The following is a 72,089-nucleotide window of genomic DNA, read 5'->3' on the forward strand; positions in this document are numbered from 1 at the left end:
GGAAGACATAATGATGGTGGCAGGTCACATTCACACTGCTGTGCTGGCATACTGTTGGAAATACATTGCTATGACATATACGACATCTGCACAGTGATCTGTGAAGGGCATCGTGGCGGTGACACAGCCGATGTTGTGGCTTCACACCATTGAGCACTGGGTGTCACATCATATCTGTGTGCCACCCCATCACACTGTGCATGCACCATGTAGATGTTAGCCTGCCATGGACATGTGTACCTGGCTGCACCTATGTCCATATCAGTTGGCATAAGTCCCCATGTGGCGTCTGTGCTACTGTTCACCTGGGCGCTGTGTATATGTCAGTACACATCACGTCTGTGTCCATTGTGAACGTCAGCAGCGGCACTGTACACATACACATGGACACCTGCACATGCATGTGTTGTGCCATGTACTTCCACACAGCACTGTACCAGTGCTGGACAACCTGCCACAGCTCACCTGTGTTACGTATGTGATAGACATGGAGCAATGTGTAACCATGACACATTAGCAGGAAAGGCCATGCATAGCATGTACACACACACATTGTGCAGAGCGTCACACAGCACCTGTAACATGACAGGGTGCATCGCCGCCACATTACTACTGTGTATGGTTGATAGTGAGAGTGCCTTTTGTCCATTGCACCATGTGGGACTGTGATAGCTCATGCAGCCTTGCTGGTCAGCTCTGCATGATATGGCAGGGTATGCCACATACATGGCACTGGGTGTGACCCACCGGGGGCTGCCGGTATTGGCAGGGTGGCTGTCCATTGCATATGTCATAGCTGTGTGAATATGGACATTCAACATGTTTATCACCATGGTGTGGACACTGTCCTCCAGCGAGGTATGCTGTGCGCTGCTTGTTGAGGGTGTGTGTGGTGCATGCAGGTATCACACATCCATACATACACTGTAGCCCTGGCAGGTGCTATGTGCTGGGATGTTGATCAACACAGTGCTGTATGTGTACACACACCGCTATCCCATGCACATGGATGGCTGCCTGAACTGATGTGGGTAACACATATGTGTACATCCATTGCCGCTGCCACCCACATGTCTGCTGCTGCACTACACACCGCCATCCCTCCCTGTGTGAATGTGGTGTTGGCCTCAGCAGAGGTATCCATGTATGGGGACAGGGATGTTCACATAGCAGGCCCACTGATGGTATCGTCGATCTGACCATACACATATGATGCACCCTCACACATACAACCCATTCATATTGTTGTTCTAGCGGTGACACAGCTATATTGCTATGCGGAGCCATTCACAGACATACATACACAGAGGCATGCCGTCCATCTGTGTCATTGCCTGGACTATTGGTGTGGTTTGGCACCTAGCGTGTTTGACTGCAGGTGGCGCCAGACCTACTGTGCACATGTCTACATGGTAGGCCTGTTCTACGGTAGGCATCTGTGATGTGCTGTGCACATCTCATATCTGCACATTTGGTTGGTGTCCATCGGTCCACGGGCCAGTGGTGGGACATACAGGGATGTTGCTGAACATATATGCATGCGACCCTGTACAGCTGTGGCGCTAGTCTCTCAGATGCTCATGTGTCGTGGGCGTGAACACCGTACACACACATGTGGTTGTGGGCGCCGTCCGTACCCATCTCCACCTGTGGGTTGCTATCATCCCACACACTCCTTGTACTGTATGTTCAGGCTATGCACCTATGTGGGGCTTGTGTGCATGCAATACGATACTATGTGCCTTTGCACCCATCACAGACATTGTCACACAGGTACACGGCAGCCATACACATCGCAGATTGTTGTCAGCACGTCACATGTGGTACACACCTAACACATCTCCTGTGGGACATGGTAATTTGTATGGGCATGTCCAGTAGTGACATACCACAGCTACCCCTACATGGCGGCTATGCAGGACATGTCTGTGTACATCTACTGTGACATATACACAAGCAATGCCCCCCTACCTACATCACATGGTACTACCTGTGGAGTATGTGTGTCTGCATCCATGCTATGGCCATAGATGACAATTGTACATCAATATGTGCAACATACCTCAGTGGGGGTTGTCATGAGCACATGTTCCATGTGTCAATGCATTGTTTGTGTCTGTTGGGCGGTCATTGTTGTGCATGGTTTACATGGCTGACATAGTGTACTGTGTCTGATTCCAGGTACTTCATTGGGCTACCAGCATTGTACATTTCTACAGCACATTCCAGCCATCATGTAGCCAGCTTAGATGACAGTGGGAGGTGTTCCGCCATGTGCACATATGTCACACGGTACAAGGGTGACTGACACACATTGTCAGGACTGGGTTCTGACTGCTGTGGCTGTGTGTACCGGTGTTGACAACCATGACTGCACCAGATGGTGTCTTCTGGATGTGTGACATTCACAACAAACACCCACATTCACATAGCAGCACATCGTCCATGACAATTGACATTCCTGCATGAACACTGTATGCGGTATGTCTGTATGACCACTGCATATATCACTGGTGGCCACCAGCATGGCTGCCTACAACAGCAGTGTGTATCCTGTGCAAACATGGGTTACACCAGTCGCACCACACCTGTGTCAGATGGCCCTGTAGTGGGTGACAGTGCAGTTCCATTCATCATGTAACAGTATACATCGTGCACCAGTATGTTGCAGACATGTGAGCGGCTGTGCTAGTCGACATATGCACACATGACACATCACCTGGTACACCGTGTCTGCCTTGCCACCTGCTATTGTGACCACCCTGTGATGACATTATGCGGCCCACATGGACTTGGACATGTGATGGCTCAATGGTGAATTAACCGTCCAGGTGTGTGTCTAGCCAGGTGTCCAGTAGCCAGTGGTCTGCATGCAGGGATAGTCTACATTGGCCTACTCTGTCACTGGGACTGTTGACTATGGTCATACTGTTGTTATGCAGGCATGTGCTGTTTGTCCAGTCTGATAGTCGTGTTCAACCACACTACCGTGGCACACATGTCGTGTGGACATCTGCCTAAGGTGTGCAGCCCACATGTACATCTTCACATGCTATGCTGCCTGTGCAGCGGTGTCACATGTCTGTCTCCGGCAGGGCTGTCACAGGTAGGCACAGCATGCAGTGATGTGTGACAATGCTTACACCCTCCACTGTGCTGTACACTAGCACTGCACACACAGTACAGCACACATGTCATTTATCTGCAGTGCCTGGGACCTGCCTCCATGCCCTACGGCACACCTGCCAGTCCAGATTGTACACAGATCATACCTCCCAGGCACATACCTGGACTGCAACACACACGGGTGGGTGGTTCCCACACCACACCGTGATTTACACACATACTGTATTTTCCCATGACACATTGCATCATAGGTAGTCCATGTTCAGATACCCATGTTCGTGGCCGCTCGCACATTGTGACCGCGACAGTGAATACACTGTACACCACAGGTTACATGCCAGTCGGGTTGGCATACTGTACATTGCACCTAGGACAGTTGCTACTGCTATGTATTGCCAGCAACACGCCCTTCCCTAGTATGGACTCCCATGTACCCACACATGCTTGGCCATGCAGTGCGCATAGCTGGGTGACACATTACCGACACATACCATACCTACACTACCCACAGCATGCACCAAACGGCCATGTGTCAGTGTGCTGGGCCAACACACCTCCCCCCTCTGTTTGCTGAACATCCGTGCTTACCATCCCTGCTAGCCACACCCTAAACACACAACCATAGCAGCATGCATGGTACATACACACTACAGCGGTATTACTGACATCCACTGACAGAGGTAGTTGATGGCATGGCACACCGTACGATGGACAGTCTACGTGCCTATGCCAACAGTGATCACAGTGCACTTCTGCTACATTTACACACTGGTAGGGACCATGCTATTCCACACTGAGACATGGTGGTACTGGCCTTTTCACAGGCCACAGTGGTATTCCTGTTCCATGCACACGTGCTGTATGGGCACATGTGCAGGCTGTTGCACGGTAGTTATGTTCACCTGTGTGTTGTGTGTCACTTGACAGTCATGGTGTGTCCTGCTGGTGCATGACATACTCCACAGCTAGCTACCTACACATGACTGCCAGACATTGCAGTGTGGGCCCTCACGCGGTGTGGTGGTATGTCTCTGCTGTTTGACTACATCCACATTCAATGCAGCATACCACGGTCATGCAGGCATTGTCGACACAGATGTTGCTGGCATCGTGCCTGCCAATGGGGTACCTACCAACAATACACACTCTCACTCACTACAGGGTTCCAATCCTTGGCTGGACATTGTATTAACCCTGTGGACACATACATAGTACTGCCATGCACATGTTATGTCTGGGAACACAGTCCCAATGTCACCTCCAACCGCGGTAGTTGTTGTATACCACCAACCTGGCTGTTACATGTCTCTGCAGCAGCACCGTCAGTGACTGCTAGCCCATTCATGTCGTTGTGCACCCTGACCACCACACTACCACATCTATCACACTACACATGGATGGTACTGCATTGCACGTATGGGGCTGCATCTCTACACCCATGACTGGGCCATTCAGTATGGCACTGGGCCACATCTTGACATACATGCTTCACACACTCATTGACTACCTGCATGCCTTTCCTGGCACCCTTGTTGGGCTTCTGTGCGCCACAGCACACCACATCCCATGCTGGCCACCTGTCATATTATTGCATGGGTGGTTGGGGTGGTACAGAGGGTATCACATCAGACATGATCCGCTCTTTGCCCTTCAGCACCATTCCACTTTATGCTATTGCCAGTGTACACATCCAGCATCACATCGTACCCTATGTATCGGCATGTTACGCCATGTGCCTTCTGTACAGTTCACACAGTGGTGCAGGCATATCATGCTAACTACAACAAGTCAGGGGCGTGTGGCATTGCACGTTCCTCAGTCATGTGGTCCCTCGGGCTCAGTATGTGCATCGTACACTACCTGCTGTCACACAGTACTGTACATGCCTACATATACCACTTCTACATACCTGGCAGCATTCTAGCTCATCCTACTCATGTTGCTGACACCCATACAGGTGTCAGTGTGGCAGATATATCATGTAGATATGATTGCATCAGTTACATCACACATAGTGCATACACATCACCTTTGCATACTGACGGTCATGCGGTGTGTATCACATGGATACTGTCCTATACAGGCATATCACGTTGTACATGGTTGATGTACACACACATGGCCCACATGGTGCTGTGGTTGCCATATTACACCATGGCGTGGGTACACATGTGCAGGACCACGCATTTCTGGACCGTATGTCTAGCTGATACCTTGGGTGCCCTTGTACCTGTGCCATACACACATGTACCGCGGGCCGTGTTACAATAACACATGTGTGGTGTACCTTACACAATGGATACAACGTTACATGTCTCAGTATAGTCATGCTGTGCTCTCTACCGGCTCAGACAGTTTACATATGCAAATGACAGTCATGTAACACATCTGTGCTCACCTGCATGCCACTAACACAGGGGTGTAATCTACTCTGCCATGGGCCATGTTCTCCGCAGTACTGATGCATGTAGTACTCCTACATGGCGTTTGCAGTGGGCAGGGTGGGAGGAGCAGTCCTGCATGTGTGCACACATGCCACATTGCTCAGCACGGGCGTCTGTGTGACATCCACAGACTGGACACACACCATGCTGTGGGACATAGGTCCTGTGCACATCCCACAGGGGCACACTGTGTCACTAGTCATGTGATAGCTTCCTTGCTGGTAGGGTGACACAGACCCATGGTACCACCACAGCGGACGTACTGTATAGACATGACAGTTGACATCCAGTTCTGCCGTTCAGTGGACACTACCATGGGGGGGTCAGTACTGTGTACATTGCACATGTGTTTACACGGCCCTGCTGGACATCATTGTGGCACACATTGCACCTGCTATGGAGCGTTTGGACATGGTCACTTGCTGTTCCCTCCATTTGGTACCTATTCTGCTACTACATTGTCCCATATGTGCAGGCCATACATATCTTGTGTATGTACATAACATTAGGCCATCGCTCCATCATGCATGCTATGCCTGTGATACTGTCTATGATTTGTGAACATATCCATCATGACAGCTTTGCATTACACATAATTGACATAGTCGCCCCTACTGCGTGGGATACGTGCTCGTCGTGCGCACATTCCGTATGACATCGATGGTATATGCCCATGCACATGTGTGCTGTCACACTATACATACATGTCCTATCCGGTGCTGTGGCACTTCATTGTTGGATATCCACTGCCAGCATCAGCGTGGGTGGTGGCATTGTTCTGTGTTTGCAACCCCTATGGCAGACCTGGGGTAGGGTTACCACCTGTGCCACTTTGCAAGGGACAGTCCCTCCTTGGGCAGTTGTGTCCTGACAAAATATATTACAAATGGCAAATGTCCTGAGATTGTAGGACATCACTATATCCCATTCTTATGTAAGAGTTGCATAACATACTTATTTATGTATGTACATTCCTAAATGTTACAAGACACACAATAAGCAACTTAACTGCTACAAGACTACACTTTTCTTTATGCAAAGAGTAGAGTTCTAACCTTTGTACTGACCATGGGTATGTGTCCACCTGTAACATCTGATGTGTGTACGATAGATTTCCCACTTTCGCCATTTGAAAGGTGGCAAGCCGAACCTGGGGTTATCCCGGGTGTGTACATGTTGTCCCACTGCTGTGGGACCACAGTCGTTGGTATGCTGCGCGTTTTAGCATTACATATCCAACCTTCGCCTCTCTCTGCCTGATGGACAGGTATCTTTACCTACACACACCGTTCACATACTGTACAGATTCGTCATACGTATCGTGCGTTACACACCAGTACATGTCGTGGGTTCGACATACCTTTCCGGCCTTTTGTTCTGAGTTCGTCTCTATTCCCTTGTTTCTCCTTCTCTATTCGTGTTAGTTCGGTATGAACATACGGTTTGAATATCCAGGGAGTCTTCCTTATATTCGTCGTCACCTGAGGCATGTGTGTTAATCAGGCCAATAGCTGTTCCTCGGTGTGTACTTATGCGCATATCAGCGGTGATCCCCCTTCCTTTCGTTACGCGTCGGCACTAGCCCATGGTTCTTTCCTCGTGTGGCCGTTGGTTATTTGCAATACCTTCGTGAGGATGGTATGTATTGTATCATGTTTGTGTGACTGCATCCGCTATGTGTGGTGTCGGGCACATTTCGCTGTGGTGTTAGCCGTGGATTGTGTGTGTTGAGTATGGTATTGTGTTCGACATGTGGGTACCGTGTCCTGGCGGCGTCTGTCGATGGCGTTGTGCATTCAGATGTGTTACATAGCTGTTATTTTCCTGTACATAAGCGGATGCAAGGATGCATCAGCCGCTGCTAGTGTTTCCCAGGAGCTTGTTGTGGGTATGCGCTGTCATTCACTGCCTGTATGTGTTTGCTACGGTTTTAGCTGTTATCCCTTTGATATCTGCAATGGGGGATATCTGCGGATGTGGGTGGCCAGTGCGGGTGTGAGTCTTGCATTTATACATACCAGATATGCTTGTGTGTGTGCTCCATCCCTGCTTGGGGAGCTGCGGGTTACCTGTCTGTTGTTCGGGAATGTTTGTTTTGTTGATGTCGTCTGCTGTCGGTATCGCCTGCATGTGTGCTTCCTGCACGTATTCCTCCTTCACATCGGTTATATATCTGCGGATGTTCGTCCGTGCCTACTATCCATTGGCATTTTGTCGCTGATAGTTACGGTGAATGTGGTCCTATACTTGGGGCGGCCTGTATGCTACCGGTAGCCTCCTATTCGTGTGCCGCTTGCTTACACACTGCGGTATTTACGGACCGTAAGTGTTCACGATCGGTGCGGGATAGCACATTCGTATTTTCGCCGTACATGCCTGATGCTGTGTAACGTTGCCGGCGGACCGTGTGGAGTCTACCTTATGGCCGCCATACCTACGGTCATGGTTTGTAAATGCGTCCTTTGCATCTCCTGTTGGCTATGGCCCTGTGGTACACTTTGGGACATTTCCGCTTTGCATCGTTTTACGTCGCCACGTGCATAGCCACTGAGGAGATGTCAGTACTACTTTGTGGGTACTGCTGTACATCGCCTATGGTTCCTGTACTGTATGCCTCGCCTGTTATTACACTCCGCCTGTGACATGTCATCTACATACACAGTTTACACTGGCACACACATTACACACACACAGCGGAACACACGACAACCTCACCTCACACATACACATATTGCCGCCATGGCTGTCAACCTTCTATTTCCAGAGTGAGGAACACACACAGTAGTAATGTGAAACAAATGGGCATAATGTGGAACACATAGTAATGGCATAGTGACAACTTCAGCTAAGTAGGTCATAGGTTGATTATAATATGCTGATTTACTTACAGTGAAGAACCTTTACTGACTTACTATGAGTACATTCTATTTACCAGGATGTCATTTATATACATTCCTAACAATGGATGTTTGACAGACATTTTCAATGTGGAACTTGGAGGAACTGCGAGGAACATGAACTGTTTTACACCCCAAATGAGGTACGTTCCTCATAATGTCGTACACTTCACTGGTATGCTTTCCGCTTTCGCACCGACGGTTGAACACAATACCTCGGTTGGCCGCGTGTCCCGTCTGAGCGTGTATCTCCGCACACATATCCTATGGATATGACACGCACATATCTAGGGTTGCCACCTTTTCAAATGCCCAAAGTGGGACATTTTTTGTAGAAACGTCAGATTTTGCATGCAAACACATACCCACGGCCAGTACAAAGGACAGCAATTCACTTTTTTGACAGAATACAAACCTGTAGCATTACAGTTGCTTATTCTGTTTATTATCATATTTAGATGTTTCTTCTACAAAATAACTGTTTTATGCAACTAATAAAGAAATTATGGGAAATAGTTTTGTCCTACAATCTCAGGACATTTGCCATTTTGTCAATGTTGTTGCAGGACACAACTGCCCAAAGGGGGACTGTCCCTCACAGCGTGGGACAGGTGGTAACCCTACACATATCCCGTTACTGTACCGTGGACTGGTGACCATCCCGACACGCGGATATGTATTGATGCAGGTTAACATTTCCATGGCTGGCGTTACCTGCCCTGCCCACCCTCCAGGATGATCGGGTTGTCGGTCACTATGTTTACTATGTGGTGATTTCGCGTCTTACTTATCTGTGAACTTGCATCCCTGGGTTCCATATTACCCTGTTGTACTTTATATCTGTGTATGCGTACATATATTTCTACATGTGTACTGATATGTATTTCCGTATCTGTGTATGCACATGAGTACATATGTGGTCGACTTGCGGCGATAGTGGCAGCATATGGCTACGCCGTGTGCTGTAGAACCGGCGTGCGTTGAGGTGTTGGCGTTCCATGCTCTGCTGGCTATTGGGTGTGCAGTGTTTGGGCGGTGCCTTTGTTGGAGTCACACATACGTCCGCACATACGGTACACATTACAGGCGGACATGTTTGTGTGGCGTCCATTTTACTGTGTGTGCAGGTCAGGAGGTGTCAGTCCATGGGGCCTACACTGTCAAAGTATGTGCTATGCGTTCCCTCTTTGCCAGGGCGTAGGCATATTGGGTGCGCCTCTGTCTACCTACTGGGGCTGGCTCAGTGTGTCCATGGCGCTGAACGCCCTGTGCCTGTGCTTGCCCTGGCAGTTGTGGCGGGCTTGGTGGCCCTCCGGCATTATGTCCCTGCAGCAGCTGTTTCCGCAGAATCATATTGTGTAGCATACAACATACTATGAATATGTGGGCACTTGTGCCTGGAGAGTACTGCAAGGCTCCACGGATGTATCCAAGCACGGAACCGTGATTTCAACATCGAACACACGCTCTATGATTATTCTCGTTTGTGCGTGTGCCTCATTATGGCGTTCTTGCATGTGTGTGTGTGCATTTCTGATGGGTGTCATCAACCACGGCTCCAGTGCGTAGCCAGCATCCCCACAAGGTGACCTTGTGTGATGTCCCCTGGCGAATACCTGATACAGCTGTGAGGCATGCCAGATATGGGAGTCGTGGTAGCTTCCAGGGCTGCCAGCACACACATCCATAATAATGCCCTGCGCATTGCACACGACCTGGCAATTGATGGAGGGTATCCCTTGCGGTTTATGTAGCGTCTACCCTGCTCCCGGGTGGTGACTTAATTTCTATGTGCGTACAGTCTATCGCACCCAGGACCTCCGGTATTGTGCCACACGGTGGCAGCGGCGCATATTGCTAGCCAACTCCTCCTGAGATGTGGGGAAATGTATGTGCTCATGGGCATGTGGTAACATGGCATCCAGGAACTGGTGTAGTACCCTGGATGCTGATGCCTGTGAGATGCCCATTATGTCCGCGGTGGGCCTTTGAAAGGTACCTGTAGCCAGTATTCGCAAGCTCACACATACCTTTGTGTCCACTGGGATGGGCTCCCCTCTGTTGTCTCTTGTTCTCAGGCGGCCGGCACAGCTCCACTATTTGCTGTAACGTGTCCCTGTCCACCCTGTAGCGCTCTACTATCTCCAGGTCTCGCAGCCCCTGGTAGGTCACCCTTGGTCTGAACACTCTCCTTCTCCTGTGAGGCCTACGGTGGTTGTCGGCACCACCCTCCGCAACTCCGTCTGCCTCTGCCACATACCTATTCATCACGCCACGGCGGCACCCAGCATATACATATTAAAAGTTCCCGTCTGTTTACACCCTACGGTGCGGCGTTTGGGAAATCGCTGTGTGTTGTGTGCATTCACATTTAATACTGTTGTGCTGTATACCGGTGATGTCATTGGGTGTGTCTGTGCGGCCGTATCCACGGATTATTTCCGTGGTTTTACGCTTGCAACTGCAGCGGTACTGCCTGTAGTGTTACATTACAGTTGCCTGCATTGCCTTCGCCTGGCATCTTACATTACTGCATCCTGCAGGCACATGGCATATGATGCATTTTATCTGCAGCCGCGGTTATGCTACCTCTGTACTTGGCTGTGCTATTTCGGTTCTTTGCTCTTTGCATTTCTACTACATCCCCTACTATCTTTGCACTCATATGCCTCCCTTTCCCGTTATGCAGGAGTCTGCATGCAGAGTTATCAGCTGCGGCGTTTGCCCTTCCTGCATTGATTGGTGTTAATTGCTCATTACGGATCCATTTACACTGCTTCCGCATTTCCTCGTATTCTCCGCATTACCTTCCTATATCCGTGGTTGTTGGCGGTGAGGCCGGCACATGACTGGTTTAGGGTGCGTAGTCATCGTCGTGCACATGCATTTGTATGCGCATTCTGTACTCTCAGCGCATCTATTTCCTAACACGCCAGTCCTGATGCTGTGATGTGCATTGTACAGCCCAGATTTGCTGACCTCAATATCCTTCCTCCTACAGTGGCACACCCCTCTGTGGTTGACATGTATCTCGTGTAGGCCACTCCTCGGTGTAGTACCGCTACGCCGTTTGCTCCATCCTTACGCCGGCGCCGTTTTTGCGATTCACTATTATCTGCCTCATTTGCATGGAATTGACTACTAATACATGGTTACGGCGTCGGACACCGCCACCACTCCTTGACAACCATTGCGCTGGGGTTGCAGCTTTACATACATACTATGGTGTGTGGTGGCTGTGCAGCTGATTTGTGTTCTACTGCTCTTTTAGGACATTGTCATATTATTTCATTGCTTTGCAACTTCTGTGCACATATCCCGGGGGTCTGCTGTTCTTTCTACATACGTGCCATTTATGTCATTTTTTACATTTTGTGCATATTTTCTTTGGACATTCTCGGTGCCTTTCCACATTGGCATATTGCACCTATATGATACCTGACTTTGACAGCCTTCCGTTACTCCTCCGGTATGTTTGGGTAAATGTAAACCGTGTTTTTTGGTTTACATTGCCGTGCTCTACCTTCACGCCTCGCGCCGCCGTGGATCGCTATTTGTCCTCAATTGTATGGTGCAATACCGCACACAGTGTGTTTTGCCTACCTACGCCGTGGTCGGAGACGGTCCGGCGCACGCCGGTAGTGCACGTGGAATTCATTCATACCTGAATCGCTAAGCAGCCATATTTGGCGTTATAACACCGACGCTATGCTGGCGCCTGGCGCAAGGTTCATGAATCCCGGGGAGTGTCTATCCCAGAAGAAATGGAATGGATGACCCCTACTTTTAAAAGAATAAAAGAAACAAATCATTGGACTGATGCTAGAAAAAAGAAACAAAAAACTGATTCCAAGATAGCTGTCCCAAAAAAATAACTCTTACAACTACATCTCCCAAAATATCAGCTGATATGGTACATCACTTGTCATGTATTTTTATTTTTTTTAAAAAAGGAGGGTTTCTTAAACAACTGAGAAACAGTAATGATTTATTCAGAATGGTCAAAGAGACCAATAATTCTTCACATACAAAGGTAGGTCAAGATGGGTTACTATTTACATTATATATAAGCCAAACAAGGCAAAGTACAGTTGTGTACTCTTACCATAAATGTAGATGTTCGAGTGTGCTCACTGTTGCAGTCATCACTGTAGGTTCTTCCTGCCAGCAGCAGCCCCCGATTGGCCAGAATCCCAAAGTCTGGATCGGGCGCCAGCTGAGGTCGCATTTATCCTAACGTCAATGTGCCAGAAGGTATAAAGACCTCAGCTGACACCATTTCCCCAGTTTTTCTTGCCCCAGATGTCAGGTGCCCAGAAAGAAAAGGCTAAAAAAGAAACCATGCCCAAAACCTCAGCAGCCAAAATACCTCATAACAGATAATACTCAAGGAAAAAACAAAAGAGGGAATAGGAGGGAGGGTAACCTGGACTGCAACAGTGAACACACTCGAGCATCTACATTTATGGTGAGTACACAACTGTACTATGTTCTTTGTGGTTCACTGTTGCAGTCATCACTGTAGGGTTGAGTCTCAAAGCTAAGAAAGGGTGGCTGGAGGAGAAGCAGAGGGAGCAGTCACAAAACCTTGCAAAACCGCAGAAGCAAAACCTGCCCTGGATTTAGAATAGAGAGGGAGGTTGTAATGCTTAGAAAAAGTATGTACAGAACTCCAAGCAGCAGCTTCCAAAATATCCTTGGTAGGAACCCCACAAAGAAAAGCTGCTGAAGTAGCAGTAGCCTGGGTAGAATGAGTCCTAACATTAACAGGAACCGGATTGCCATGATAAGAGTAACAGAACTTGATACAGTGGGAAATCCACTTGGAAATAGTTTGCTTAGTGATTGCTTTCCCCTGAACAGTAGGAGCATAAGCGACAAACAACTGATCAGATTTACGGAATATTTTGGTCCTGTCCAGGTATAGATGAAGCTGTCTGTGCACGTCTAGAGAGTGCAAAAGACCTTCTTCCTCACTTTGAGGATTAGGATAAAAGGTAGGCAAATGAATAGACTGATTCAAGGCCACTGCCAAAACCACCTTGGGCATAAATGTGGGATTAGTCCATAGAGATACCCTGTCCTGATGAAAAATAAGGAAGGGTTCCACAGCCATGAGGCTTGCAATTCTGAAATTCTTCTAGTAGAGGTAATAGCCAAAAGAAAAGCAGTTTTCCAAGACAAAAATTTTAAATCCGTGGAAGCTGCAGGTTCAAAAGGAGACAAAATTAATTTCTCCAAAACATAGTTAAAATCCCAAGTGGGAACAGGAGCCCTTATAGGGGGCCGAATATTCTTAGCCCCTCTAAGGAATTGTTTAAGTAATGGATGAGAAAAAATCAGAGGATCCGTATAGTAATGTGCAGAAATAGTAGAAGCATGAAGCTTAATAGACGAAAAAGATAGGCCCGTATGTAACAACTCTGTCAGATACTGTAAAATCAGAGGAATGTTAGGGACAGAAGAATCACCACCCTGGACTTGACTCCAGGAGCAACATCTTTTCCATTTTAAAACAAAAGACAAACCCAAGAAAGGGTATAAAAACCAATAAAACAGTAACTCCAGATGCGTTTGAGGTAAAAACAATGATTCAGTCCCAGAACGAAAATATAATCCAATGTCACAAGAAATTTAATATCAGACTTAGCGCTTTCACCTTACAAGGCATCATCAGGGACTCTGATGATGCCTTGTAAGGTGAAAGCGCTAAGTCTGATATTAAATTTCTTGTGACATTGGATTATATTTTCGTTCTGGGACTGAATCATTGTTTTTACCTCGAACGCTATCTGGTCTGTCAGTGTTTTGGAGTGCAGTGGCCGTGGAGTTACTGTTTTATTGGTTTTTATATCTTTTCCATTTTCCCACATAAGATTTTCTAGTGCTGAGCCATCTAGCTTCAAGGATTACATCCAATACCTGTTTGGAAAGGGAAGAGATGTTTATAGACCCTGGATCTGCCAGGCAGCTAGATGCAGAGTCTTGACATGACTGTGCAGTATCCGGCCATCCCATTGAGACAGTAGATGAGGGATTTAAGGCAGAATCCAGGGAGGCTCCTGAACCAAGTTCATCAGAGTGGAATACCAGAATTGCCGAGGCCAATTGGGAGCCAGTAGAATCATGTGCGGTCTGTCCTGTTTTATCTTCAGAAGTACCCGAGGTAGAAGAGGAAAGGGAGGAAAAGCATATACTGAGAGGTGTTTCCAACTGGATGAGAGGCATCCACTTTCCATGCTAGTTTGTGGTAGGTCCTTGTGCAGAATGTTGTAAGTTGATGATTCTGAGGGGATGCAAAGAGATCTATGTCCGGACATCCCCAAGCCTTTATAATCATCCTGAATATCCGAACATCCAACATCCATTTGTGTGGATCTGAAATGCGTCTGCTCAATGCATCTGCCAGAGTGTTGTCTTTTCCTGGCAGGAATTGTGCCTGTAAGTCGACACAGCAGGTCAGAGCAGAGTACCAGAGATTCATGACTAATCTGCACAGGGGGTAAGAGTGAGAGCCCCTCTGCTTGTTGATGTACCACATCACTGTAGTGTTGTCTGTCCGTATCAACAATTGTCCTGGTAGAAGAAGGTCCCTGAAGGCTATCAGGGCATTCTGTACAGCTAGCATCTCCTTCAAATTTATGTGCAGGTGCGTTTGCTCCTTCGGTCAAACACCCTGAAGACATCTCCTGTGCATGTTGCCTCCCCATACATAATCTGAAGCATCCGTTGTCAGAACTTGGTTGGTCGGCAGAGGGCAAAAAGGCTTCCCCTTGTTCTGTAGACAGGCTTTGGCCCACCAAAGAAACTCTCACTGGAGACAAGGCAAAATCGTGACCACTTTTTCCAAACTGTGGTAATGCTGACACCAGACACTCTTGAGGTACCACTGCAGTTTCCTCATATGCAGCCTTGCATATGGTATTAGCAGAATGCAGGAGGCCATGTAACCCAAAGCCTACAGAATTTTTCTTGCAGTCAGCTGTTTCATTGAAGCCAGGTGTCAGAAAAAAGAAGCCAGTTGCACTTTTCTGTCTGGTGTCAAGGAAGCCATCTGGATTGAAGTACTCAGAAGAGCACCCAAGAAAGTAATCTGTTGTGTGGGTACCAGGTTTGATTTCTTTAGATTCACTGTGAAACCGAGGCACTGAAGAAGATGCTGCACAAAGGCTAGATGCTGAAGTAGAGTGTCTTTGTCATCCACTTGAAGAAGACAGTCATCCAGATAAGGGTAAATTTGAATCCCCTTCTGTCTGCAAAATGCCATTACTGGTGCCAGGCACTTCGTAAAGACCCTGGGCACAGTAGATAAGCCAAAGGGCAGCACAGAGAACTGGTAATGTTTCGAGCCCACTTTGAAATGCAGATACCTTCTGCACTCTTGCCTTATAGGAATATGCAGGTAAGCTTCTTTTAAGTCAAGTCACCATCCAAGCGTTCTTGTCCAACATAGGCAGCAGCTGCTGCAGAGTGAGCATCTTGAATTTTGGTATATCTAGGAAGGTGTTTAGTACAGAGAGGTCCAGGATTGGTCTCCATGAATTTGCCTTCCTGGGAACCAGGAAAAGTCGGGAATAAAAACCTTGCCCTATTTCTAAATTTGGCATCAATTCTATGGCCCTCATAGCCAGGAGTGACTGAACCGGCCGTTGTGCCTCTGCCCACTGATGATTTGGCAGGTCTGGCCAACCGTTTGGTTTTGGCAAAGTGTGGAAATGAAATCTGTAACCTCTTGAGACTATGTCCAGAACCCATTTGTCCCGGGTTATATGGTTCCAATTTTGATAAAAAAGAGAAATCCTTCCCCCCAAAGGAGCTTCTAGGAGAGGAGCCCCTGGAACCAGAAAGGGAGAGTCATAAAGACTGTTTTCAGTATGGTTGAGACTTATCTTCACCTCCCTTGGGAGAGGGGGCATTCCACTGCCTATTCCTAAAATGAGACTGTGACTGTCCTCTACCTCTAGAATGCCTGAATCTGACTCTCTGAGACCTGACCAAGCCTGGAAAGGGCTAAGGTTTAGTTGGCCAGTGTTTGCTAAATCTAGGAGGTTGCACCTGTAGAAAATCCTTAACCGTCTGCATAGATTTGTCTTTGTCTTCCATTTTCTTCAATACCTTTTCAGCTTTAGACCCAAACAGAACATCATGCTGCAAAGGGGCATCCAAAAGTTTGGCTTTAATCTGACCCAGCAAGCTTTGATCCCTTAATCAAGTATGTCTTCTAATAACAGCACCAGTTGTTGCAGCCTTACAAGAACCTTCCAAAGAATCAAAATCACAATGTAGGGTATGTTTACCCACTTGTTCAATAGCATGCAATAAATCCCGTAACTCTTGATTATCCACACCAATAGATACAGCTGACATCTTTTGTTGAAATACAGACAAAAGGTATTGCTGATACTTCAGCATATGAAATTGACAGTTCAAAGCCCTAATAGACAATGTAGCAGAAGTATAAACCTTTTTACCCCATCTCTCCAAAGCCCTGGACTCTCAGTCAAAGGGAATAGGATTTTTAGCAGAGGCCGCTTTAACACCCTTAGGACCCTGAGAAATAATTTCCGGATCAGGCGAAAGATTTTTAAAAATAAATTTATGAGAATCTGAAACCCTATAATACCTATCCGGTTTGGCCGGAGTAGGGGGAAAAGAATCAGGAGAGAGAGAAGCTTCCGAAAAAACATCATCAACAATGTCCAATATATGGGGAATAGCCAGAGGCTTATGCTGTGGGAGAAGAAGAAAATCCCTAAGCCTTTTCTTGGATTCAGAGAATTCTTGCCCTTCCCAGTGAAAATGCACCCTTGTATCATGCAAAGTTTCACCAAAAGAATAATCCTCAGGACGAGAGGTGGAAGGAAAGGAATCTTCAGCATCAGAATCCTCATAAAGAGGAAAAGAATAATCCTGCTCAAGGGAAGAAGCAGAAGAAACAGAAATTTGGTCTGAAGAATCATAATCAGACTGTAATCTAGGCTTCTTGCCAGGAGGAGGATGAGAACCCCTGATCATAGTTAAGAGATCTTCAGCCATCCTAAGCATCTGCCTCTGAGGCCTAGGACCCTGATCAAAAGGTGCCTGTGCTAGCCACTTCACTTTAGCTGGAGCCTTAGACTTTGACTTAGCATGTAAACCTGAATCCACATTTACAGGAAGCTGTGAAGGCCTGAGAACTCCCTCAGAAGCCGGTACCTGCCTACCGGCTCCAGACCCAACTGAGGGAGCAGTATCTGAAGGTCCAGTCCCTGGCAATTCTGAAGACTCCATCAGCTCCACATGGAGTTGATACAGGCAATTGGTTCAAAAGAGGCGGATGACTGGGGCTGCAAAGGCACCTCACTGATGACCGATGAACCAGCAACTGGCAATAACTGAGTAACATCCTTTACTGTGGCCCTCGGAGGCCTGTCTGCATCCCTGCACCTCTTATACACCCCAGAAGCCAGAAAAGAGTCTGAAGACATGTTATAGTTAAACCTTTTTCCAAAATAGTAAAAGGCAAAGTTATAACTATGCCTAATAGTACGCTGATTATTTCTAGCACAAAACACACAATTAGCAACATCGTGGTCAGGACCCAGGCAGGGAATACAGTAAGAGTGAAAATCCCTATGAGGTATTTGCTTCCCACAAGAAATACAATTATTAACTTTTTTTGACATCTGACTCGAGCAAGAAAAAGACCTCCCCAAAGGGGTACTTATCTGTAAAAAATGAAAATCCTGGGATTAGATCCAAAAACAAACAGGAACAGGCCGACCAGCAGCAGTGAACTGCAAAGGACACCGCGTGGCAAGAAAAGATGGGGAAATGGCGTCAGCTGAGGTCTTTATACCTTCCGGCGCATTGACGTCAGGATAAATGCGACCTCAGCTGGCGCCTGATCCAGACTTTGGGATTCTGGCCGATCGGGGGCTGCTGCTGGCAGGAAGAACCCTACAGTGATGACTGCAACAGTGAACCATGAAGGACATCATATAATACAAACATAGAAGTTTATATTCCCCTTCTTGAACTCCATGACTACTTATCTTGTTCATTTTTCATTAATTTTACTTATAAATTAAGTAATTAATTAACTAATTCAACAAGGTACCATTCATCAGAGTTCAGACTCAAATGTAACAAATTAACATCATATATAGTAACAGTAACAGTAGAGTATTTTGGAAAAAAATTGCTGTCATGCAGACTAATGCCTTCTTCAGTTAAAGTATGATTTAGAAATGTCATGTATATCCTGGTTAAATAATAGTAGCAAACTCTTAGTATAAATGTCATCATTATTCTGTCTAAATATAGTTAATATCAATTTTGGTAGTTATCACAGCTATGAGTGCTATTTGATCAATCCTGAAATGGTGTGTGTGGATACAGCCATGTCTATCAGCTAATACAAATGTCATTATTATTCTGTCTAAACATAATTAATATCAATTATGGCAGGTATCAGAACTTCAAGTGCTGTTTGATTAAGCCTGACATGGTGTATGTGGATGTAGCTGTGTCTGGCAGCTGTTATATGTTGCCATTTTTGTCTCCAGGAAGCTGTGGATTGCGGCTTGTGATCGAGGTTTACTGATGCTTGTGTATTAATTAGGAAGAGACATTTAGTGTTTGAGCCTGGATCCAGGGGAAGGGGTGGATAGAACTGTGATTTGGGATATTTTGACAGAAAATGGTTTGTTTGTACGTCTGCTGAGTGAGAGGTGAGGGCTGAAGGAGTGTGTTGTCTCTTGTTGTGGCAGCTTGTTGGGAGTTTTTTTTTTTTTTTTTAATCTGTTTGCTCTCTGTTCTTTTTCTGGCTGCTGCCTCACTGAAAGGGAGGGTATTTAGGCTTGAAGTTGCAGGGACGTGATGCTTTGCTTCAGCTGCATCGTGAGCCTCTGATATGCAGCACACAGACACACTAACAGAAACAGATGCTCCCAGGTTGCTATGGTAATGGAGACAGAGTGACGATAATGCTTAATGGCTCTGAGGAGCCTCTGAGATGATTCTCGGCAATGACGTTTTTGGTTTTAAAATTTATATATATATATATATATATATATATATATACAATAAAAGGGCTGTTGCAAACCACATGTACACATATTGATGGTCTCCCAACACTTCGTTTAGTTCATTAAGCTAATTCTTGATAAAAAAAATAAATAATAAGTGAAGTTTTATATTTAAAATGTATTTTGGTCCAAACACATTAAGGACTTACATAAGAGTGGAAGTCTGAGATATTGTGAAAGACTAAGACCACTTGGTCTTGTGCAGTACCCTTTGCAGTGGTCTGGGAGTTGAGCTTGCTCAGATGTGCTGGGTATATAGGGATAGCTGATTCTATGGGGTGTTTGGGGTTGCCGGGAAGTGCTAGAGAGTCATCAAATTTCCTTTGTGGAAATATCTGTGGGAATGGAAGGTGTGTTGAGTGGTTCACTGGCAGAGTAGCCATTGCATGGAACATGCTGGTAAAATGGAACAGGACAAATATTGGTTTACATATTTAAAAAAAAGCCTGGAAATACACCACATGAACTAGTGAATGGTATTCTGGCAAAACTGGATGGGCATTGTTGCCCGTGCTTGAAGTACTGATATGTGTGTATGTAAGGATGGAAATATGTGAAATATACTTATAACAAATAAGAAACTAGAAGGGTCTCATAATTTAAAGTCTATGAACTGTATAAACATGCTTGGAAGGAGCTAATAATAAGAATAAACATTGCAGCTTGTGGTCTCTCAAATAACTAAGCAACAGCCAAAAAAAAACACACACATACAATAGTTATGTAATGTATGATTTTAGTAAATCTAGACATAAAATATATAATCGTCATATAAGCTGAATTTAGATATTAAAGATAGGATTTAATAACATTGAACAACTAGTATGTTCCCCCACTAGAGGGGACAACATATTGGATTTAATCAGCACAAATATGGGCGCCCATTGTACCACACCCGTTATCGCCCCCTCCTTGACCAGATCCGACCACAAACTGATAACCCTGGACATCCTCACTCCTCCACCTCCCCCAATCAAAGAAACCATAGTCAAAAACCTTTCCAAAGCAAACTTCAAACTACTTGCATCTGACATGGAAAGCTTCACTATTCCCTTGCAGAAGGATAATGATATCCAGGATGCAGAATCCTACACCAAGGCACTCTATATGAATCTTCAGGATTGCATGGACCGTGCTATCCCAAATAAAACCAAGATTCCTTCCTCGAGCAAGAAGAAACAAGTCTGGTGAACCCCGGCCATAAGCAAACTTTACAATAAAAGGAGGAGACTTATACAAAAAAGGCCAAATCTCAAGTAGAAAAATCATCCTTGATCAGCATTATTAAGAAATTGTGGGCCCTCATCAAGTCAACTAAAGCTAATTTTGAAAAGAAAGTTGCCAAGGATGCCAATTATAACCATAAGGCCTTCTATGGCTACGTCAAAAACCTAAATGGCAACACTCAGGTCTGTTCTGAGCTAGTACAAAATAGAACAAAATACACTGACCCTTCTGACATTGCCAACATCTTGACTGACAGGTTCAGTGCAAATTCCCCCCCACCACCACCACCTACAGGGCCTATTACCATTCTAGGGGATTGTGTAAGTCCAATTATTACTTATACATTGGTTAACAAGGCTCTAACTAAAGCTAAAAGCACTGCCTCCATGGGACCAGATAGTGTCCCACACTGTGTCATACGCGAGCTCCAAAAGGAATTAACCCCGCATCTTAATACTCTGTTCAGTCTCAGCCTCTCCACAGGATATGTGCCCATAGAATGGCACATGGCAATAGTGGTCCCGCTACACAAGGGTGGGGCCACAACTGACCCTGGGAACTACCGACCAATAAGCCTGACCAGTCTGATCTGTAAGGCTATGGAGCAAATCATTATGGAACTCATAAATGGAGAGATTTGGGAACCTCCAGTCGCTGGACCCCACACAGTTCGGCTTCGTCAAGGGCAGATCATGCATCCTGAACCTGGTGGATTTCTTTGAGACAGCTACTCAGGCTATAGATAAGGGAAAGAGGGACACACGGCTTACCTTGACCTTGCTAAAGCATCTGACACCATTCCCCATTCAGGTATTATTGATAAGCTCACCAGCCTGGGCATAAACCCTTATGTCACAAGATGGATCACAAACTGGCTCTCAGACAGATCTCATAAAGTAAGAGTAGCGGGATCTATGTCCGAATCCAGACCAGTAATGAGTGGTGTGCCTCAGGGCTCTGTCATGGGGCCCCTCCTGTTTGGTATATACTTCTCAGAAGTACAGGCAAGCAGGGAAGGGCTGTGGCTGACTAAGTTTGCAGATGACTGCAAACCGGGTGCTATAATAGAGTCTCTGGCTGACATGGAGATCCTCCAGAAGGGCCTAAATAAGACTGATGCATGGTGTCAAAGCCATGGTCTCAAGCTAAATGCAAAAAAAATGCATAGTAATCCCCTTCGGACAAAACAGAGTAACCGCAAACTACAACATAGGAGGTAATCCCCCGAAATCTGAAGAAGAAATAAGGGATCTAGGGACCCAAGTAGATAGTCAGCTTTCCTTTGATAACCATGTTGCCAAAGTGGTTAGAAAATCCTTCTATGTGACCCATCTAATCACGAAAGGGTTCATATCAAGATCTAAGGATGTAATGGTGCCCCTCTACTCTTTCCTCATCAGACCCATTATTGAGTACAATGCACCAATTGGAATGTACCTGGCTAGACATCTCCAGCAGCTGGAGAGACCACAAAGGTACCTAACTAAGAGGATTACTGGCCTAAAACAGTTGCCCTATGCAGCACGATTGAAAAAGCTAAGACTGTTCTCTGATGCATATTGCTTTCTCAGAGGCGATCTCTGTCTAACATACAGAGCCATGTCCAACCCAGAATTGTGGAACATGCTCCATCTTAGCAAAACCAAATCTACTCGAGCTACATGCTCTAGGGATATAAACCTCAACACAACAATGAATAGAACATGCTTGAGGGATAGATTCCCTTTGCAGAGACTTCCCTTGCTATGGAACAGGGTCCCGATCTACATAAGACAGAGCCCCTCACTATCACTCTTCAAGAGGAACCTTGATGAGTGGATGGGTAACAGAAAGTTCACACTGGGGATCATACCAACAGCACTACTAGATAGGGGCCAAGGATACTAGCTGCTAGTACAAGGGTCTTGGGAACTACTAAAGGGGCGGTGAATACCGCACAACATGGCTGGGCTAATATATGCCTTCAGGCAGATAGCCCAGTACCAACCTATGAACCTATGGGCTTGTGTATAACACTACAGTCTTAACTTGTCATAAATGACATACACTACATTAAACATCAAGGGGAAGCGTGATGATTTTCTTATATAAGTAAATATGCATAACAAGTCATACAATTGCTTTAACTTGAATTGTAGTTTTTGTAACCCATATTGACCATATATAATACTTAAGTGGTAACCAATGTAACTAATGTTTTATACATGACATCAAACTGACAAAGTTGTTCAAGAGAAACAATAGAAGCCTGAACTTGAAATGTCACAAAATGTAACAATCATATTATGAACAAATAGTATTAAATTGACAATAGATACTCAGTTTAATAACATGGGTTTGAGTATAATAGCACTACTGTTTTAACTTGTCATAAATGACTTACACTATGTTGAACATCAAGTGGAAGCATGATGATTTTCTCATATAAGTAAATGTGCATAACAAGTCATATAATTGCTTTAACTTGAATTGTGGTTTTGTAACACATCTTGACGATACATAGTACTTAAGCTGTTACTAAGGTAACTAATGTTTTATACATGACATCAAACTGACAAAGTTGTTCAAGAGAAACAATAGAAGCCTGAACTAGGAATGTCACAGAATGTAACAATCATATCCTAAACAAATAGTATTAAATTGACAATAACCACTCAGTTTTACCTTTGCTGATTATACAAAATAGAATGTTTCTATTTAAATTTAAAAACTTTCAGTATATGCCATAAAATGGTAATTTATGAATATGGAAAGGGAACTTGTAATCATTAATCACAATAAGGGAATTTGTTGTTTTAACCTATAATTTCACTCATTTTACAATAAGAAATGACAGATATGAAAATCGTTATGTGTAGGAAATGGGGGGAAGAGGGGTGCACTGATAATTAAAATGCACTAACTTTCATAAATGTTTACATAAAACAAACTTGATGCTTTAAGTAAGTTAGCAACAAACAAAGTGATTACTTAAATGCTGGAAAAAAATGAAATATAACTTCTGATACATCCAGTAAAATGTATTCTATTATAAACATTAGGTATAAATATTATTACCATTTTTTTATATTAAGTAATAAGTTTTGAAAGACTTCATCAGTAAGGGTGAATATGTTAAATAACCGTGCGCTATAATCTTTTACTGAGGTTTTATATATGATACATCCTACTTTACTATGATTGAGTTGCTTGTCATCTATCTTTCATGTAAATATTAATCGCTTATACAATAAGTGGACATTTATATTATATTATAATTCTGTCTAATCTACAATAGTACTATAGTTTTTCAAAATAATATAAATATTGCTTATTCCTATTACAAATATTCTCCATATGATGATTCAATTTATGGGGCTAAGATGTTCTCGATTGTCAAGGTATGAGTGATAATCTGATGGACTTATGTTTATCCATCAGAAAAGGAAATATTTTCATTCCATGGCTAGTGTGGATCTTAGTTTTGCTAACATTAATTAATTTAAATTTATTGCACAAAAAACATTTTAATATGCCTGACCAAAACATTATTTAACTGGCAAACACTCAAAGTATAAAACTGATAATTTAATTTAAAATCTCATATTCTTTATAGTTATCAGAGGAAAATGTTTAATAGTCACAATAAAACATAAAATGCATAGTCTAACTAACCTAAGATTGATTTAAAGTTATTATCTTTAAATACCAATGGCTTAAACAATCCTAGAAAGAGATCAAATATACAGAAATATTTAAAACTGAACAAAGCACAAAGTGTCTTCCTTCAAGAAACTAATTTCAATACAAATGACAATTGCAAATGGAATCCTAAGGAATATATGATATTGGCACAATCCACGTATAAGACAAAGATAAAAGGGGTAACAATTTTATGTAAAACAAATGTAATTAACCCAGAAATCATTTATAAGTATGAAGATAAAGAAGGTCTTATGGCATTAGCAGTAATTAAACATAATAACAGAATATGGACCCTAGCCAATCTATACTGATTGCCAGGCATTGGATCAGGAAAAATACTTGGATTTCATTTGCAATAATTAATAAGCCAACTGAATATTAGGAGGAGATTTTAACTGCATATTTAATATTCCTGAAACTACAAATAAAATACCGCTGCATACATCTGCTGTATCAAGCTTTAAACAAGTGGGTAGAATCATTTCATCTTGTAGATACGTTCAAATTTAAAGAAGATAAATCTTTGTTGTTTTCCCATCAAGATCACAGATTTGGCACCCAAACTAGAACAGATAAAATATTTGCTGCCCGTGACTTAAACTCTAAAATCATTAATTTCTCAATCACTCCCTGCCCCTTTTCAGACAACAATTCATTGATACTAAAACTTCAAAATGGGTACAAACCATTAATCTTTAACTCCAGAATTCCAGGATATATAACTAAACTTAAAGAGTTCAAACCCTTGTTATTATCTGAATTACAATTCTTCTTAGATATTAATTACACCACAGAGATAAATAAAATAATGATATGAGACTCATTAAAAGTTTACATATATGGTCCCTAACTTGGTATAGAAAAATCAGAGAATGAGATTTTGAATTATTAGATCTATAATCCAAATTTTTGCCATTAAAATCTGAAAAAAATCAAAATCATTTGGAGAGGAAAAAGAAAGTAGAAGCATGAAACAACAAATACAATGAAATTCTAACACTAACACATAAAACTAATTTAGCTTTAAAAAATAATAATACATTGGACACTTCTCTCAAATATCTACATAATTTATCCATAAGAATCAAAATACAATTAAAACCTAATAACATTAAAAGTATCTTCCATGAAAAGAAATGGAAAAATGTCTCGGATATAGGTAACATTCTTGATCCCTATAGAAATCACTATATGGAACATTTCCAAAAAGAAAATATACATATTGATCAATTAAATCTAGATGAAAAATGTTTTAATATAAAAAAATACCAGAAAATTAAAACTAGATCTGCAAGCACCCATATCCTACAAAGAAATTAAAGATACAATAAAAGAGGGCAAAAATAATAAAGCTCCAGGTACAGATGGCATAATTATGGAAATATATACACATTTTCCTTCAAAGATACTCTCCCTCTTCCATAAAACTCTATTAGAAATACAGTCACAAGGTTTAATACCACCCCCTTGGATATATTCCTTAATCACACCAATCCTAAAGGAAAACAAATCCCCAAACCTCTGTACCTCATATAGACCTATATCATTATGAAATAATAACTATAAGATATTTATGACAATATTAACTAACAGAATGAAAATACCACTATCTGAAACAATAAACAATGATCAAACTGGATTTATATATCAGACACACACACATGATATTAAAAGGATAATTTATCTTATAGATTATGTTAATAAAGAAGAGAAACACTCATAATTGGCTTAGACATAAAGAAAGCCTTTGAGCTTTTAATGAGTCCCACAATGGTCCCTGAATTGGGACTATTTATTCAAAATTCTGGTGTTATTTGGATTTCCTCCTTCCTTTGTTCATCTACTAAAGAATATATATACAAATAATTTAGCATATGTTAAGCTAGGTCTTTCACCTCTGAATCTATACATATAACAGAGGTACTAAACAAGGATGTCCCATGTCACCAATTCTATTTGCTTTGGCTATTGAAATATTGGCAGATTCAATATGTAACAATACAAAAATCAAAAAGGAGTAGATGTTTATGAACAATACAGTTCTAAAGTAATGTCCTTTGCTGATGATATATTAGTAGCATTATCCAATGCAAAAGAGACATTAGAAGAATTAGATATTTTAATTGACACATTTTATAGGACTTCAGGACTCCATTTCAATAAATAAAAATCAAAATTTTTATTTTTAAATAAAAAAAAGAATTGCAGATGAAGTGGAATCACAATATACGAAAACAAGGATCTACCTTAAAATATCTAGAAATTGAGTTATGCCAGGATAATAATGAGTTAGTCTCAAAAAACTACTATAATATCATTAATACAATTAAAATCTCTGTGGAAAAGTGGAACAAAATAATATTAACATTTGAAGATATACTACAGTTAATAAAAATGGTTTTACTACCCAAGATTCTGTATATAGCTTTGGCAATACAACTATTACCAGAAAGGAATATATTCAAAGAAATAAACTCATGCCTAATAAAATTGTTATGGTTTCCCAAAAGAAACAGAATAGCTTTAATACATCATATCAGACCATGGAAACAGGGAAGATTAAACTTTCCTGATACAGAAACGTATATAAAAGCATCAATATCTAAAACAATCTCAGATTGGATAAGTCCAAATTATTCTGCAAATTTGAAATAATTACTAACTGTAATATCAATCAATTTGATTTACCAAAAAATTTTCAAATAGATAAAAACAATTTGCCATGGCACATTTTGGGCAGTATTCACGATGGCTTGCATGGAGTCTAAGAGTAGTGTAAGACTCCATGCAGCCATCGCAATCCAGGAACAGCCTGAATGTGCATGTAAGAGCACACCTAAAACGGCTCTTACACGGGCAGGGCGTGGATATGCTAATTACCTCACTGGCAACTGAAAGGCATGCAAATGAGGTAATTTTGTGATCCAGGAAGCAGAAACCTGTCCATGTAAGAGCCGTGTTATCTGTAGAAATGTACTCAGTTGATAACTGAGTACCATTCTGCAAATAACAGAATGGAGCTTTGTCAGCTCCAAATAAAGGTTGCAAATGTCGCAGGCAGCATGCCAATGGCCAAATATGTGGCCACTGGCAATGTACCCTGATGCAAACATGAAATAAAAATATTGGGCGATCGCCGATGTTTAAACGTAGTGCAGCACCGCGCAAACTGGCTGCGCTATAAAAAACTAAAAAATAAAAATATTAAACCCACAAATGTGGGTTTATGCAAAGCATGAGTATACAATGGAAGGGAATAGCAGGGTAAAACAACATGGCCACCGAGTAGGGGTTGCTAAGGGGGGGAAGCGGAGTGTAAGACATGTAACTAAGCATTAGTAGGCAATCCTATGTAAATGAGTGGTAGGATAGTGAATCGCACTGTTACATAGAAAATGAGCATAATCCATGCAGTGTAGGAGTAGGATAAGGGTGTGTAACAGAGTAGGAGATTGGTGACATCACAGGGGGGAATGTATGAAAGGAATGCAGCTCATTGGAGCACAGTGTCATGTGAAAGCTGTCAGTCACGCATCATGGAAAGAGGAGTGTCAACAAGTAGACATGGGAAAGCCAAGAAATGGAAGGTGTACATGATGGATAACACCAAAGTTTCTTGCAGGGCGTGCATGCGCACGTGTGCGCGCTGGTAGGCACGAGTAAGATAGAGTGCACCCGTGTAAATGTGAGTGCATGCGTTTAAGGCAGAATACGCATGTAGGAGCCTGTTTAAACACCTGTAAGCTTGTTTGCACTGGTGTGCATGCATTTTAACCTGAATATGCAGATTCTAGTCCGTCTAAGCATGTGTGCATGCGTGTTAGCCACTGTGAGCGTGTTTTTGCTGGTATGCGCGTTGCTCCCCCCTGAGGAAACAGAAGGGAAAAGGGAAGCATGGGAAATAGTAGGAAGCTAGCAGAAATTACTGGCAGAGCTAACAGGTGAAAACAATCAGAAGCAGGCAATTAGACAGGCAGAACAGTAGCCCAGCCCAGCACTTAAAACTCTGCAAACAACAGTGCAGAATGTTTCTCTCAAGAGACACTGCAACAGAGGAGTAAGCTACTAGAAGTGAAAACTGAAAAAGCTTCACTCAGACCAAAAATGCTAGGGGCTGCCATAGCTGTTATAAGGAGACATATGCAACTTGCTGAGGGTGGCAACTATGCAAATGCTGCCAGACAACCCACAGTAAGGAGACGAAGAAGAGCGTACAGGCCCAGGGTCACCTACCAGGGGTTACATGAGCTGGAGATAGTGGAGCGCTATAGAGTGGACAGAGACCACCTGCAGCAAATAGTTGAGCTGTGCAGGCCACACCTCACACACAGAACTAACAGAGGGGAACCCATCCCAGTGGAAACCAAGGTATGTGTTGGCCTAAGAATACTAGCAACAGGTACCCTCCAGAGACCAACTGATGATATGATGGGGATATCACAGGCATCAGCATCCAGGGTACTGCACCAGTTCCTGGATGCCATGTCAGCACATGTCGGTGATCATGTATATTTCCCCAATTCCCGTGAGGTATTGGCCAGCAATATGCGTCTCTTCCAGCAAATAGCAGAATACCCTGAGGTAGTGGGTGCAATAGACTGCACGCATATACGCATCAAAGCACCAGCCGGTGAGCAGGGTAGGGCCTACATTAATCACAAGGGCTTCCCCTCCATCAACTGCCAGGTCATGTGTGATGCCCAAGGCATAATAATGAATGTGTGTGCTGACTGCCCTGGAAGCTACCATGATTTCCATATCTGGCATATGATGCAGCTGTACCAGACATTTGCCAATGGGGACATCCCACATGGTCACTTAGTGGGGGATGCTGGCTATGCACTGGAGCCATGGCTGACACCCATCAGAAACGCACACACACCTGAACAAGAATGCCATAATGAGGCACACGCACAAACACGAAATGTAATTGAGCGTGTGTTTGGGCTGCTCAAGTCACGGTTTTGGTGCCTGGACACATCTGGTGGAGCCTTGCAGTACTCACCAACTACATGTACCCAAATCATCATGGTATGTGCTATGCTACATAATATGATTCTGTGGAAACAACTGCAGCAGGACCAGCACAGGGCTGGGCCAAACAGCCCCCCACCATTGCCAAGCCAATCACAGGCAGAGCGTGACTCGGAGGAGGAACAACCTGAGCCTGCCCCAGTAGGCAGAAGGAGGTGTGCCCAGTATGCCTTGGCCTTGGCAAAGCGGCAATGCATAGCACATACACTGGCTCAGTAGGAACCCAGGAAATGATACCTCTCTCTGACTCACACATATAGTAAAAGGGATGCCTAAGTTGACACAACCTGCTATCAAACATGTACAGGGAGTGTAGTATGTGCATCCAACATAGACAACCCTGCAGCACCACCTGAGGCATGATTGCCCTGTGTTAAGCAATGTAATACCATGTAGTATATGCAAACATGATGACCCTGACTAACATCCTACCCTCACCAAGCATGATGCCAGAATATGAAGATGAGATGATCAATTACAATAATTGGCTTAAGTATTGCCATTAGTCAAAGGGGATCCAATGCGTGCCAGCCTGGGATGACATGCTGAGCAAGACACGATGCTCCACCTGCTAGGGATGGCGTGCACCTATCAGTCCTGGCCTGTAGGATACTGGCAAAGGCTGTTGCCACACCCACTGTGCCTTGAATAGGTAAGGCTCAAAACACAAACCCACCTCCATAGGTATCACAAGGGATAAGAACCTAGATGTAATGCTACCCAACGCCAGATGTCCAAACTGAAAGATGCATGCAGTCTAAACTCCCCTCAGCATGGAGAATGTTGATATCTGTCCTGTAACAGAAAACTAGGTTAAGGCTCACAAGAGCACCCTAACACTACCAGTTTACACCTCATACTGTGCTTTACAGCCCCAAAACATGGAACAAACTACAAAAGGAGGGTGAGTAGCAATAATTGTCAATAATAACCACACCCCCATGTTGGTACCACAACAAGAAGCAGCATGGATTATCCATGCTCAAGTAACAGTGGCTAAGACTGCCTGCCAGTTTGTAGCCTGTTACAGACTACCCTCCTAATGCCAGGAACTGCACTTGGCCTACGTTGGAACACATGGAAATATCAAGCTCTCCAAACAACATTATACTGGGTGACTGAAAATACTCAAACATAGACTGGGAGCATTATCCCAGCACCAGCACCCTAGGCCAAAGGTTCCTAGAATCCATAAACCAAAATGCTCAGGAAGAATGTACCACTCCCACAAGAGGGGTAAGCATACTGGATGTGATATTCAGCAACATGGGTACTCTATGGCTAGATGAGAAGTGTATTCCTCACTGGTAAGATCAGACCATAGAGAAATCACACTGGATATTCACATCCGGACCACAGTCCCTGGCCAGAAATCCACAGTGAAAAACATGTGTAAAGGCAATGTTGCACTCCTCCAAACTGATGTGGAATCCATTAAAGGCCCTGTGCCTGTGGGAAATATGGGCCACACCTCAGAACCCTTTATAAATGCATTCTATGAACACAGTCAGGAATGCATGGATTATGCAATCCCAAATAAAACCAAGGCTCAATACCATACACACAGGCATCTGGCATGGTGGACCACAGCCATTACCAAACCATGCAAGAGAATGAGGAAGTCACCACATGATAGAGCAAACCCAAAAAGGGAAGTAATCTCTGATCAGTATTATGGCAATAAAATATGGCCAGTCATAAAATCCACTAAGGCCAGCTACAACAAGTTGAATCTGTGAATCTTGGGCAATGTTACACCTGCCCCATGTACACAGACAACCCCATCCACCCCCCAAGAAATACAAATATATGTGAGAGATGCAAGCACGTCTCCAAACTGGAGGCTGAGCTCTCTCAAATCAGTACTGTCTAAACTTGTCAGGAGGAGAAGGTAACCACACACACCACAAACCCACTCACATAGACCTATCACAACTGCAAACCAAATACATAAACACACAAAAACATTCCTGGAGGCTCTAATTAAAAACCACCAAATCAACAGAGGCCTCCAAAGCAGACACCCAAGCAACCACTACCCCCAAACATAGCACATGCAACACATAGTACACAAAGTCAGTGTGCCAAACAGTCACAGCCCGTAAGGACAAACAACATGCCTGATACACTTGTAATAGGTGACTCAGACACACTGATGTCCCGCTCACGTGACTGAACAAGGAAAAGGGTACAGTAAGCTGCCTGTAGGCTGCTACAATCCGCCACATAACACAATCATGCAGGTCACTCCAAAGCAAGTACAAATATGACTCAGTCATTGTCCATGCTGGTGTCAATGACCTGAGACGTACCTTCCTGGACTACATGTAAAGAGACATAGAGGAGCTCTCTGATTATGTAGGCCAGGCCGGTATGACTCTGACCCTGAGCAGCATCCTACCCCCACCAAGAATGATGCCACAGTACAAACACTGAATGATCAGCTTTAACAATTGGCTCAATTACTGGTGTCATTCCAAGGGGATACAATGTGTGTCTGCTTGGGATGTCATGTTTGACAAGCCACGCTGCTTTGCCAGGGATGGCTTGCACCTGTCACCCCTGGGCATCTGGATATTGGCTAAGGCTCTTGCCACCTCCATAGTGCCTTTTGTAGGCAAGGCTGAAAAGACAAACCCACCTCCCTAAAAACATAATTGGAAAAAACATAAGGGTAATGCTGCTCAATGCCAGAAGTCTAAACCTCAAGATGCATGCTCTTGAGGCCCTCCCCAGTATGGAGAACATTGATGTCTGTGCAGTGATGGAAACCTGCATCAAGGCTCCTGAGAGCACCCCAGCACTACCAGGTTATACCTCAAATCATGCTTTTTGGCCCCAAAACCTGGACCAAACCACAAAAGGCGGGGGAGTATCTATATTCAGCAAAGATACCCACATGTCCAGGTTACTGACAATGCACGAAGCATCAGAGACCATCCATGTGCAACTAACTGTAGGGAAAACCGCTGTACAGTTTGTAGCATGCTACAGACCACCCTCTCAGACCCAGGAACACCACTCAGCCTTCCTGAAGACACTGGAGAGTATGAATGTCTCCCCAAATACCAAACAAAGTACTCACAAATCACCACATAGGTGGTAATCCATTACGTATGGAAGAAGTAATCAGGGCCTAGGGACACAAGTGGACAGTAACCCCACATGTGACACTCACTTTGCCAACGTGGCTAGGAAGACCACCTATATTGGCCACCGTATCATGAAAGGATTCACATCTACATCAAGAGAGGTCATTGTGCCCCTATACTCTTCTCTTATCAGGCCCATAAGTGAGTACAATGCCCCATTTGGGATGTACCATACCCGACACCTGCAGCAGTTAGAAAGACCTCAAAAGTACCTCACCAAGAGGATAAAGGGTGTCAAACATTTGTCATATGCTGCCTGGATGACAACACCCCAGCTGTATGCAGTCACATACTGCATACTCAGAGGCGATGTATGCCCGATATACAAGGTCATGTCCAATACAGAATTGATGGACATGCTCCACCTCAGAAAATTCAAAGCCATCAGAGCCGCAAGAGTGACAGATGTCAACCTCAACACATAAATAAATCGGATGTGCTGGAGGGACAGATTCCTAACCCAGAGGCTCCCTACACTCTGGAACAGAATCCCACTCCATGTTAGGCAGAGCCCCTCACTGACTCTCTTCAACAGGAATCTTGCCAAGTGGATGGGAGATCGTAGATTTACACTGGGGGTCTTCAGTGTGTCACATCTAGACAGAGGCACAGTAAATTAAACCCTAAATGGGCATAATATTCACATAGCAAGGGGTGGCGAAAGCCACACACACTCTGGCTAGGCTGATAAATGCCCTAGGGCAGATAGCCCAGTATGAACCTATGAACCTATGGAGATACAAATTATACAGGACACTAAGGATAATCACAAGGCTGTCTTAACTGATGGTAGGAACCTTGTTGGGAATTCACAGATATGCTCTGAATTACCAAATATTACAAACAATACACCAAACCCACACACATTGCCAACATCCAACCTGACAGGTTCAGTGCAACCCCCACCCCAAAAAAATGACAAATATCTATCCAGCAGGGTGCTGGCCCTCTGACATTGCAGATGCTGAGGTAACAGGCAGCATCTTCAAAGCAAAACACACAGCATCAATGGTAAGAGATGGTGTCCTGGGCTGTGTCCAACATGAACTCCAAGAAGAATGGAATGCCAAATAACACTATTGCTCAATTTCAGCCTTACCACAGAATATGTACCCAAAGAGCAGTGTACAGCAACAGTAGTCCCTCTCCACAAAGGTGGTGCCTGAATGGATACTGCAAACTATCACCCCAGAATCCTGACAAGCTTGATCTGCAAAGCTATGGAAAGGATCATCATGGACCTCAGAAATAAAGATATTGGGGACCTACAGACACTGGACCCTACCCAGCATGGCTTTCTTAAGGGCAGATCCTGCCCCTTAAACATGTCTGACTTATTTGAAACAGTCATCAAGGCCATTGATGAGGGGAATGTGGTCCACACAGCCTATCTGGACCTTGCAAAAACCTTCCGTACAATACCCCACGTGTTCATTATAGATAAGCTCACCAGCTGAAATATAAACCCCTATGTCAGTAGATGGGTTGCAAACCAGCCCAAGGACAGAACTGACATGGTCAGACATGCTGCAGCCATGTCAGACTACAAACCAGCTACAACTGGCATCCTACAATGCTCAGTCCTGGGACCTCCCTTGTATGGTATATATTTCCCATAGGTACAGGCCAACATGGAAGGACTGTGTCTGAACAAGTTTGCAGAGGACTACAAACTGGGCACCTTATCTGACCTTCCAGCTGACACAAGCATCCTACAAAAGGGCCACATAGAAACAGACAACTGGTGCCAGAGCCATGTCATCAAGCTAATTGCAGAAAAGTGTATAGTCATCCCCTGTGGATAAACAGTAAGTGCCCACCAATTACCACATAGGTGTTAACCCATTAAGTACTTTAGAAGTAATAAGAGACCTGGGGATGCAATTTGATAGATATCTTGCATTTGACAACCATGTGGCTGTAGTGGTTACAGAAACATACCATATACCCACCTAATCATGAAGGTAGTCAGATCTAGATCAGGGGAGGTCATCGTGCCTCCTCAGTCATCCTTCATCAGCCTCACAATTGAGTACAATGGCCCTTGTGGGATGTACCTCAGCAGACACCTCCAGCAACTGGAAAGACCCCAAAAGTACCCCACCAGGAGGATCAAAGAGCTCAAACAGATGCCATGCGTTGCCTGATTAAACAAACCGCAGCTCCACACAGTGCCATACTGCCTGCCCAGAGGCAATCTGTGCCGGATGTATAAAGCCATGTCCAAGCTGGAATCAATGAACATGCTGCACCCTGTACAATCTGAATGCCAGTGAGCTATGCACATGAGATACCTGAACCCTGAACCCCAGCACTGACATACATAGGACATGCTATAGTGATTGATCCATAACCCAGAAGCTCACTCCACTCTTGAGTAAACTCCCAGTACAGGTTAGCCAGAGAGTCCCTCATTGACTCTCCTCAACAGGAATTATGATGAGTGGATGGGAGATGGTAGGTTTACCCTGGGTATCACTGTTATGTCACGGGTAGACAGAGGCACAGTATACTAACCTTGAAATATGTCATGTCAAATTCTAGTTACAATGTGTGTTGAAGGACAAACACACTCTCTGACTAGCAGTAGAAATGGCCTAGGGCACATCCCTAGTGTTTGTCAATGTCCACCCAAGTTGTGGAATACACTGCCAATGTTAGACAAGCCTGGTGTAAGTAGTCCATATCCGAACAAAATGCAGCATGGTCATATGTGCACAACTGGCCTTTAACCAGTCTGGTGTGCTCACTATGAATATTTAAAGCAGTGATAGGACTGAAACCCAGGATACTGTCCACCACAGTGAAAGTACTGAACCAGTACACTATACAATATTACAGTGTATGGTCAGTATGAAAGGATGTTGACAACTGTATGCAAACTATCCCATGGAAACCCTGCAGGCACAGTATAATCCCTGTTGGGTTCAGACACAAAGCAGTTTTGCAGTATGTACACAACATGACTCCCAACACACAACTATAAATGTGAAATATTGTTGAAGTTCACACACACCCACAAATGTGGTGGACTGAAGATCTCAACATATGGAAAGCACACACTGGGCATGCTTGCACACTTTGATAAATGAGACATATGTCAGGCAACAAGCCATGGAATATGCCTGAACTGGGCATGCTCACACACTTAGGCCATGTCTCAGTTTAGCAGTTGGCCACACATATCTGGTATTTGTATGTGTTAAACCAGGAACCAACCACAATACAGCAATCTGCCCAGTGTACACAGTTAAATGACTACAGAGACATAAGTTAAATAGTGGATCCCACACATATTCAAACATCTTCCACAGATACACAAGTTGTACATAGAAACGGGGAAAGCTATGGCAATAAAGACATGCAAACAGTTTATCAACAACAAATATTGTGCATCTGAAAATTAAACATATGGGTGTAGAGGTCAATACTAGGCTGTTTGCCCTAGGGAATACAAGCTTAGCCAGAGTGTGCTTGGCATCTGCCTCCCCAGTGCAGTAGGCTACTGTGCCTCTGTAAAGTAGGTCACAGAAGGCACCATGTAAGGCTAGTGTGCTGTGCCTCCATCAAGCAGGGACACAGTGGAGATCCCAGGGGTTGAATTTGCAATGTCACATCCATGTTTGAATCCTGCAAATGCTCAGTGTGTGTGTGTGTGTGTGTGTGTGTGTGTGTGTGTGTTTGGGTGAGGGGTTAGTGTGTGTGAAATAAATGTCCCTTTTGCCAACTACAAGAACACACTGCATGATGCACACTCCTCTTTCTAAACACTGATGATCTCAGCACCCTATAAGTACAGCAGGAGAAGGGAGCCCTCTCAGTAATTCGAATAGCGTGCTCTGCTAATGCATCTCTCACAAGTGTCACAACATAGTTAGGTAGGGGTTTGAATCCTGCAAATGTTCAGTGTGTGTGTGGATGAGGGGGGGTTAGTGTGTGTGAAAGAAGTGTGCCTTTTGCCAACTACAAGAACACACTGCATGATGCACATTCCTCATTTGAAACACTGATAATGTCAGCACCCTATAAGTACAGCAGGAGAAGGGTAACCTCCCAGTAATGCGAGTAGCATGCTCTGCTAATGCGTCTCTCTCAAGTGTCATAACATAGTTAGGTAGGGGGTTGAATCCTGTAAATGCTCAGTGTGTGTGTTTGGGTGAGGGAGGTTAGTGTGTGTGCAATTCCGTGTGAAAAAAATGTCCCCTTTGTCAACTACAAGAACACACTGCATGATGCACATTCCTCATTCTAAACACTGATGATGTCAGCACCCTATAAGTACAGCAGGAGAAGGGTAACCTTCCAGTAATGCGAATAGCGTCCTTTGCTAATGCATCTCTCTCAAGTGTCATAACATAGTTAGGTAGGGGTTTGAATCTTAAAAATGCCATGTGTGTTTTTGTCACACAGTTTGTCCATGTGTGTGGGGTGTTGCTCTTAATATTGTATGACAGATCATATCAGTAATGTCAATGCACACATGAGGTATGTGTGTGCCACATAGACATATGTACCTGTGACCTGAAATAGTTCCCATGTGTGAAGCCTGCCTCATGTGAATACATGTAATTTGCATTACACAACTTTATGACTGTGGATTTCTGTGCAGAGGCTGCATTTGGTATGTGAATATACAGTGAGAGTAGTCTATGGTGTCATCTTACCAGCGAGGGATACACTTCTGGTCTAGAGCATATAGTCCACATGTTGGTGATGAACAGGTGCAGCATGTATTCCCCACTTGTGGCAGTGGTAACAGGTCGTTCCATAGCAATTGAGTGTATGGATTCTAGGAACTTTACACCTAGGGTGTTGTAGCTACAGTAATGCTCACAGTCTATGTGTGGGTAAATGAAGCTGCCCAATATATTGTTGTTTGGAGACACCTGCAGATATACATGTATTCTTAAGTATGCCAAGTGGGTTACCTGGGTTTGGGAGTGTGGTGTGTGCCAGGCTATGAACTGGAAGGCAGTCTTACCCACTGTTAGTTGCACATGGATAGTCTCTGATGCTTCGTGCTGTGCCACCAACCTGGAGGTGTGTGTATCTTTGATGAATATTGATACTCTCCCTCCTGTTCTGTTTCGGTGCAAGTTATGTGGACGGCAAGCATGGTATGAGGTATAACCTGCCAGTGTTGGGGTGCTTTTGGGGGCCTTGAACCAGGATTCTGTTACTGCACAGATATTGATGTTCTCCATGCTAAGGACAGTTTCCAGTGCATGCATCTTGAGGTTTACACTGTTGGCGTTGAGTAGCATTACTATTAGTTTCCTATCCCTTGTGATACCTATGGAGGTGGTCTTGTCTGTTGAGCCTTGCCTAAAAAAGGCACTATGGGTGTATCAAGAGCCTTTGCCAATATCTGAAAGCCCATGGGTGACAAGTGCAAGCTGTCCCTAGCAAAGCAGTGTGGCTTGTTGAGCATGTCATCCCAGGCTGACAGGCATTGGATCCCCTTTGAATGACACTGAAACATAAGCCAGTTGTCTGAATTGATCATCTTGTCTAAATATTGTGGCATCATTCTTGGTGAGGGTAAGATGCTACTCAAGGTCAGGGTCATACCAGTCTGGGCCACATGCTGAGAGCTCCTCTATGTCTCTCATCATGTAGTCCAGGGAGGTATGTCTCAGGTCATTCACACTGGCATGGACACTGATTGACTCATATTTTTACATGCCTTGGAGTGACCTGTGTGCTTGTGTTATGTGGCAGATCATAGCGCCCGACAGGCATCTCACCGTGACCTTCTCCTTGTTCAGCCTGGTGAGTGGGACATCAGTGTTCCTGACGATAGAGGCACCCATCACAAGTGTAGCAGGTTTGTTGTTTAGCCTTACATGCTGTGACTGTTCGGCACACTGGCTTTGTGAGCTGTGTGTTGCACGTGTTCTGTTCTGGGGTAGTGGTTGCTTGTGTGGCTGCTTTGGAGGTGTCTGCTGCATAGGCAGACCTTTATTTAGAGACTCCAAGTATGGTTGTGTGTGTTTATTTGTTTGGATTGCTGTTGTGGTAGGTCTGTGTGAGACTGGAATTGTAGTGACCATGGTTTCCTTCTCCTCCTGACAGGTTTTGCCAGTACTGAGTTGAGAGAGCTTAGCCTGCAGTTTGGATATATGGTTGCATCTCTCACATGTGGTGGAATTTGTTGGGAGGAGGAGAGGGTTGACTGTGTAAATGAGGCAGTTGTAACATTGCCTCTAGATTCCCAGATTCACCAGCTGGACCTTGGAGGAGATTGACAACTGACCTTTGCACATGCTAGGATAGTATTGGGAATTTCTTTATAATTAACAACAAAATGGGCCAATGGGGAACAAGGTATGCAAGGTGTGTTTGTGAGGGTGTAGTGCTTTTAATTTGTTAGTGCTGGCATATATAAATGCTTTAGTGAGCAAGTGCCAGGTATCTGAAATGCAATGTGTTACAGGTAACTTAATTGCATAAATGACAAACACTAACTGTCTGTTAAGTGAAACAAGGACATACGTACAGTAAGCAATGCACATGTCACTAGGGATCCACAGAGGCGCTGTAAAGCTGCATTTCAGGTGGAATTAGTGTTTCAGGGAAATAACAAGCAAACAAGCATACAAACAAAGCTACAATCAGCAGGCATGGATCTAGTCTATGCTACAGCAAACAAGGTGTACCAATTTCAGTAAGAAAGAGTTTAAATATGCAGGCACTATAAGCCTTTAGCCAGAAATTCCCAGCTCAGACGGGCAGAGTCCAGCCTCTCCTCCCACAAGAGTGCAGACCAGGAACCTTTGTAATGTCAAATAACTGGCCTGAAGCCCAACTGCTTAAACCAGAACTAATACACGTTTATAATGACAGACACTGAGCCCTCAATCAGCATTCCCCAACTCAGTAGGCTGTATGCTACCTGTCCTGCTACCACAGTATCCCTGACATTTAATGAGACTCACCTCCTGTCATAGTTAGTTGTGTGTTTTGGGGCTGTCAAGCATGGTATGAGATGTAACCTGGTAGTGCTAGGGTGCTGTTGGGAGTCTTGAACCTGTTGTCTATTACTGCACAGATATCAACATTCTCCATGCAGAGTAGAGGTTGTACTGCATGCATCTTGCAGTTTACATGTCCACCATTGAGTATCATAACTTCCATTTACTTATCCCCTGTGCTACCTATGTAGGTGGCCTTCTGTTTACAGCCTTACCAGCAGAATGCAAATTTGTGCAGACATTACACTATGGTAATTAATAGGGGTGTACTAAACAATACAATGACAATCATACTGTTAATGCATCAGGCATGCTGGGATATACCCACAATGATATCATTACACTGTACAGTTGACAACATGATAATATTACTACACATCTATGTAGTCACCCTGTGCATCAGCATCATGTTAACCGGTAATGCATCGATGTTACAGATTGCAGGAGGTAGCACAGTTTCATCATATGCACAGAGTGTGTACTTGGTATGCCTGAGTCTGCCACTGATACAACCAATTGACATGTATGTGTGTGTGTGTTAGTGAGGGACAACCGTAGAAGATGGGGCAATGTTGATGCAGTGTGTGTGTGTATGTGCTAGCCCTAGGTGTTAGCATTATGCATGTGTGTATGCATGCACACAGTTCCACCTTATGGCTGCCATATACGGGTGTTTGTGGACAGCCACAGACTGTACCTGCCAGGTCGTACAGATCACTGTCTCTGGCCACGGACAGTACCTGTGCCTGTCAGGGGTGCTACGGACAGTATCAGGTACTAAGCCAGACTGCGTACTGTCATCAGAAGCAGGTGGTTGTTGACTGGAGACATGTCCCTGCTGGGACTTTCCAGAGCCACGTGCACATGGACTCCTAGGGCGGTCTGATGACAGCACAGACCCAGCATTGCTGGGGCTAGTACTGGCACTATGGGAGCGGCCGTGGGTTTGTTGTCATCTGCGACAACTGCCGGCTGCTGCTGTTGCTGGCATTCATCCACGTCGATGCCTCAACCGCCCTGCATTGCCCTGGCTCATGGACATGTAGTTGTGGAACAGATCTAATGTGTCCCCCCAATGTCTGTCAATGACCTCAGTGAAATTACGGATGGTAGCCGCAACGTCACGCATAGTGTCATTCATAGCAGTGCCATGTGCTCTCAGCTCCCTCAGACCCTGTCTGGTGTACCGTTCCATACGTGACTGTGCCTGCATTACAGCCCGGAACATAGCTGAGGTTGAAAGACCTCTGTGGGCACGTCTGACAGGGGCAGTATGACCAAGGATGCTCCCACTAGAACCCCTGGACATCTGCCTGTGTGGCACCATGTCAGGACTCTGGCCATGGCTGCTGTGAGGGGATGCATGTGCCACTGATACCACATTACCCTGGTCAATGCCCACTGTATGCTGTCCATCACCTAGGGATATTGGTGACAATGGATGTTTTGGCAGGATAACTGTGCACATTGATGGGGTTGACAGCTGTGTACTGTCGATTGGCTGACCAACAACGGACCCTGGCACACCTCCCTGTGCCATTACACAGGTATCATCATTATCACTATCTCCAGCAGCAGATTCAGGTTCCCTGCTGCACACCACCAGAGCAGCACCAGAACCTGTGAGAAGAAGACAGGAAACACAGTTTACAATGTGCACACAATGTTACCACACATGCACACATGCACACATGCACACATGGGCACATGCACACATGCACACATGTACACATGAGCACATGGGCACATGCACACGTGCACACATGCACACATGGGCACATGGGCACATGCACACATATACACATGCACACATGGGCACATGCACACATGCACACATGCGCACATGCGCACATGCACACATGCACACATGGGCATATGCACACATGCACACATGTACACATGAGCACATGGGCACATGCACACGTGCACACATGCACACATGCACACATGGGCACATGGGCACATGCACACATATACACATGCACACATGGGCACATGCACACATGCACACATGCGCACATGCACACATGCGCACAAAGGCACATGCACACATGGGCACATGGGCACATGCACACATGCACACATGCACACATGGGCACATGCACACATGCACACATGCACACTCCTCAGTACATGAGATACAAACACACAGACACACCTGCAATCACACACATAGCAATACCATTTTAGGGTATTATTACTATTACTATCATAAGTACGAAAGGAATGTTATTACACACTCACCAGCATGGATTGGCTGCCTTGCTGTTATACCAGAGGGACCTGCATAAATAAGACATTCATTGTCAGTGGGCACAACTGTGCCATTGATACTGTAAGTATGATACAGTTCAGTAGTACAACAGTTGGCTTTCACAGGTCTACTGCCGTTATTGAGAATATCACTCTTGCACAATAATTACCAGGATAATCACTACAAACACAGTATACACCTCACACATGCATAAACTACCAGTGTAGAGAACAGTTAACTATAGATATGGCATGTTACCAGCACACTCCAAGTCCTCCTGCTGGGTGGCTCCAGCCTCCATCATTACACATGTGTGTGGATGTTGTTGTTGGGCTGGAGCCACAACACTTAGGAGGAGCCCCTCCAGTCTGATGGGGGGGTGTATAGCTGCCCCACCACCTGTGGCAAGCTGTTGCCTGTGGATATCAGACGCACGCTGACGGACATTTCTAATTAAATCACTGCAGTGATGGCATACCTGCTTATATGTCTGGTTGTGCATGCCTATGTCATTTACCTAACAGACAAGGTCTTGCCACAGTGCAGCCCTCTTCTGTTGGTTCTGGCTGGTGTGGGAAAAGAGTGTGGCAAAATCCTGCACCAGGCTCTGGTGTATCTCCTCTTCCTCTGCAGCAGAGTACATGGGATTGCGTTGGTGCACCATTTTCCTGGAAGGAAAAGAAACATATGTGAGCAAGTGATATGGCACACATAAAATTCTACAGTAGTGATATCACTGAACTGCCATATATAGCATCTGTCTGTCTATTGTGGGATACACATGTAAATGACCACATATCAGTGCTCAGCCGACAACTCTGTGACAGTGCCTGGCACACTCCATACAACAAACAAGTATAATCCAGCAGTCGGCACACTGTTTGAGGTCCAATGCACAGCCTCACACTGGGGGGTTGTATCAAGGTAATGTATGGGGAACATTGTCAACCCATGCAATGCATGCCATGCACAATACAAATGTCACTGGTAATGCACTGTAGTCTTTGTTGCCATAACCATACCTACACCACAGTCACATACAGGGAACCACAGCACAACATATGGCAATGTAGTATGTTTGTATCCCAATACCTGACACTTCTTTCTCTAGCCTCACACCAAGGGCACACACTATCATGACAGACACAAAGTCATGCTGAGCAATCACACCATTACAGACCTTGCACACAGTCAATGGCATACGCATTCCACCTGACATAGTTGGTATTGCAATGAGTACATGTGTGTGTGCATTGTGTCATAGGCAGGTAGTATGCTATTGGGCCTGGGCCTACAGCAGCATACTGTTATGCTACCCTGCCCCTTGGGACACATGTAATGTGGTTGTACTTGCTCCTGTCAAACAGTTACACAGGGTGACTCATATGGCATACTACCTATCTGCATAACATTCAACAGGGGTATGTCTGACATCTACTAATGGGGAGCCTTGCTTCATAATGCTGGGTGGTTTACTCCAGAGTATGGCCTATTTGTGGGTAGGAACCTGTACCTCCACCATGTGCTCTTTACTGTGTTGCCAAGGACGACAGCCATAGGTCATTTATGCTGGGGATATTGAGAGGTGTTACCATGGTTGTTGGACAACTGTTATGGATGTGACTTAACTATGCATATCCGGCAGTGGTATGCTCTGTGTTGGTAGTTTGAGAGGCACTCTATCTGTGGTTTTATCAGTCACTCTGCATAGGTAATGTGTTTGAGGGCATTATCACTGTTTGTTAGGTATGACTGTATCATTCTCCCTTTCTGTAGTTGTCATGGGAGGTACATACCATGTAGGACATTGTGAGGTGTAGAGGGGTACAGTGACCTACATTTCACTAGCTGACACACCATTTCGGCTGACATGTACCACGTACAGGTATTACAAGACTGGTGTGCCACTGTGAATATCACAGGGGAAGCTATTGTATACTTGTTTCCCATGCTCCCTCCTGACACATCCAGTAGTAGGCAGGCAACCATATAAGTGGTGGTTAGTGGTGTAAGTGTTTTGGAATGGGGTTTGGTACTCCTGTATCTGCACTGGTGTTCAGTACATGCCTTTGTCACCAGGCACCTGTTGCAATACATCTGTATACATGTGCCTCTCTCAGTGTATATATATATATATATATATATATATATATATATATATATATATATATATATATAGAGAGAGAGAGAGAGAGAGACGGGGTGAAAGATAGCGAGAGAGATATTCATATACATACATATCTGTACACATTCATATCTGTCTGTATATGTGTATGTATCTATCTATATATATATATATATATATATATATATATATATATATATATATGTGTATGTGTCTATTACATAATATGTGCATATACATATTCTATCCATCTATCTATATATGTTCATAGGTTCATAGGTAGGTACTAGGCTATCGGTCCTAGGGCCCATACAAGCCTAGCCAATAAATGTACCCTGGCTTTCGCCACCCAAGAAAGGTATTTTCCTATGCCCCTGTTGAGCAGAGCCACAGACGTGATCCCCGGGGTGAATTCCCCATTTCCCATCCAATCATCAAGATCTTTCTTGAAGAGTGCTAATGAGGAGCTCTGTTTGACATAGATAGGTAGTCTGTTCCAGAGTATGGGAAGTATCTGGGATAGGACTCTATCCCTCCAGCATGTTCTGTTTATTGTGGTGACAAGGTTAAGGTCCCTAGAGCATGTAGCTCAGAGGGATTGGGATTTATTTAAGTGGAGCATGTCCATCAGCTCTAGGTTTGACATAGCTGTGTATGTTAGGCAGAGATCACCCCTGAGTAAGCGATATGCCATGGAGTCAAGCTGTAGTTTTTTGAGACAGTCTGCATAGGGCATCTGTTTGAGGCCAGTAATCCTCTTTGTGAGGTATTTCTGTGGTCTTTCCAGTTGTTGTTGTTGTCCTGTGAGGTACATACCAAAAGGGGCATTGTACTCTATTATGGGTCTAATAAGTGATGAGTTGAGGGGAACAATGACCTCATTTTCTGGATGGGAATCCTTTTGTGATGAGATGAGCCACGTAGAAGGATTTCCCGACCACTGTGGCGATGTGATTATCAAAGGAGAGACTACTGTGCACCTGTGTCCCAAGGTCTATTATCACATTTTCGGCATTAAGTAGACTACCAGCTGTGTGGTAGTTCATGGGTACAGAGTTTATACCACGGGGATGACAATACACATTTTGGCATTGAGCTTCAGGCCATGGCTTTGACACCAGGTATCTGTCTCAGTGAGGGCCTTTTGTAGTTTGCCCACATTGTTAGGAGTTGCGATTATGGCTCCTAGTTTGCAGTCATCTGCAAACTTTGTTAGCCACAGACCTTCTGTGTTGGCCTACACTTCAGAGAAGTAGATACCAAACAGGGGAGGACCCAGGACTGAACCCTGTGGTACTCCTCTTATCACTGGTCTGATGTCGGATTTGGAATACGCTACTTTCACAGTGTGGGTTCTGTCCGTGGGCCAGTTGGCAACCCATCGTATGACATAGGGATTTATACCTAGTTTAGTGTGCTTATCTATAATTCCAGAATGGGGGTTGGTGTTGAAAGCCTCGTCAAGGTCTACATAAGCTGTGTGAACCATTTTACCATCATCTACAGCTTTGGTGACTGCTTCAAAAAAGTCAATCAGGTTTAGGAGACATGATCTGCCTTTTACAAATCCAAACTGAGTAGGGTCCAGAGTTTGGAGATTACCAATGTCTTTGTTTATGAGTTCCATGATGGTACATTCCATGGCCTTGCAGACCAGGCTCGTCAGGCTAATGGGGCGGTGGTTACCGTGGTCCATCGTGGCTCCCCCTTTGTGGAGTGGGATGTGTTGTGGTGCGCCATTCAGTGGCTACAAAGCCTGAGGTGAGGCTATGATTGAACATGGTACTGCGGTAGGGTGCCAGTTCATTCAGTGGTTCATGTAGAACGCAACCTGGGATATTGTCAGGTCCCATGGATGCTGTGTTCTTGGCTTTGGAGAGTGTGTATTTTACCTGTGCAGCCGTGATTATAGGGACTTTGCATTCTTCCAGTATAGAGATGGGCCCTGTAGGGGGTGAGAGGGGGGTAAAGTTAGAACTGAACCTATCTGCCAGGATGTTGGCATTATCAGTTGGTTCTGTATATTTAGTGCCATTATGCTGTACCTCAGAGAAGATCTGAGTGTTCCCATTTAGATTCTTGACATAGCTATAGAATGCTTTGTGGTTGTCTTTAGAGTCAGTGGCAATTTTGTTTTCGTAACTAGCTTTGGTGGATTTTATGAGGGATCTCAGCTTCTTACTGAGGTTGACCAGGGAGTTCCTCCAGTAATGGAAATTACTTATTTATGCAACAGTTTCTTTCTTCTGATGTAGAGTTTGTTTATGGCAGAGGACCACCAGACTGGCTTCCTTTGTCTGGGGGATAACATCTTGGTTCTATTAGGGATAGCATGATCCATGCACTCGTGTAAGTGCTTATACAGTGCATTTGTGTAGGGTTCGGCAGTCATACCTCTATTGTCCGTCTGCATGGGTATCATGTAGTTTGCCATTTCTGTCTTAAGAAGTGTGACATTGGCTTTTGAGAAGTTTGTTACGATGGTGTCCCTAATTGGGGCTGGGGGTGGGATGTGGATGTCTAGGCTGATTACCTTGTGGTCGGATCTGACCAATGAGGAATTGACCTCTGGTGAGGAACACTGGTTTCCCATGTTGGTGATGACCAAGTCTGGGATATTGCTGCCCCTGGTGGGGGTGTGAATAAGTTGATCCAAGGCATTGGTATTTATGAATTCTAGACAACGTTGAGCAATAGAGTTGGTACAGGAGTAGTGTTTCCAGTTAATGGTGGGGTAGGTGAAATTGGCCATTATTAGGGTGTTGGGTTGTACCCAATCCTTTCCAGTGAATCATGAAATGAGGGGTGTGAATTCTGGGGCATGGTGGGGGGTCTGTAGCAAGCTACGATTTGGATTGCGGTCTTGCCCAGAGTTAATGGTAATTGGATACCTCAGTTGCATTATGCTGTGCAACTAGCCTGGAGGTGTGGATATCCTTAATGAATATGGACATGCCTCCGCCTTTAGTGCTTCTTTCTGGGTTAGGTGGCCAAAAGGTGTGGTATGAATTGAAGCCTGGTAATGCAGGTGTGCTCTCTGGAGCTTTGAACCAGGTCTCTGTCACTGTACAGATGTCACAGATGTCACCGTTTACAGTGGTGAATTTGTCATTTGAACCTTGCCTGACAAAGGCACTATAGGGGTGGCATGAGTCTTAGCCAGTATCTGGAATCCTGAGGGTGACAGGTGCAGATCTCTGGCAAAGCATCATGGACTGTCGATCATGTCGTCCCAGGCAGACAGATGCTGGATCCCCTTAGAATGACACCAGAAGCTTAGCCAATTGTTGAGGTCAATCATTTTGTCCTTGTACTGTGGTATCATTCTGGGTCTATCTATTTCTACATCCCTCTCTATCTATGTATACATATATGCATATTATATATATATATATATATATATATATATATATATATATATATATATATATACCTTTTTATTTACACATACGAATACACATACTAACATACTGCTAAACATTCATTACTGTACAACCTACATTGTACGTTGCACTACAACCTACATTGATATGTGCACATAGCATCCTTCACATACATATGTATGTCCAGCCTTCACTAACAGTTGCAGTATGTCCCCTGCCCTATGCACATCTTCATATATATATATATATATATATATATATATATATATATATATATATATATATACAGACTGCTAACACATATGGAGGGTTCACAGTATGCAGACTATTACTTTATTAGTTTACATTACCTTTGTTGGACACTGCTATTTTTTGATGGCTTGCTGCTTGGTAGCCTGCTGTTCTGTATTGTTGTAGTTTCGGCAGTCTGTGTCTCTTATTCGTTTTTTTTTTTTTATTTCTTTGTTGTTATTTATTTTCTCTCTCTCTCTCTCTGTCTCTCCCTCCGGCTGTTGCAGTGAACATATTGAATGTGTGGACTGGGAGTACAGGCTGCTTTTGTAGGTATATGCAGATGCGCATGTGATGGCCTCTGCACCAATTGTTAGCCAGCATTTGCTAATTGCATGCAGCCTGCTGTGTGGTAATTGTAGTTCTCACTGTGATTTCAGGACAGTGCTATAAAATGTTAGGTGAGGTAGGCGTAGCCCTTTCAGATTTTCAAGGTGGGGACCATGCTGGTATGCAGTGGACACTGTTGTTTGAGCGTAAAGGTTGGTATGTCTCTCATATCTCTGGCTGTGTTGTAGGCACTAACATGCATGTTGTACTGACACTTGACTATTGCTTCCTCCAGTTTATTCTTCCCAGTGTGTATGTTAACTGACACCTAATAATACTAATACTGTTTATATGGGAGTATGTGCTTTCCTGTGGGACTTGTGGAGTAACTGGTTTACAGCAGTGGCTCTTGCAATCTGTTGCTATGGCTTTCCTATTTTCCATTCACATTCACTCCTTGTAATGCTTGCTATATTTCTTTCAGCAGCAATTCCTTATATGTTTGTTGTGGTGTGGTGGTACTTCATGCAGTCTGGTCTGGCCAAGGTGTGGGGCTTGACACCTACAAGGGTATTTTATTTTGCTGATGAGCAGTAGTGGCACCTTGTACTTTGTACTAACAGTTATGGATAGCAGGCACATGCAGTGCTTGTAACCTGCTATGCTGTCCTTCTGTTATTAGTTGGATACCTCCTTTGATATTTGTGGGTTGTACACCTACATGTGGGTGTGCTTGTGGAAGCTATTCTACAGCTATTCACAAAGTGTGTGACAGCAGACAGAATGATATGCCTGTGAGTTTGTGACACTTGCAGGCCTCAGATACTCACTCTCAGGTGTATCTTTTATCAGCCTCAGGGAATGGTCCATATCAGTGGGATACACCCGTGATATATTTCAGATATTCTGCAGTTGTGACTGTGGGGTATTTTGAGTATGTGTATTAATACATCATTTCTGACATGCACGTAGTGCATACTTTCAGTAGTTGACAGTTACCATTACATGGGACAAAACACCTTTCTGCCTACTGTTAGTACATTTCACAGGGAGTCAGTGGGGCACAGTTAACATTTGTTTTCAAATCAGGGACATCCCTGTAAATCAGTCCCAGTTGTGAGGTCTGGCTTCTTACCTGTTCAAATATGGCAGTGTTTATCCTGCTCTGATAGTGTGTGTGGTTTGCAAGATGCTACTGTCACATTATTACCTATGAGCTACTGACTAGCATGGCTGTTTCTCTTCTCACACTAATGTTATACAAATCCACAAGAATTGCCAGTAAAGATACAAGAAAAGCTTTGTGTAATAGCCTTCCTATATTCCCTTTACATTCAGTCCTACTATTTCATGATATATTGCTTTGAGCACAAAGGTCTTGTATATCAGTTATGGCTTAGTGGTAAGTCATGCAGACTAGTGTTTCCAAGGTCCTGGGTTCGAGACTGATAGAGGAATTTTATTTTGCTGCTGAGCAGACTACAGGCCTTGTCATTCAGAGTGACTAAGGCACCTTTAAGCAGTTGTAAGCGGGTTAGCGCTGGTTTGCGCGGTGTTCACACATGCGCACTGTCACTTAGCTTCATGCACACACACTTAGCTAAGCGCACACAAGCGCACACCCACTTACAACTGCTTAAAAGTGCTTACTCTCGCGCACACCCGCGCTAATTTCTTTGAAAGAAAAGAAAATGAGGAGATAGGAAAGTGGTGAAAAAGGGGGCACAAAGAGGGTAGGACAGTAGGAAAACAAGCTCAGGATTTGCAGGAAGGATGTAGGAAAGGCCCATAGCTGCCCATTTCTTTATCAGCAACAGTTGTGCATATGTCTGCAATTTGGTGTGAAATTTGAAACCTTCCACCCCTGAGAGAGGGGTGAGGACAACAAAATATGTTGTACAGCCAATTGTAATTACCACTTCACATGTCCAGTAGACATGTCTGCAAAATGGGCAGCTATGTATGGGGTATAATTTTTTTGCGGGAACAGAGTGCCCTTTTTTTTTTCCAGGTGAGAGTGGAATGTGAGTAACAGGAAGTAGGTATATTTGGGGAGGTAGGTAGGGGAGGTTAACAGACAAGACAAACAAGACTCATACAGGGGCAGATTATGACACATGTGGGGGGGAAACACAATTGACGGGGACGGATGTTGGGATATCGCGAGCCCATGAGCCCACAGATGGCAACAGTGGAATTGAGATCCCCACCCATGGGAAGTTGCCATTGTGCCTTCACAGCCCAGGATGGGGCTGTGCTGGGGGTTGTGTAGGATGGGCAGCAGGGACACCTGTGAGTTGTGCCACCCGAGCCTCAAGCTGGCGTAGGGGTTCAAGCACAGACTGCCTGATCTCGCTACACACCACAGACCGGACACTTTAGAGAGAGAGTGGACGGTCTCCTCCGGCCACGCTTGCAGATGGGGGACGAGCCCCATCCCCTGCAGTGCTTCCACCCGAAGGTGGCACAGGGCCACCGGAGGAGGTTCCAGCCTGGGCACTAGTGCCAGGTGCACTCGCCAGCTGAGGTGGAAAGGTGGGTCTGCTGGAACCTGCCTTCCCTGTTGTCCTATGTTTAGAAATATTTTATGACATTTTGGGTTAGTAACAAACAATACCATTCAAAATTAGTTGTAACAGCATGCATCAGTATTCCCATTAACCAAACACTCATGAATTCCAACCATTGAACAGCAAGCATAGCACATGCATATTTTGAACAACAGTACACAATCCAACAGCATGCAGGGTCGATTGATGGCAACAGGCCATCAGGTTTGGATATGTGAACAGGGCACATGCAGCAACATACATGCAAATATGTTTGAACCAACAGGACAAATGTCCATAGGAATTGATTGTGAATACACATACCCAGTTTGTTGTGGAATGGCATTATTTGTAAATATAGGGTAGGGTGAATAAATATTTCATTAACAACTTCAACTACATATGCATATGCTGTACATCTCTAGTAGCTGCAGATATATATACCCTACAGGTCTTAGTACAGTTTCATATATGTAACCTTAGGAATGTTGGTGATGGGACTGTTACTGATACATTAATATACATTGCATTTTTATTCATTCACATTTCATATCTGGCTATGTTCAGGTACAACATCCTGCTACATTTCATTTATATGGCTCTAGACAACTGTGGATGTTCATTATTTCATACCACCATACTATCTCCATATTGCAAGGGTACAGCAACATATACAAATTGTGGGACAGACACATTCCAGCTTCAGTACTTTATTTCAAACATTTCACTGTTTGGTTGTGGCTGTCTCATTCGTTTCATTATGTACTGACTGCAGTATACTTTATTCAGAAGTTATATCAGCTTTCTTGGTCAATTCATACCTCTTTCTCACACTCACTTGTTTTATTTTTACAATTCAAGTTGGTACTTTATTCTAGGCATTATTAACATGTCATACCTGATTACAACAATCCTTTCCAACTGACTCACTTGTTTCATATGGCAGATTTTCTAAGGGGATGTATTTGACACGTCTATTATCTTTAGCTTGTTTACCACTGATTTTCAGGCTGCTGCAGGTTATCTGTTATTACACTTCAGGTGGGTAATCACTATTTCAGACTTGTTTACTTTTTATTTCTGGATTACAGGCTGCATCACTCATCTACTCATACAGTACTAGCAGAATCTTTCTTCTAGTGTTATTTAAACTTTATTAATATGTGACTACACTGACCTCTTTTACAAGCTGTCTCACTTATATTGTATAACAATTACAGAAATATAATTACTAACCTGCCTGGTGGCACAACCACTCCAGCCTATCACCATAGGCTCGCCGATTTGCAGAACGCACACCTGCAGCTGTAATATAAACGAAGTAATATTGGAACATACATCTCCATAATATCAGCTAGGATAATTCCTTACATACATAATTACATGGATACTTACTCAGTAGTGGGGCGTTGGGCATTTGCCGGGCCTCCTGGATCCAACGGTTCAGTTGGTCCTGCTTCCATCTCTACAGGTCCGCATGGTGGTGACGGACCTGTTCACCAGTCCTTGGTATGCCTGTGGCACTGGTGAGATCATGTGCGAAGAACAAGGCAGGAAACCACTGGATAAACACTTTATATAAGTAAAGCTTTCGGATACAATCCTTTCTCAATACAAAACAATGCATAGAACCAGCTCTTTATATATAGGTCCAAATATATCACATGACATGCAGCCAAAATCACATGATATGTCATCCAAATCACAAAAACATTTTAAAGAAACATTTAAAAAAACTTTTTAAAAAACTTAATACAAAAACTTGAAATACTTTAATAAAACTTTAAAATATATATATATTTAGATAAAACTTCAGGCTAAGAGAGATTAGCTCTACTTAATTTGACTAAAATAGGTTTGAGACTGACTTGGCTATTCAAGCCTGGTTTTGAATCACTCATAAGTCTCAAGATCCATTCATATTCTTTAATTTCTAAGTGATTATTTAGGTCCCCTCCCCTAGGTGTAGGTGTAACGTGGTCAATAATTCTAAACCTAAAAAAATGCTGCTGACCAAATTTCTCTATATGTTTGAATAGTGCATTCCTGTCATAGCATCTCCTAATTTCTGTCTTATGTTCAGTCATCCTGTCCTTAAGCCTGCGGGAAGTTTTGCCTACATAGAAAGCATTACATGCCTGGCAGGTAGCCAAGTAAACCACATGGGTAGTAATACATGTACCTGCTACTCTAAAACTAAATGTCCTACCATTGATAGGATGGTACTTATATAAAGTGTTTATCCAGTGGTTTCCTACCTTGTTCTTTGCATTTTGGTTCGAGAGCATGTGCGAGCCGGTTCCACACCTCTGCCTTATACACACCCCACAGAACCTGGCCCTGCATGAGTTGAGCCTCATGATCATGGACTAGGAGCCAAACCATGTATTTGGACTCCTCAACACCCACCTCTGTGCTCGAAAGTGACTACCCTCTCCTACACCTGCCATCCTGACTGCAAATAGGTTCCACAATCAGTTATGCTGTGTATTCCCACCTATGGGGCTTATATATGCCGTTTTTCCCGCACGTATCTGTGATTGGCCATTTTGGAATTGTATCAGCTTCACAAAACCTGCTTTGTCATGCTTCTATTTCCATTCATTCCTATATATATGCTAATACTGCATTTGTCAGAACAGCTGTCATGGCTTAGTGGTTCAGTACTTTGACTATGATGCACAGTATCCTGGGTTCGAGCCTGGGCATTGCTTTTTTTTTATTTTACTACTGTCTAGACAGGCTAGGAGGTATGTCTGTTTAAAGGTGGCTTTCATACAGGTTGCTCAACGTTGCCCGCCGGTAAGCCGGTTGGTGCACTGCGCAGCTCCGTGCAAACGAGTTACGCTGGTTAACGCGTTATTTGGCTGTGAGCACGCATATTACACTGTGAGAAATGTTGCACAGCTACGGGCACACACTTTCAGCATATTAAAGCGCTGCTCAACTCCGGGCACTCCTATTACACCTGTTAAACCACTGGTCACCTGCGGGCAAACATACTCAGCTTGTTAGAGCACTGCTCAGCTATGGGCACTTATAGATTATTTTATTTTTTTATTGTGTCAGAGTTCTTCATAAAACATGGCCCATTTCATTGCATTTTACTTAAATTATAATTATATATATATATATATATATATATATATATATATATATATATATATATATAGATATATAGATATATATATATATATATATATATATATATATATATATATATATATATATATATACATATATGTCAGGGGATTGTTTCGTGCTTATTTCATTAAAAATAAAAAATTATGTTGTTGGGGCTCAAACCGTGACTGCCTCCTCTTTGGCTGACGTCTCTACCGCTACGCTATTGCTACTTGGCTTATTTTGCATATTTAGAGCTTATATGCTTTTTCAATGACTGCTAACTGTGGCTGAGCGAAGGGCACACCCACGCAAATGAGCGCAATTACGGGCAAACATTTTTGAAATAAAAAAAAATTTAAACTGTTAATTTTTACGTTTTACATTTCAGTTGGGTTAATAGTCTGTAGGGGCATGTGTGCTGTTGTGTTTCTTGGCATTTCCGCGGACTCGCTCGTGGGAGTTTCCTTTTGGGACTGTGATTCTTCTGGGGGCATGTCCCTTTGCAGGTCTCGCCATGCAGACATGCCCCCTACATTGCTACACGGACCGTGTTAGCCTAGGGTTTGATTCAGCATGCCCTCATGAATATGCATGGCATGCTGACATCACCCCGTTTAACTGCAGCCTCCGTGTAAGACTTGCTAACTCTTACACGGAGGCTTCGTGAATCCTGCCCTATATGTATTAGTATGCAATATAACATAACTAAGCCCACTAAAACTCGTATGATTAATTATTACATTGACTCATTTAAGAAAATGATTAATGCAAATATAGATTTAAAAATCTGGTTTGATCTTTTAACACCATTCATAGTTACAAAGAGCTATCCACATAACATATACAGAGAAATAATTAATTTCTGGGAACAGAAAGAATTTGTTTGTTGGTTTCAATGTATCAAAGAACTAAAAGTTCTGGATATGCAAACAACAGAAACTACATACAAAATTCCACAACAAGACTGGCTAACTATGCAAAGCATTCTTACGTATTCACAAGATTTATGCAGAATAATTAGTACTTCTTCATTTAAATAAATATCTACACTTACGAAATATCTATACAAAATCATATATAATGATTATGCCATGGGAAATAGTATTTCAAAATTTTACAACATATTGATAAATTATAAAACAACACCCAAATCCTTATATTGGAATCATATAACAAAAGGACACTCATTACAGCTAACTGAAGAAATTAAATCAAATATTTTACTATCAATTAAACATACATCCTTTACACAATACTGGAAAGTTTTTAATTGGAAATGCTTGCACAGAGCATTCTTAACTTCAGTTAGAATTACTAAAATTAATTCTTCCACAAAGGGAATATGTTGGAGGTGTGTGAGCAAATACACAATGCAGATTGGAATCATATTTTTTCAACGGTATTAAAATTAAGCCATTTTGGAATGGTATTAAAAACTTTTTACAAGCTTTATTTAATGAATGGTTTAAATTATCTAAATCTCTAGTATTATTACATGTGTACAAAGGTCCTCATTTGAATGATCTAGTATGGACAATACTTGCAATCTCAAGGAAGTGTATAACAAGAAGATGGAATACAAACAGAATACTGACTTTGGGAGACTTCTACATCCTACTGAATATCACAGCATTGTTGGAAATTAAAATTAAAGAATTAGGGATTCATCCTAAGTCATTTATTAACAATCCATGGAAAAAGTCTTATCATTGCTTGACACTTTACAATACCTTAATAGATACACTCTGATATATATTGAGCTCTGTTATACTGTCAGGCCAATTTAAATAGTGTACATAGTTATTAAGATGTTATATACAAACACTATGGAATTTATTCAACTGTATTTGAAAAATAAAAATTTTTTGAGGAAAAAAGACATGATGATGATGATGTTGATGGTGGTGATGATCACACAATATTACTCTTTGCTAAGATCACCAAGTCAAACAAGTAGGAAGAATTATGAGTAACTGTATTTACTGTGTAGAAAAGGCTATATCAGAACATATCTGAGAATAATTAAAAAACAAAATAAGGTTTGTAACACAAATATAAGAAATATTTCTCTGACCTATGTTCATAGGTTCATAGGTGTGTACTAGGCTAAGAGCCCTGGGGCTTTTACAAGCCTAGCCCATAGAAGTGCCCTGGCATTGTGCCGCCCATCATTAGTTCACAGTGTCTCTATGAAGTAGAGCCACTGGAGTGATCCCTGGGGTGAACTTTCTATTTCCCATCCACTCATCAAGATTTCTCTTGAAGAGGGCTAGTGAGGTGCTCTGCTTGACATGTATGGAAAGTCTATTCCACAGCATGAGCAGTCTCTGGGTTATGAACCTGTCCTTCCAGCATGTTCTGTTGATTGTGGTAATGAGGTTGAGGTCTTTGGAGTGTGTGGTGTGGAGGGATTGGGATTTCTTTAGATGTAGCATTTCTAGCAGAACTGGGTCAGACATGGCTTTGTAAGTCAAGTAGAGATCGCCTCTAAGTAGGCGATATGAGACAGACAATAGGTTTTTTTAGTCTGTCCACATAGGACAAATATTTAAGACTTAGGATGCTCTTTGTGAGGTACTTTTGTGGCTTCTCCAGTTTTTGCAGGTGTCTAGTGAGGTACATGTCAAATGGGGAATTATACTCTATGTTTGGTCTAATGAGGGAAGAGAAGAGAGAAATGATGACCTCTTTCTTCCTGGATGCAAAACCCTTGGTAATGAGATGTGCCACATGGAAGGACTTTCTGACCACAGTGGCAATGTGGAGGTCAAAGGACAGGTTGCTGTCAACCTGTGTCCTCAGATCTCTTATAACGCCTTCAGTGTTCAATGGGCTCCCATCGATGTGTTAATTAGTGGGAACTGAGTTTTTCCAAAGGGAATGATGACGCATTTTTTGGCATTAAGCTTAAGGCCATGGTTTTGACACCAGTCATTGGTCTCAGTGAGGCTTTTCTGTGGGATGTCTGCATCACTTGGGGAGTTAATAATGGCTCCCAGCTTGTAGTTGTCTGTGAATTTGGTCATCCAGAGTCTCTCAGTGCTGGCCTGGACTTCTGAGAAGTAGATGCCAAACAGGAGAGCACCCAGGACAATACTTGTGACTGGTCGGCAGCCTGACTTGGAGTACGCTACTTTCACACTGTGTGTTCTATCTGTGAGGCAATTTGCAACCCACCTAATGCTATAGGGGTTGATGCCTAATTTAGTGAGTCTATCAATAAATCCTGCGTGAGGAATGGTAGCAAAGGCCTTGGCCAGATTGAGGTAGGCTGCATGAACTGCCTTACCTTTATCCACCACTCTGGTGACTGACTCAAAGAAGTCAACCAGGTTGAGCAGGCATGACCTACCTTTCACAAAACTATATTGCATGGGATCTAGAGTTTGGAGATTCCTTTTATCCTTATTAATTAGGTCCATGATGATGCGCTCCATAGTCTTACATATCAGACTCGTCAGGCTAATGGGGCAATAATTTCAAGGGTCTGCAATTGCTCCTCCTTTATGGAGAGGGATGACTGTAGCAGTTTGCCATTCAGTAGGGACAAAGCCTGAGGTGAGTCTGTGAGTGAACAGAGCACACAAATGTGGTGCCAGTTCACTTTGTAATTCATGTAGAACACAACCAGGGATATTGTCAGGTCCCATGGAAGCTGTATTCTTGGCCTTAGACAATGTAGCTTTTACCTGTGCTGCAGTAAGGCAGGGTGCCTGACATTCTTCTGGTATGGAGATTGGTCCCTTGGGGGGTGAGGGGGTAAAGTTGGCACTGAATCTGTCAGCCAGTATTTTAGCAATATCTGTTGGCTCAGTATAGGAAGTACCATTGTGCAGTAACTCAGAGCAAATCTGGGTATTGCCATGGAGATTCTTGATATAACTAAAGAAGGTTTTGTGGTTGTTTTTAGTGTCTGCCACAATTCTGCCTTCATAGCTGGCTTTGGAGGTTTTGATGAGGGATCCCAACTTTTTGTTGAGTCTAATAAAGGAAGTTTTCCAGTCTTGGAACTTCACTTTTTTTTGCAACAGTTTCTTTCTTCTGTTGTAGAGTTTATTAATGGCAGGGGACCACCAGACTGGCTTCCTTTTTTTTCGGTCCATGTTTCGGGGCCGAAACGTGTGGAATGAGTTATAGCCTGGTAGTGCAGGGGTGCTTTCTGATGCATTAAACTAGGTCTCTGTTACAGCACAAATTTTGATGTTCTCCATTTTGTAGAGTGCTTCAAGCAAGTGCAGCTTGAGATTTAGACTTCTAGCATTGAGCATCCTGACCCTCAGATTGCATTTATTTATAGCTGTTATGGTGGTAATTTGGTCTTTGGAACTCCACCTAAAATAGACACTATGGGGTGGCAAGACCTTTAGCCAGTACCCAAAAACCCAAAGGTGACAGATGCAGGCAATCTCTGGCAAAGCATCAAGGTTTGTCAATCATGTCATCCCAAGCAGACAGATACTGGATCCCCTTAGAATGACACCAGAAACTTAGCAAATTGTTGAAGTCAATCATTTTTTGTTTGTACTGTGGTATTATTCTGGATGATGTATGATACTGCTCAGGGCTAGTGTCATACCTGCCTGGGCCACGTAATCTGAGAGCTCCACCATGTCTCTTTTCATGTAGTCCAGGGAGGTACATCTCAGGTCATTCACACCCACATGGACAATGACAGAGTCATGCTTGTACTTGTGGTGGAGTGACCTGAGTGCATGTGTTATGTGTCGGAGTCTGGCACCTGATAGACAGCTAACTGTTACCTTCTCCTTATTCATCCAAGTGAATGGGACATCTGTGTGCCTCACTATTGAGTCACCTATGATTAATTTGTAGGAAAAGGTGTTTAGCCTTAGTGGCTTAAGTTGAGGGGCACACAGTGGTGGCTGGTGACTTCAAATCAAAGGGGGGGGGGCTGCAGGAGACAGCTGAAAGGGTGCGGCCAGTGAAAGGGGTGTGGCCAACTAGAAAGGGGTGGGGCTATGCTAAAAACCACAAAAAACTGGGACTTTAATTAAATACACTGCCCTGGGTGCCACTGCCAAACCATCATTATGAGTGTCCAATCAAAACAAAATGTATTGTAGAAGAAGAAACATATTTCAATGCATTGGCTACATGACAGCTTACTTAATATCTAGATGGAAACAAAAAGGTTGCGAGGCATGAAAAAATAAATTACTTTTTAAATACATTACTGGAATGCCAGTCAAAATCAAGTATAAAAAAACAAGTAGCACTCAACTCAAACCACCTCTCCTTGCACTGCAGTTCTAATTATAATTTATGTTCAGCTTTATAAAAGTACCAAGTAACGTGCTGAAAGTAGCAATACTCCCACTTGAAAAAATGTTTCTTATCCAAAAAAGACCTGCTGCCTAACAACAACTATCTACTTGTTTCTAGGGAAACATAATCAAAGTAAAAAATGACCAGCAAACAAGAAACAAGCTCAAGATAAATTGCTTAAAGGATTACTGCACAGGTTATGGACCACACATGATAGATAAGCATTCTGTTTAGTTTACAGGTAAAGCCTGCAAAGATGACTGCAAGTCTCCAACAAATGTAAAGAGCTTCTGCAAATACTGTAATCCTGTCCTTTATTACAAATACTGTCATATGCATTTCAATACCCAAGGCATATACGTTATCTAGTTATGTAAGTATTCTATGCATGGCAACAACAGAAAGGCTTTCAATGTTGGTAACTCTTTAACAGTATGCTTATTAAAGCTTACTTGCATCTTACAATCTCAGACAAGCTTACTTGATGGTCATTAAAACACTGCTACTTAAACGCAGAACAACAGGGCACTGCAACAACATGCATTTTCTGAATAAGAAGAAGCATAAATCAACAGTATAAAATATGACAGAAAACCAGAACATTCTGCAAAATCAAGGACAGTTGAAAAGCAACTGTAGTACGTGTCTACCTTGGAGAGGGGGATACTCTGCACACTTAAACTGCATAACTTCTCCTTGCCTTGCTTGGAGACATCCAGAGTCACATGGGGGAGTGGGGTGCAACAAGTATGTCACAATATGAAATTTCTCTGGCTGACGGTGATGGCCCTGACACATTTGTCATACCTCTCAGCTTCAGAGTAAGAAATCTGGACAAAGTCATAAACAGAAGTGGGACAAAGGCCCAAAAATAAGGACAATTTTTAAATATTCCTCTTAAAAACATAGAAAGATAATAGAATAGTAGGTCTTGCATTAGTATGAATTTTCTCTTAAAGGTATGAAATCTGAAACCCAAATGTATGTCATTATTTTCTAACTTCAGTCTTTAATGATTTGTCACTAATTTGTCAGACAACCACAATTTTATGAAAAACAGACCAAAAATATGATGCAAAAATATAAAATAGCAACACAATACAGCTGAGAACTCTCAAAGAAAGGATACTTTTTTAAATATTAGTACTGTTAACTTGAGCAGCTGAGAAAACAAGAGAATTTACATGCATTTCTGAAATTAAAAGTAATCTGTAACTCTGATCATTACAATTATTTATTAATTCTAAACCCTCCATGTTTTTTTCCAAATTTGCCATTTTGCAGAGGGATTATTACGGGGAGAGCAACATTTTGAGCCAAAATCAGAGGCAGTTGAGAAGTTTGGATATACCTAAGTCTATAAAGTGATTTATTTGTACATACCTGTCATCCTCTTAACACGGGAAAACTGGACAAGGCCAAACATATTGGGTGAACATACAATCAGTACTAAAAATTGCTCTTGTATAAACTTAGTCAGTTAACAGAACAACAGATCTTGTTTTAGCATGCATTTTATCAAGAGTATGAAGTCTGAAACTCAATGTCTGTCATTATTTAGTGACTTAATTCCTAAATGATTTGCCAGGAAAAAAACTAATTTTATGAGGAACAAAGCACAAATAAGAAGAAAAAATCTATTAATTCTGTGAAAATCTGGACAGTTGAGAGGTATGGTTCAGCCGGGGCTGTTTTTGAGTTTGCCGCTCTTCCCCCCTCACAAAATCATGGTCAAATGGAGCCTCCCCCTTGCAGCCATTCCAATATCCCACTACTTGGCTATTTCACCCCATTTACCATAAACACTGTAATGTGCATACTGCTTTACTTCTACAATTATTTGGATTTCATCTGAAAGTTTTATTTTGCATTTTACAGCACAAACACTAAGACATCTGCTAGACAATGCAAAGCAGTCTCACAATGAAAATAGACTTAGCATTAACACTTCTCTGCCCTTGAAACTCACAGTCATTGAATCAGCATTGAAATCCACATTCAAAGAAAATACATTTGGCTAGTATAAAGATTAACTTTGGGCTGTTTTCAAATGATTGGCCCCTTGCACACAAAGACATACTTGTGTTGTGTGATACACCTTCCAGATTTTATTAAATTTTATTCCTTGTATAATACAGTACAGTTGTTAGAGAGTGTTTTAAATTTATTGTTTTGAACATATTTCCAGTAAACAATGAAACAAAAATGCATGCACCAATAATGACAAAACTGCACAGATGAGAACATTTCCATCATAAAAGTCTACTCAGACTTCTACAATCCACCAGTATCAGTAAATATACACAATCTCTGCAGAAGTAAAAGTCATCTAAATAATTCCACGTTAAAGAGATCTGTAGCTAGCAAACAACTTTATATTTTTTGTTTCATCTACAAATAAAGTGCCTGTATCTTCGCCAAAGAGAAAATCTCTGTATGGCAGCATCCGCACGCTGTGTAAATAGAACCCACAGCCTTCTGCTTCAAAAGCAAGTACACCACCTGTTGTGCTGACTTACCATAAGCAGTTCTAAACTTCTCTTCCCCTGCAGCTCTCAGCTCCTAGTAAAATCTACTCTGCACTCAAGTGCATCTCTCAACTTCGCAGGACAAAAAATCTGGAAAAAGCCAAAATGTTTGGGGGGGGGGGGCAAAAAACAGGGACACATTTTAAACATTGCTTGCATAATCTTGGAAAGTTGCTAGAATAAAATGCTGTGTTACCACCATGCATTTCATTGCCAAGTCTTCAACCCAGGACTCTGTGCAAAACAGTCAGAGCAACATACCACTATGCCAAAGCAGCTGTTTTGTGAAAGAGAGGAAGACTGAAACCTAAATGGCTACCATTTAGTGAATTCACTTATCACCATAACTGTCAACCTCTTAGCATAAATCACCTGGACAAAGCCAGTAATGGGAGAATATAGCCCTCAAACATATTCAGTGAATTCAGTTCTCACCATAGCTCTCAACCTTAGCACAAAAAACTGGGACGAAGCCAATAATGGGAGAATACAGTCTCAAAAATAGAGACACATTTCAAATATTCATCTTATAAACTTAGAAAATTGCTAGAATAAAAGGTTTTGTGTCACTATGTACTTTCTGAAGAATATGGAGTCTGAAATTCAAATGCCTGTCAATTTTATTTATTTATTTAACATTTGTTAACCAGGAAAGTCTGACTTGGAACAAAAGCCAAATTTCAGCAGGGGCCCATGGAGAAACACTGCAGATACATGTCTTTGTAATATGGGAGGATACCAGAGAAAACCCCCATGCAAACTAAACACAGGGAGGACATATAGACTCCACACAGAAGGCACTCCAGCCAAGAATCAAACCATAGCACCTCCAGCTGTGAGGCAATAGTGCTACCACTGCACCACCAACTCTTTAAAGAACTAGAAATTCATAAACCACAGATTTTATGAGGAACAGAACAGAACAAAATATGAGGCATAAATCTGCAAAGCTTTCACAAATGGTGGTGGGTGGGGAATTTGGGCTCTTGTTATCTGCACCGAGGGTACAGGGTCAAGCCTAAGGTATTCTCTAGCTACCAGTATAAACCAACTGGGGCATTATACACACAAATTATAACTTTGTGTGCATCACTTCACAGGGGACAACTTGCTCTGCTATACTCTGTCTCCGCTGATAACCTGCCCTATGTGTCTCACAGGTGACTGACTAGTTGTCAGCTATGCTGTCACAGTTTATCACCTTTAGTTCAGTTTTCCACCACTGACATTCATTTACCACTGCGAACCTAATTAATCATTCTCTTACTCATTCTGACTCATGATAGTCGCCGCCACATCACCGTTAGCAGTCTGCATTCCTTGTAAAACACCACTGTTAGCAGTCTGCATTCCTTGTAAAACACCACCGTTAGCAGTCTGCATTCCTTGTAAAACACCATCATCAGCTGCATTCTTCCCTTCCAAACTCAGTAATCACTGATAGCCTCCCATACTATATTCTACCGTCAGCTTTGAATTTATAGATCAGTGTCACCACCACCAACAGATTTTGCCATAACAGTTGATCAGAAGTGACAGCCCCCAGCATTAATTTTCTCCACAGAACTTGTCATTAATGATAGCTTCACCATCCGCTGTTCTGCCACCAATAACAGCCTTCATTGTAGTAAGCTGTCACAACTGGTAGCTTCCTATACAGAGCTAGTGACCTGTAACAAATTTTGCAGAAATGCTACTGTACCAAAAATCAGCCTTCTTTGCTGTATTCTGTCACCAGTGGCAACATTATAAGTCTAATTCACCAACCACATGTTGACCTGCAATGTTCTAAATATAAACACATAACTCCGCCACCAGTAACTGTCTTGCTTGTATTAATGTTTGTTAGTAATGGCATACTTTTTAGTACATGGTCACTATTGTTAGCTTTACCTATAGCACTATCATCACTGCTGACTCCCCTGCAGTACACTGATACTGCAAATTGCATCTTTTCTAATACTTCTTTCTATCACATTCTCTGAAAAGTGAACACCTTTCTTGCGGTGCTCTCACCAGCGCAACTGTCAGCATGGTATTCTGCAACAATTTATTACCTATGCCAACTTCACTTGTGCTGTTTCATCGCCAGTTTTACTGCTGCCTGTAATACAAACAACTTTCCTAGCAACACATCTTCAGTGCCAGCGCCAATAGAAGTACTCTCTAACTGGTAATAACTCATTTATAGTGTTGACTCATAATTGGTAGCTTTCAGTCCCCAGTGACAGTTTACATTTCTTTATAGTGTACTATAACTACTGACAGCATTCTCTGTCGCAGAATGTCTGCTGGCTTCTTCTACGACGCTGCACTACTAACGGCAGACTTGTTGCAAAACTGTCACCAGTGTGAGTATCTTCTGCAGCGTTTTGTGACTGAATGTAAAACCCCATCTGTTAATCTGCATGAGTAACAAAACATGTATTCTCCTACTTTGTTGTCCCATTACCTATTAGAATTCCTTTCACTGGTGAAAAATAAAGAGCTTGAGCACCCACACATTGTAATCTGAACATGAAAAATGCTCTGTTTTCAGCAAGATTAACTGCATTTTCATTAGTGGGGAAACTGTTGAGATCATGCAATCAGCATTGTGGTTCAGTAGTTAAGAGCTCTGCCTCAGAGCTTCAGGGTATGAGGTTTAATTTTGATCTCTGGTCACTCTGTATGGTGTTAGCATGATCTTCCTGTGTCTGCATGAGTTTTCTCTGGATACTTTGCTTTCCTCACAACTCCAATGTTTCTGGACTAAACAGACTCTGACCCTAAATAAGGTTTTCTAAGATCCGCTACCTTTCAGACAAGCATCCGTGACACCCATTTTAAAAGTGTCCTTCCTCCTTAGTTTCAAAGGTAAGAGAATTCAACCTGCTATAAAGGACGAATTTACTCTGTTTACCTCAACAAAATTGTTGTAGTATCTGTTTTTTTTGAGTCCATACTAAATGAGACTCCAATGGGAGCACCAAGAACATTATATTTACTGGTATAAATTAAAATTAAGCCGATCCTAATCAGTCTATAATTGACAGTAAACAAGGAGAGTTTTCTTACTTTATCCATACAGCTTAAAGGATTGACTTTATAAATGCACCTTGCAAAGCTTCTTCAAATTATTTCTATCCATTCGATAAGGGAATGGTTGGGAATAAAGACAAAAGCTCCACATTCAGTTACTAGCCTGATACTGTTTTATAAATAGGTAATAACACTTCACATACTGTTAATAGTCCTAAACATAAGATTTAGTTTAAACTAGCATTTTCCAACTACTTCTAACTGGTGAGCACCAAAGGAGAAACTCATATCAATAATAACAGCCAAGTCTCTTATGTTTTCAATGCTGTCTAAGACGGTATCATTAAAAGAATAAGGACAGCATAGATTTTTAGTACCAAAGTGCATGAATTTAGACTTCTTAGCTGACCAGAGAGGGCCCTCAACATTTATACCAAAGTTCATAAGAAACACATACTTTACTGTCTCTTCATAACTTGGAACTATAGTGTACCATTTTAACTCAGTATCAAAGTTCTTTATTCATCAAAAGCTTTATTCATTCAGTTCTAACAATGAAATAATTAATCACATGTAAGTGAAGGAAAACAAAAACAAAATTAAATAATTTGACAAAACCACAGCACAAATTAAAAATCAATACATTTCTTTCAGAATTATACTACTTATATAACATTGTCCTGCAGCTAATAAAACTAATATTACTCATTAATCTAATATAATTAATAGCTATTAAAGCAAAGGGAGGGGTATAATGATGATAAATGTTATATTAGGACATAATAGGAGTTTAAAGTTTTATGGTTAGTTATGGGCAGCATTTCTCTTCACCATACACTGATTCACTGACATTTCATTTGCCAAAGCCTCCAAGATGAAAAGGCTAACATAAAACAATAACAATATATTCAGTTGAACAAAACTGCAAATGAAGTTCAGAAGTTAATCCGTTACAAATATCCCTTTTCTACTTGGTTTTAATGTCTACCACTCATTCAGAGTATCTAGTACTGAAGGTGTCAATATCTTTGCTTGCGGCATATCTGTTTATATTTGAAAACACATTTCACTGCATCTACTCAAACAAAACATTGACCTCAGTGACCACGCATGCACGCACACACACACACACACACACACACACACACACACACACACACACACACACACACACACACACACACACACACACACACACACACACACACACACACACACCCTACCTGGGACTGGTCCATTGCTAGCTTCGTTCGTTGCAGCACTACATCCTTCCATTTCTAGCTTTGTTCATTGTAGCACTAAGTCCTTCCTTTGCTTGCACTAGAAGGGCCCGCAAGATGTCCTTCCACGATGAGACTCCCAGCCTGCAGACGTTGCAATCCGAGTCTGATCCCTTTCCAGTGACAGTCTATCCAGTTACAACTGCATAGACTTCTGGGATCTCTGCACTTGAATGCTTCTTAATCCGGACTGCTGCTGAGACGGTCCGTATTCTGCACATGCTCCATGGTTCAGCAGCAGTCTGGATATCGGAAATGCTGCTAGCGCGCATGCGTGAAGGTCTGCTACTTGTGATCATTTTTTTATTTTCTTTCTTTGTATTTTATTTTACTTTCTATTACTTTCTTTCTTTTTTTACAGCTGGGGGAGCTGCAGTCCTGCAGTCCAATCGCACGGGCCACCCCTGGAGGCACACTGTGGAGGTGAGCTATGTGTCCTGTGGTTTGTGCTGTGTTGTGGTGGTTGAGTGCATTTCTGTCCTGGAGGTCTCTGCTATTTGGGTAAATTTCTATTGAGTGCTTCCATGAAGACGGGTGTGTTGTTTGTGTTTTTTATGTGAGAGCTGTGATAATAGGTGTTCTGGAGTGCTATGTATTCCATGTGGTGTGGTGCAGGTGTTGACCTTCTCCTCTTCACCAGATAGTCTGGTCTTGGCTGGAGAGTGCATAGATTCCAAATTAGTGATATAAATGCATCTCTCACAAGTCTGAGTGCTGGGAGGTAAGAGGAGAGGGTTGTCTGTGTACATGAGGCAGTTGCTACACTGCCTCAGAATGCCCAAGTGTGCCAGGTCAATAGGAGAAAGCACAGGGAACTGCCCTTTAATCATGCCAGGAGGGTGGTCATAACTACTAAATACTGGAGCTATTTCCATGAAGAATGACTAGTGCTGATGGCTCTTAGGTGTGCTGTAATAATTGCTATAAAAATCTGTGAAGTGCAAAGTGATTAGGCTATTTGAAATGCAAGAGAAAAAGAACTAGCAAGATCTAAGAGAAAAACTGAAGAGGAAACTTTCTGGCGCCAGTAATAGTTTACCTCACCTCAGCGCCGCTGAGTGGAGCTTAATCAAGCACAAACCCATGCAAATGCTATCTTTTAAACCTCAAAGTTGAAAGGGATTAAAAAACTGCCCAGCCGTTCAATAAACTACAATTTCTGGTCCAGAAACCACTCCTCTTGTGGAAGATAGACTACCTAGTGCTTACCACTCCCACTGATAAGCTAGAAGGCTTCCCTCCAACACAGAAAGGCTTGGGGGGCTCAGAAGCTTACAAACAGTCCTGGATACAGAAAATCTGTATCAGGACTAGACTAGTTACAGGAAAGGCGGAAAACAAGCTCACAATAAAATGACAATGAAACTCAAGTATCCGAGAATGTCAAAATATACAAGGTTCCACCTTAATCTGCAATTATTGGTCTGTAACTATCATAAACATGCTGTGGCTAAGGTCATTTGAAAATTAGATGTACTTTAAAAGACCAAACAACTCCTTACACCGAAAACTAATTATGTAAGCAGAGCAATTCTCCATCTGCTTTTTACCAGTAATGGTATCATCATCCTTGCTGAATGATTTTACTAAACTCATTCTTATCATGGTATTCTGCCTTAATTTGCAATATTTATCAGAAGTGTCATGTCTGTTTGGCACAAGTAGGTATGTGCATCTTCAACTTCAGAAGATACTAGTAGGTATTTGTATTACTGGATTATTTCCTATCCCAAATATAAAATAAGACGTTATGTCTTACCATAATGTTCCATCTGTGTTGTCGATCTTTACTAATCCTTGACTGTGGGCTCGGTTCCGAGTCTCAAAACTGACAGCCATTTACTTCAGCTCGCACCTTCCAAACTTTTGAGCTAGGCTGTACCCATAATGCTCTTTTCTAAATTACCTCAGATTGAGTTTGCCTAAATTAGTAGCAGAAAAATACTGAACAAGTAGAAGAAGAGACCAATATGTGTCCGAAATATGAAGCCAGTCTCCGGAAAATTTGATCCACTAAGAGTCTCAGGTCAGGGAAAGGTGGAGGGAATGTCAAGGATTAGTAAAGATCGACAACACAGATGGAACATTATGGTAAAACATAACTTCTTAATCTGATGTTGTCAATCTTCACATAATCCTTCACTGTGGGACAGAGTCCCTAACTACCTGAATCTTGGTAGGTCTCATGGAAGAATATTCCTGAGCACATCGAACTGAATGATACACATCCTCTAGAGACCTGATCCAGTTTGTAATGAGTGATAAAGGTATGACGAGACAACCATGTGGGTGCTGCGCAGATGTTGTCCAATGATGCTCTGGCATGAAAAACTGCAGAAGTTGCTACAGATCTAGTTGAGTGCGCTTTCACTGGACATGGAAGGTGAATTCCTTTTGAGTTATATATAAAGATAATGCAATGTCTGAGCCATTTAGCTGAGAAAACCTTGGTAACTGGGTTACCAAAGGAAGGTGAAGAAAAGGCAACAAATAGTTGGCCAGATTTTCTGAAATCCTTTGTTCTGTGAAGATAAAAACATAGTTGTAACTTGTAAAGGAAAAAAATACCAGCGAGGGTACATAGAACTACCTAAAGGTGGAGGAGAAAAAAGAAAAAGGAAGAAGAATTACACTCAATACACACACATGGAAGACAGCAAGAGGAGGGGGTATATAGGAAAGAGTTTAAGAATAGAAATAAATACTGAAAACAGTGATTTTAGAAATTTAGAACGAAAAACTTACTTGAAAAGAACTGCCAAAGCTCAAGAAAGGCCAGATGCTTCTGACACACAAAGTTGCAAATGAGATCTGAGGTAATTTAGAGAGGAGGGTTATGGGTACAGCTTAGCTTAAGAGTTTGTAAAGCATGAGCTGAAGTAAATGGCTGAGTCAGTTCCAAGGCACGGAACCAAGCCCACAGTCAAGAATTATGTGAAGGTTGACAACATCAGATTATACGTTTCTGAAACACTTCCTCCCAAACGTATACAGTCACATTCACAGAGGTCATCTTACAAAATGGGTCTATATTATATATTTAAAGTTTCAAAACTTCGAATCTCATATGTTGGACAACATATGAGCGAAGTTTGAAACATCAAAAATATAATAAAAAATTAAAAAAAAAATACCTCAACACTCTGAGCAGAGAGGCGAGCCCCCTGCACCTCCACACCCCCCCTACTTAAATATACCAACTCCGAGATTGCACTTCAATGCCAAAAAGGGAAATTTTCCCATTCTGCACCATACGGAGCCATTGCTTTTCACCTTCACACTTTTTAAAGTTCGATAATATGGTGTCGACCGTATGACATTCGAACTTTAAAACATTTGAATAGGGACCTTTACAAAATTACAATTAGTGTCAGTAATGTTGCCGTGACACATTTTTTGAAGCATCTCATTTCAGTGCAGTAGGTGTGTGACCAATCATAGCAAAGTTGGTACATACAGATCTTTATGCTTCCTTATTGTTTGCTGGAAGGAAACTTCTACAGTCTGCATGAATCCTCATCATTCTTTCTGAGATAATTGGAAAGGCTCATTGTTGGACCTAACAAGACACACTGGTATCCAATTTATTTAATGCAGTCATATAGATGTTCTTGTGCAGTTTACTTTATAATTACTATTTTGATTTTGAAACGTCATTGAATTTTGTTCATTTTTCTATTCAGGTCATGTCAGAAAAAATAAAATCATTTCAGCCTCAGAATCGAAGATAAGTCAATCCATTCAGTTCTATGTCAATGCAGTCAAATTTTAACAATCGACTTCTTTGCATAATATTCATTACAATACATGTGACTGCTAGAACCATAACACAAACCTTTCACCAAGGCAATAATGTACTTTATCTATAAAAAATGGACAATCGTGAAATGTGTGCCAACTTCCCTTACTGTGTAACAATAAACCTTGCCAAAAAATCAGACTGTTATATGGAAAGGTTTACTACTTACAAGTAAGGAAAGGTGTGACCCATTTCACCAAGCTTTATATCAAGTGCAGCAACACAGTGTGATTCCAAGGACATGCATCTATTTCCCCCGTGTTTTCATAGACATGATACATGTAGCTCAGCTCAGTTTTATTCAGAGGACTTGGGGTTAATCATACTTGAGAAAATCTCTACAAGTAAAATCTACAAATGTTTCCACAGTTACGATGCAATAAAGATATAAGACATGGCAAGCTGCACCAAACTAGTCAATTCCTTTCTATAGGGATGCAGCAGAGCTTTGAAATACGAGGCTGTTTCACACAACACACACAGAAATTGGTAGAACTTTGGGCTTACTAGACTGATAATTTCTGTCAAATAGCATTACTTTATTTCACATTAGAACTTTTAGAGAAAGTTATCTCGATTTAAGTTGAAAGATTTGTCGAACAAGACTGTACTATCTGAATATTTTACAGTATTGACTTATTCCTGGAAAGCACTCTGGAGTTACTTCAAGGAAAGTGACTTTCTGTGTGCTTTTTGTAAATCACTGTATTTGGATGGACTGCAATTAGAAGTGAATGTACCATTTTATTATTGCTGTATTCTTCATTCCACACTACTTTTAGATTTGGGGCGTCTGTATCTGTTTTTTTTTTTTAGATTTTCTTAAATGTAAGCTATTTTACACATAGACTAGTTAGTGATGGTAATGTTAATGAATGGGGATAAATTACTGTGGTAATGAAGTCTGCATTTGTATGTATTTTATTTATTTTAATGTAGTATGTTTTTAGAAAATTTCTTCATGTTTCTAATGTGTACATGTTTAATGCTTTGTGTAAATTTGTGTATTTGGAGGGATTGGAATTACAAATGTAGTCTATGTGTCATTTTATTATTTCTCTTTCCTTCATTTTTGCACTACTTTTAGATTTAGGGAGTTGTTTTAGGTGTCATATCATGGTTGGTATTGTGCGTGCCTACAAATTTTTCATGTAGAGTGTGTGAATGTGTATAATTGTTTTAAAGAGTAGTGTAAATGGCATTAAGGGGGTGGGGCTTGTAGCCATTACTTAATCAGAGTATAGATAAATGATTGGTGATATGCTATAAATGCACATGAAATTTGGATGATGCTCCCAAACCATAAACGACAACTGTCTATAGAGTGCCTCACACCTCTTTTATGGCACCCTTTACCTAGGGTATACCATATATAAAGATAGATACACACACACACACACACCGATATAAATATATTTCCAAACACACACACACATGCACATATGTAAAGAGGGAGGATGTAGAACAGGTGTATGTAACTTTAAGAAGCATTTCCAGATGTAGCACATGCATATAAATACTGAGCACGTGCAGGCAGCAGTGCTTTATTGAGAGAACAGCCAGAGTATTAATATGTATGAGTGTGGTAGTCAGTCTGTTTATAAGTTTATTTAAGTTTAACTTACAAAGCCTCATTTCTGATGTGTTTGTGTGCAATAAAGCTGCTTGAACTGAACCAAACTGCTTGTCTGCTTTATCCTGGCCAGACGAGTGACATGGAACTGGGATTGAGAGTACAACTTCTTCAAGCCATGAAGTACAGAGTTGAAGGTGAAGGTATATTGAGCAGGTTGGGTAATAACAATGCTCAAATTATCAAAAAGGGCCAGAAACAAATGTAAGGTAAACAAAAACATGCACAAATTATTTGTTTTGCAAAGAAAATGAAACAGAGCATTCCCAAGGCACAAAATGCATTATTAATCAAACAAGTGGCACAAAACACATTATTAATTAAATGAAATGCTTGAAACTATGATATTTGATAAAACTAGTAGAGATATTCTTGTGGGACTCAGAATTACCTTTGGTTTACATGGTGAGCATCTTTAAAGTAAAACGAGCACAAGAAAAGTATAATGAGGATGATAAGAGGTTAAATGGGCATAATAAATACAATAAAAGGGCAAAATAAGCTTAAAGAGTAAGGTAACTGCATGTTTTTAGTAGAAGACCATATTTTGGGCATATTCTACTATTTTGCATTGGCTGAAGCCATTCAAAGCATAATTAGAGTTGATCCAAGTATCTCATTGTGTGCAAAGTGTTTGCAGAGTATGTGCTTTATTATGGTGCAATTATTTCAAAGAGTTGGCTATGTGCAAAGTATAGTTATATTGCAAAGTGCAGTCAAAGTACAGCCATTTCAAAAAGTTTCTTCTGCTGTGCACATTTATTCACAGGGTGCTGCCATTTCAAAGTATTTCTTACACTGTACAGAGTTATTTTGCAAAGTACAGCCATTTTGAAATGTTCCTGTGTTGTATACAATATATTTGCAAAGTGTATTCATTTCAAAGTGCTTCGTACTCTGAGCTTCTGCTGCTGTGTACAGTTTATTCAGAAAGTAC

This window comes from Protopterus annectens, chromosome 2.part1 (assembly GCF_019279795.1).
Source record: "Protopterus annectens isolate FY-2018-M chromosome 2.part1, PAN1.0, whole genome shotgun sequence".
Classification (NCBI taxonomy): Eukaryota; Metazoa; Chordata; order Ceratodontiformes; family Protopteridae; genus Protopterus; species Protopterus annectens.